The sequence below is a fragment of the Tasmannia lanceolata genome, unplaced genomic scaffold, assembly GCF_043159265.1.
Source record: "Tasmannia lanceolata isolate RefF3 unplaced genomic scaffold, GAP_Taslan_0.1 ptg000023l, whole genome shotgun sequence".
NCBI classification, from domain to species: Eukaryota; Viridiplantae; Streptophyta; class Magnoliopsida; order Canellales; family Winteraceae; genus Tasmannia; species Tasmannia lanceolata.
The window spans coordinates 5353799-5408816 of NW_027518700.1; the positions used below are offsets into that span (position 1 = coordinate 5353799).

The following is a 55018-nucleotide window of genomic DNA, read 5'->3' on the forward strand; positions in this document are numbered from 1 at the left end:
ACCCATTTTTCCAACCCAACCCAATTTGTGATTTCCGACCCGGCTGGGCTCAACCCAACCCAACCTGATTTGTAATTTCCTCAACCCGACCCAACCCGATTTTCAATTCGGGCTGGGTAGGGTTGGGTCGGGTAGGGTTGGGTAGGATTGACCCGCCCATCATGCACATGTTTTACAAAACAGCGATAGCACATAGTTATTTTTGTGAGAAGGCCCCACTGTTTTTTTTTTGCTCACATTCCTACACAGGCATCCACCATATAAAAACTCTTTGTAAATCAAGGATACATTTATGTTGAAATTTAAGCACATTTCTAGCTTCAATGGGAAATGTGTTCAGTTGATTTAGCAGAACATTACAATATTGTAGTTGGGAACCTTTGGATAACATGCACCAATGAAAAGCAGTTCTTCCAAACTGCAATATATATATATATTAGAAGTCAAACTAGCACTAGATATCATTTGTTTTTTGTTCTTAGGGTTAGGGTTTTTTTAACCTCTTATACATATATGTTTTATTTTTAGGTAATTAGAAAATAGTAAAATACGGGAAAGATAGAAATTAGAAAATAGTTACGGGAAAGATGGAAGAAAATCCGGAAATTGGAATATTCACTCGTTTGCTGTTTTAAAATTTTATACATATCGGAATTGGAAATCGGGTTGCCCAACCTGACCCAACCCGATTTCCAATTCGGGTTGATTTTTTCCAACCCAACCCAACCCGATTTTTAAAAAAACTTAACCCAGCCCAACCCAAATTCGGGTTCAACCCGTCAAGTTTGGGTTGAACCCGACCCGAGTTGCACCCCTAGATCGGAGAGTTGGGATCTTCTTTTGTGAATGATTTTTAATGTGTGGCCGAATTGACGGTTTGGATCATCCTAAGGTGCAAGCCGTACAGTGCTTATTGAAAAATACTGGACTATATAGGTTTACATCATATAAAAACTCATGAACTAGTGTTTGATGTCTAGAGAAATTATATTTCGTAAGCCCGTAAAGTCCAGTATTTGTTAGAAAGTATTGTACGGACAACACCATAAGATGATCCAAACTGTCCATTTGATGGGCCCCATCGTAAATAGGTTGTGAATGGGCCCCATCGTAAATAGGTTGTGCTAAGGAGTGTAAACGGATCGAATTCGAAGCCGATATGGCTACATCCGAATCCGAATTCGATTTCAGTATACACTATCCGAATTCGAATTCGACAGATATTTAACATCTATTACCAAATTCGATTCCGACGGATATGGTTCGAAATTCTGAATATTCGAATTCATATCCGAATGTCCGAAATCCAGTAACCATATCCGAATGTCCGAAATCCATTCCGACGGATATGGTTCGAAATTCTGAATATTCGAATTCATATCCGAATGTCCGAAATCCAGTAACCATATCCGAATGTCCGAAATCCAGTAACCGAATTTGTTTGAAGGCTGCTAGGATGAGGAAGTGGAGGTGCGGCTTGGAAATGAAATATGGTGGCCGTAGACTTTAATTCTCCAGCCCTTTTCTCCCTATTCTCCTCCTGCTATCTCTTTCTCTAAACCCTAGATGAACTCTTCTTAAGGAACCCTAAAACCCCTTTTCTTTTCAAGCTACAAACCCCAGTCATGCTCTTCTTAAGAAAATCTTGGAATGAAAAGAAAGATCCCCCTGTTTTCACTCTTCTTTTAACCCTAAAATGAGATGGAAAATGGTGATGGGTGGAAAAAATGTAGGAGATGGGTGGTGATAGGTGGCAGAAATGGAGGAGGTGGAGGTGGTGGTGGTGGTGGTGGCAAGGGTTTGATGGATGAGGTAGTGGTCGACGAAATTTGATGGTGGTGGCTGAGGAGAAGGGGTTTGTGGAGATGGTGGTGGTGAATCTTGTCGAGGGATCCAGAGCTTGGAGGCGGTGGCTGTGGAAGAGGAGGTGGTGGCCATTGGCCAACCACACCAAACCCTACTCTTCCCCTCCTCCTTTCTTTAGAAACCCTAGCAGATCTCCCCTCTCTCAACGAAAGAAGCAGCCCCCTTTTTCTACTCTTTTTCTTTTTTATACTTGGTTCATTGAAAACCCTAGTTAAGTTTTAATCTCCATCATCTATTCTCTATCCTATGGCCTTCCTTTCTCCCAACCTAAAAGCCTATTTGAAAACCCAAAAATACCCCCCTTTTCACCCTAAATGAAAAAAAGCCTTCTTTTAAGTTTTAACTACCCTCTCTTTTTATCTAAATTCAGCCCTCATTTTTTTCATTCTTTTCTCAAGAAAGATAAGTACCCTGCCCCACTCCCCACACCTTTTCACCCTAAATGAAAAAAAGCCTTCTTTTAAGTTTTAACTACCCTCTCTTTTTACCTAAATTCAGCCCTCATTTTTTTCATTCTTTTCTCAAGAAAGATAAGTACCCTGCCCCACTCCCCACATTTTGTCCTATTCAAAAAAGATGAGAGAGACCCCCCCTCCTCTTTTCCTTTCATAATTAGGGTCTTTAAGCACATAACTGATATCAGCACACCCATTTTTTGGTAATGACACCAACCCAACTGTCTTTTCTTTTCTAATTGGTTTGTGGGTAGGGACTCATATCAACACACCCATGTTTTGATAGTGGCAATGTCCCAACTTGTATTTTTCTTTTTCGAAGATAAGAGGGGTTGATGGTAAATGTAATAAACTTTTGATAGCTCTTTAAATACTAAGACAGGGTAGGTTAGTGAAAATATCAATATAGGGTTTTATTTCACTTATTTGATGATATTATTAATAATAAATATTAAAAATTATTTTAAAAATAATAAAATGAATCCGGATATCGAATTTGAATACGAATTCGGATATGCAGATACGGATGCGGATATTCGGGATAAACGGATGTACTTCTCGGATTCGGATGTTAAACGGATTGGATGTACCATTTACCAAATTCGCATCCGCTAAGAGTCGGATATCTCATAAACGGATTCGGATAATATCCGCTTGAGACGGATTCGGATAATATTCGCTTTAAACGGATTCAGATGCGGACGGTAATCAAATTTTCGAATATCCATTTACACCCCTAGTCGTGCTCAAAAAATCATTTCTAGAAGATGATCCTAGCCCACCGATCTATAGAGAAATTGTGTATTATGTAAGCCTTTGTAGATCGGAAGGTCGGGATAATTCTATCGAAATGATTTTTTAGGTACAACCTACTTACATTGTGGCCTATCAAATGGACGGTTTGGATCATCCTATGGTCACAATAATTATTGAAAAATACTAGACTTTACGGTTGTCGTTTCGAGTCTTCTTGAGAACACCATGTTTAATATAATTAGGGGAATGATATTCAGGCGGGGTTAGAGGGGGAGAATATCATTCCCCTATAATTAACATCCTATTTATTTTAAAAGGAAAGCTAAACTGAAGTGCGCCCTTCTAAAACTCAGCAAGAAGGGTGCACCATTGGATCAACACAGTCACCAGTATTTATAGCTCCTTTAATTTCTTCATTTTAATGGCCATTATAAACACGGCCGGGTGACAAGGATCCAATGGGGCGCCTTGCCATTGGGTTAGGCGCCCTTCATTTCAGCATCCCTCATGAGCATGTTTGCGTTTATGTTTTGAATTAACCGAATTATTTATGTTCTATATTGTGCATGTGTTTGCTTTTATGTTTTGATTTAACCGAATGTCTCTTTACTCCAATGTTGTGGTATGCATTTAGGCTTGCATTTTGACAATATCTAAAATCTTATGTTTCTAAAGGCATAATGATTCAATAGCATCGAACACATAGTTATTTGCACTGTCGCACAGGTTTGATAATTCAATAAATACCACATTTCACATGTAATTTATATAAATGTGTATAGAGTACACATGTAGCTTATGTAAGAATGCAGTTGCTATTTTGGTTTCTGCATGCGATTCGATTCTATTTCACTGGAAAGGAAATAGAAACATTTCGACTGTTTCGTATTAATTACAGTGGAAATTTAAAACCATCTTCAGCTTAACTTGGGCGGGGGCTGAACTGGGGAGGTTCAGCCCCCAACCCGACCCAATTTAGAAAATAAGATTAGAAGGGTTGGAATAGAGATTTAGAGTCAGGTGACTTAGGGCTGACCCTCCTCTAACCAAGGCTTAGTTTGTTGAGATGGTGTTAGCCTCCACCATACCCAACCGGGTCCTAGTTGCACCCTTACTAGTGCCATACCTTTGGACAGTCCTAGAGCTCTGTTTGGACTGCAAGAAAAACAGTACAGAAAGCAATTTATTCCAAAAAGTTTCTTCTTCTTTTTTGGGTAGGTAAGCTGGGATCGAAGCTCCAACCTCCAAGTTTAATAAGAATAAAGCATTGGCCATTGATCTAGAGGGTCAATCCCTCCAAAAAGTTTTTCTTATGATTACGATTAATTTAGAGAGATATCAAGGTTACTCTAAATATGGTTGGTTTTAACTTTTTCGTGCATAAAAAAGGTTTTAAGTGTTAGAAATACTTTTCCTTTCCAACCTTTTACAGAAAATTCTTGCAATCCAAACAGGAAGTTCCCAAGAAAGGAAGTTCCCAAGAAAACCTGGCCAAAGCGCTCAGAAAGAGCCCATCACACCCCTTCAAAATTAGATGATAATGAAATTTAGAAGTATGGATCATTTTGTTCTCTTAGGATTACTGCTTGTCGCTCATAGTTGTAGAGCCTTAGTTCCCCCTTCTCACTTGTTCCGAGCTAGGGCTGGTTTTGTGATCTTTTTTTTTTTGAAATGGAAATTTTTTTATTTTTTATTTTTGAAAGAGAAAACGGTTTCTACACACAAGTGTAGATAAGTTATCTACACCATATCTATGTGAGGGCCAATCAAATGAATGGTTTGGATCACCCAAACAATATGCACTCCACTGTATTTGAAGCTAGTGTGTAGATAACTTATCTACGCTTGTGTGTAGAAACCGTTCTTTCTTTTTGAAATGGTGTGATCTTATTGTTCTATGTTTTTCTATATCTATTAAATTGGTAGGGGTCCCCCGTTAAACCCCAGCTTACCCATTCAAAAAATAAAAAAGTTTTACTGCAAGATTCAGAGAACACAACCACACATCTATGTACAGTACACTCACAATCAACCATTTGAATAAATAAAAAAGAGAGTTCCAAGGACTGGTGATCGGTTTACTCAGAACTCCCTTTCAGGGAACAGGAGAGGAGCAATGAGAGACCAGATATACAGAGCTGCAGTGGCCCACCCTGTCACAATGCGGACCCACACCGATGGCCAACCCACGTCAACTAGCTTCCCACTTTCGCCAACAGAGGTCGACCAACCCGTTAGAAGCATTGCTGAATACATGCTAGCAAGAGAAAATATGAGGTGGAAGAAGGAATATCAGTATGTCACTGCCTTGGTTTTCTCCTCCCTGTCTTCTTTCTGCTGCTCCTGGTCCAGTGGAAGCAAAGGCCTCGCCGCACCTTCAATAAAGAAATCAGAGTGAGAATCCAAGAAAAGGTGAATTGACAAAAGCTAGAAAGGGTGTGTTTTCAGGTTCACAAAGGCTCCGTTTCTTTGGACGTAAAACTTGTTTTATGTTCATTTTTACAACATAAAACAAATTTTACGTCTTTCGACGGAGCCAAAGGAATAAACAATGATGTTTTTAATAGTAATATGCCATGAGCTTTATCTGAATACTTTCGAGGTTTATTATGAGTAAACTGACAATCTTGGGTCTATGCTGAAGCAAATTATAATCAGGTACTAATGACATATCACAAGATTTTAGAATAAAACATAAGATTAAAAGGGAAACAATCCTGTGTTGGGAGCCAATAACACAGTGTTGCCATTGGCGAACCTAAACACCATTGGATCAAAACCAGATGGTAATAGCAGCCCATTTCCTATCACAGACTGATCTAGATCAGATGATTGATAAGCTCATCAATGTCCAACACCAGATCATTAATCTTAGGATTAAAGATCATTTACCTTCAGATTAAACAAAAAGTGTGCATGAATGAAAGTCCGTACAATCTATGACAAACAACACGAGGAAAAAAGGAATAATGAAATTCCACACTTAACAAGAAAACATAAGTAAACACTAAACACATTCTAATTTCCTAGTTATGGATGAATTCCAATACATTTGTTAACTAGGTAATTGCATTGCAGCAAAGAGAATACAAATACAGGAGCATCCCTTAGATAACCACGTCTTGTTTCAATGTGTGCAAATTAATTTAGATTGATTCAATCTTTGGAAAAAGATACACTACCAAATAGATGCGAGTTGTAAGAGGTTTAACAAATTGATAAAAAAAAACACTGACCGGCACGAGGAGAACTTGGAGGGGAGAGCAAAGACGTGGAAGAGCCAGCACGAACAGCAGAGTAGACAACTGAGAGAACTGTTGTAATCAGCCCCAAGGAAAGGGAGCCAGTGGAGACAGCTTTCGAATGATTATGAAGGCCGTTACATTCATAGTCCCTTGGTTCACTTGAAAGTCCACTGTAGCAGAGGTAAGTGCAGTACAAAGATAAAACTGAAGCTGGTAAAACGCTGCCATTAACCTGCTTCCAATGATAGGAAACCATGTTTCAGAGTGGAAATTAAGTATCTGGCAGGTGAATGCACTTAATTTTGCAGAAAAACAGTGTACGATACATCAGCTCTGCGTCAAAAAGAATTTCGGACAAATAAATATAAGCAATTTAATGGACATACATGTATGGAAAAGTACAAAAGGGCGAGATAGGATTTGCATTCCCTTTTTTAAGTATTTGAAACCTCTTTATTTTAAATTTTTTAAATGGTCAATCCCTTGGCTTCCAATATTAAAAGGAGAGAGAATATCATCTAAATCTGCCAGCTCATTTACTGAAAGAAAGTCCAGTCAACTAAATTAATACCATGTAGAAAGTATGGTATCGTGTACCTCAATCTCTTTCTCAAAATGACATCGAAAAAGGCTTGAAAATAAATAGAAAGCTTGTCTCCCAATGTAATATGCTTTGTTGATTGCCAGGGAGGAAAGACGCAGCTTCTTCCCCAACAGCAGAACAATGTGGTCAGAATATGTTACCAGCTTATCATTAAAAAATAAGTTCCCAGCTTGATTATAATTGCTTCACGTTGTATGTTCCAACATTTTATTTTTTTGAACAAGTAATTCTTTACAAGGAAAGAGCCACATAAGGGCAAGATACAATACAAAGCAAGAGCCACACAAATAACATGTTCCAACTTCGATTCCTCTCCTTCCTGATTCTGCTAATGCTATAATAATTTGGCTAGGGATGTAGAATGCTGACAAAGGTGTTGGGTCTTTCTCGTCATACAAGAGCTCACATGATTCACTATATGTGTGTGTGTGTGTGTGTGTGTGTTGTATAATTTGCATCGATTTACCATGAAATAAAAGGGGAAGTGATATGTTTGGCCCCTTTTCTACCCCAGGCCACCCCCCTTCAGCATATTTATCACTATTCTTTTTACACTAGAAGGGAGTGGCCCAGAAAAGAAAAGGGGGCGAATATATCATTCTCCAATAATTGAGCAAAAATGAGCTCAATCTTGAGTCCAGAATATGATGTTGTGTTCTATTTGTACAAGGGAAAGGGATCAAAACAAAGAAGAAACCACAGTTGAGTCCTCAAAATTCTACTGTTACAACTGACCTAGTTATCACTTATTCTACTATGGGTGGAACTCCTTCCTTGCAGTCTCATAAATTGGACCTCTTAAGAAATATATTTTTTTAGATTGGAAGGACCACTTAAGAAATATTAGGTTCATATTTTGTGCTGGTATGACAGTGTCAATACTCTCACATGCATGTTTTCATGAATTGGACCTATTTAGAAATATTAGTTCATATTTTGGGCTGGTATGACAGTTTCAATGCTCTCACATGCGTATTCCCTGCTGCCTTCATATTACATCCCACAAAACTTTAGAGGTAAATTAATTTGGTCAAGAACAAGATCTTTTGGTTCATGGGCGATATAGTCTCACTATAGAGCATAAAGGACATGTAGAGAAGCAAATATATATGGAGGATTACCCCAGAATCAAAACAGAACAAAAAAAAAGTAGAGAACAAGTATTGTAAAGAAAATAAATTCTCAATAGAAGACACTCAATACCCCATGGTTACCTGGACTTTCTGCCACCTAATTTATTATTATCTGATGCACATTTATCAACAAACAATCATAAACATAGACCATACAAGGCTTCACAAAGAATTAATGACGAGCAAGACATGTATCTTGCTAATAAGCAATTAATTAATCAAAGAAATAATGGATAAATAAGAACATGTCTTGTAGATCACACTTGTGATGCAATACTTGAGTCATATAACATAATTCTGACCGTTCAAATACAAAACATAATTCTGCGTACCTAACCATCTTGTGTAACTCCACGGTCAAAATTCAAAAGTGAAAACACAAAGATCTTATGAAAATGATAGTAAAACATCCACATAACTCGTAAAACTATCAGCTAAGAAATAACATAAAAATTTATAACCTCCTGTATAAATCTTGGCTTACACCCACAATTCAGCAAAGGAAGAACACTTTGTGATACAATCCTCGAGTCGTATAGCATAACTGTGCATGTGCCTAACCGTCTTGAGTAGCTCCGCATTCAAAATTCAAAAGTGAAAACACAAAGATCTTGTGGAAAACATAGTAAAACATCCACAGATTACTCATACAAATATCGGTTAAGCGATAACAGAAAAAAGGGAAATTGTGTTAAGTTGGGATTTTGTGCCTTGGAAGAAAAAAGGGAAATTGCTTTGGAAGCTGTGTTTGATAGCTTTGTGGTGGGTTATTTGAAAAGAAAGAAATTTGCGAGTTTTTAAGGGAGTGGCTAAGTCAACTTACTGGTTATTTATGAAAATTATTGCTTTGGTGATTTTTTGGGCGAAGAGTCTTCCTCAGTTTCAATTTGTTTCAACTTTTGATCTGTGGGAAGGTTGGAGAATTGTGTGTTGGGAAGGGGTGAGGAGAGAGAAGATAGTTCAAAGATGGGAGGCTCCTCCTGAAGGGTATTTGAAAATAAACTTTGATGGGTCTAGTTTGGGTAATCCGGGTCTGGCAGGTATTGGTGGTCTTGCTAGGAATTCTGCAGGAGTGGTTTCTTGGGCTTTTGCTAGCCCAATTGGTAGAAGCGACTCATCTGAAGCGGAAGTTAAAGCGGCTTTCCAAGGAATAAAACGTCTGAGTAGGGATATGTTCGATAAGGTGATTGTGGAAGGTGATTCTTCTAACGTAATCAGTTGGCTATCTGGAAAGAGTGCACCTCCGTGGCGCTTTCTTAGCTTCTTTGAGGAGATCGCTGACCTTGTTTCAGGTTCATCCATAGTGTTTAAATTTGTTAGAAGATCAGCCAATGGTGAAGCTGATTCCCTTGCGAGATCGGGTGTCCATAAAGAGGGTTTGGAATGGTTTGATCATCTCCCTCCGTGAAATGTATTTTTAGTCTGTTTTTAATGTAATTTTTCTTTTCTTTGTATTTTTGTGGACCATCTCGGTTCCATTCTTTCAATATATTGTCATTTCAAAAAAAAAAGCGATAACAGAAAAAATTGTAACTGCCTGTAGAAATCTTGACTTACACCCACAATTCAGCAAAAGAATAAAGACGCTATACTATTTGGAATGCACCTTAGACATTATTTTCTACAGAAAACAGGCATGAAAATCTTAACAGCATTCTACATATAAACATACTTGCAAAAATTAAGTGATAGTTGATAAAAATATTCCATATGATTTAGAATGAAAGGCAGATAAATTACCTTTGGATGAAGCGCGACAACCGCAAAAACAAAAACAAGAATCAAAGTCATGACAATAAAGAAGGTGTTGAGACCACAATCCTGTCCTGATGGAGTAAACCAATGGAAGAGCAGCCCCGAAAATGAAAATGTCAACACATAACAAGCAAGTGAGACAACGAACAGCGCCGTGTACCTGTATTCAGTAAAAAAAAACTCACCAATATTTTATTTTATTTTAAACTTATTTGAGGCAAAAGTTTAAACTAGGATCTACTAAAGCAAAAGTTTAAACTAGGATCTACTAAAATCATACTAAGATAAGGATCAATAATATTACAAAAATTAAATAAAAAATGACGGGCAAAGAAAAAAACTACAAACCAGAACTGCTCATCTTTTCCAACCCAGCTGTCATTCCATCCATGCACAAAATCTAACAAGAGGACAACCTGAACGAGAAGAAACAATCCCGAGCCAAATTTTGATATCGTCTCTGCATTGTAGAGTTGAACTGTGTCAGATGCAGATTTAAAACCTGTAGAAGAATATCCGCTCAAAACATCATCAAGGAATGGTACAATAATGATACTTGAAGTAAAAGAAAAGAATAGAATCCCTTTTCCAGTTTGTCAGTTGATAAAGGATTTGGAATGGCCTTAAACTATTACATGGTTTTGACAGGGCAAGAGAATGCAATCCCCTCAGCAACAGTGGCAAATTTGAAAACATAACTTGTTTAGTGGCAATCAAGAAGCTACAATACAAAGGTAATTTCACCCTTTACATTTCATGTATGTGCAAGTGACATTAATAATCAGTTCCCAACATATTTCCACAAAAAGCTCATGCTTAAGAGTGAAATCGTAAACCAAAATAAACCATTCAAAAAAACAGAGTGAAATTGTATGCAAAGCAGCAGAACTCAGGTCCATCCAGCTTCTAAAGAATGTCAGTAGAGTGTAACATTATAGAAGTTAGAAGCTGTAACATTATAGAAGTTAGAAAGCTGAGAGAGAGAGAGAGAGAGAGAAGATTGGTGGAAATATTCAAATTCATAATAATAATTTTACACATTTTCTCTAGTATGATCCTGTTAGTACTAAAACTCAAAATTAAAAAAATTACTAACCATAGAAGCTAACAATCCCATTTGGAAGAAAAAACATAAAAATCACCACAAGACACCAGCAGAAGATTTTCGCCATCCATCCACCATGGTGCAGTCTGTCACGAGGATCTTTCTGATTCTTGACTCCAATCATTATAACAGCTAGCATGGTAAAAAATAAGAAGTTTCCCAGGCTTACACGCAGCACAGCATCTGTTTCGAACCACTCCCTATTAGGAGTCTGATGAAAATGATTAATCCCTGCATAGCAAATCACTTAGAGATAAGTTTTGAATATTAACATAAAAAAATTTAAACATTAATGGATCACATGGTTAAAAGAGATCATTTCGACTTGAGAATCAATTTTCAGTGAAAATTTTCAGCAACATGGAAGATAGCTTCATTAAGGAAAGGCACCAAAAGATGGGACTTGTCATAATAACTTTCAGCAATTCACCACATGACATGGAGTTTGTACACAAAAAATGCATACACATACATAAACACATGCAATAGTTATAGGGCCCTGCTAAAGGAACTACTCCCTTCAGCTTCTCATTTAACAATGGGGTCTTGCTAATGGTAAGGCATCAACCCACAGTAAGGTGCCATTTCCATTGACCAAAATGGCAAGCAAAGGAAACAATGTTGACACCCACTTTTGATGGATGGGCAAAATCCAAATTCACCCATCCTCTACACTTCCTGTAGGTCTTTGCAGCCAAAAGGAAACCAAATTCTCTCTTGAGTGCCATGTAGGAGTCAAAGTGCTTGTACTGCCTGAGAGATGGCTTTAATCTATAAAGTGAACTCTTTAGCTTGCAAACATAGTCTTCTTTGTCCTCTTTAGCTTGCAAACATAGTTTTCTTCGTCCTGCTCATTGAACCTTTATGGATGGTCCGTATAAATCTGCCCCACCTCACCGCGAAGGAAAATCATCTTCACGTCGAGTTGCTCTAGCTCTAGATCTGACATAGGCACCACGAACACGTACAGATGTGTACTTCACTACAAGTTATAGGATCTCATTATAGTCAACCTCATGTGCTTTCCAACTTTAGCCTATAGCAACCGACCGAGCTTTGAATCTGTCATCTTTCTTCTCTAATATGGCATCTTTCTTTCAAAATATCCACTTGCACCTGATCAGTTTTGTATCCTTGGGCTTTTTAACAAGCTCTCGAGTGTTGTTCTTTTGGAGTGATTCCATCACTTATATCATAGTTGTCATTCATATATCATGTTGTGCACCGTTGATACCGTTGATAGCATCCTAGAAAGTAGAAGGGTTACCCATAAAAACAACCAATGCAAAAGATATTGTATCTTCAAAAACCAAACCTAACCGGTACTTCGGCATTCCCCCTTGGTTTTCCTACAACAAGACTCTTCTGCTGCCTCCGCTACTCCTGGCCAATGCTAGGTGCTGTCTTGTGGTGGGATTGTGGTGAGGTAACAACCTCAAGCTGCAGGGCATCTGCATCGTCTAGCTCTATCACTATCACAAACTTACAGGTATGTCTAATTGAACACTATGGTGCTGAGATTCATCGCTTTTGTTGCTCTTTACTATAAAGCTCATTGAACAAAAGCATGTGTCAAGGAGCAAATCAAAGAAAAATTTCACTACGAGCAAGAACACGAATTGCAGAGGATTCCCTTTGATCAATCTATCCCAAATACATCTAAATTGACGCATATACAACCCTTTCAAACCCTCTTTTTCTCTCTTGCTTTTTTCCACAAGTGCCCCTTCTGATTTTCCCAAATAGGAATCTTCTCACCTTTTTCTCTCTCTAACACCTATTCTTCATTTCTCTTTCACCACACGAAGAAAAAACCATCATCTCTCTTCTTTTTTTGGTTGCAGGTATAGAGATCTATTTATTTTAGGCTTTCTTTAAAGCCTAAAATACCACCATCTCTATTTCCATTTCAGGTTTTACCAAAACTCCAAAACCCAACCTAGTTAGACTATGTAATTACTAGAGAGAGCCCATGAGACGTGAGAAGCAAGAAAAAACCTAGCACTTACAAATATTGTTTGCAAGGAAGACAAACGTTCTTAAACTTCTCAAATATTACCATACTGGGTTAAAAATACTCAAGACTTTTTTTGCTAGGGTAGTGGTTATTTTTCAACAGTTAATTAGTTAAAATATCAAAGCTCGTTTGGGTCTTGATGCAACCAACATGATGGCCTATGTTTCTAATGATGACATTAAAAATAAAAGATTTCCTCAAAGATAGACATGTTTACACATAGGACTACAACTCTTAGGTATTTCCTTTGAAGCCATAATGCTTGTACAAATAGAAGCCTCTTTCACAATGTCATTAGAAGTTAAAGATTCCATCCGAGACAAATCATTTTTACACATGCAAATTTTTTTTATTTTTTTATTTTAACAGGAAAAAAGAAATACACAAGTAACTATAACTCATAATTATTTCCTTTGAAGCCCTAATCCTCGTACAAACAGAAGCCTCTTTCATGATGACATTAGAAGCTAAAGCTTCTGACCGAGACTAGTCATTTCTACACACGGAACCATAACTCGGTCACTTCCTTTTTTTTCTTTTGAATGGCAACAATATATTTCTTTCCTTTCCCTTTTTCGCTTGGCTTGTTTATAAATGATTAAATAACACCATCCCTAACAGCTTAAGCTTCTGGAGTACTTGGTTGTTTCACATGGTATTAGAGCTATTGCCTCATAGGAGGTCCTGGATTCAAAACCCAACAACTCCTTGATATTAAAAATCCATGTCTACGAGCCAACTCAAAAGAGGGAACACACATGAAGGGGAGTGTTGAAATATAAATGATTAAATAACACCAATTCTAACAGCTTAAGCTTTTGGAATAATTGATTGTTTCATAAGAATACCCACAATCGTTTCAATACTCCTCCAACCATGTTGAAAAAAGTTCAAAAAAGGCCTAATCAATTCGCTGGATGGCTTAAATAGTAAATTCACTAGACAAAAGTAAAACATAACAAAACAAATAGCTCTTCAGAGGGTTAAAATCAGAAAAGAATAATTAGAAAGGCTTACATGGAAGTTTCTCCATGAGAGGAGCAGCGACTTCTCTAAGAATCCATGAAACAATCAGAGACAATGCAAAGAGACCACAATACGCAATCCGAGCAGATCGCCGGCTTATCCCTCCGACCACCGACCGGCAAGCCTCGCAGGCGCATGACGCGCAGCAAGAGGCCAGGCAAGATGCTGCCCACATCCTATAAACTAACTCCCTGTTCAAAATTCAAGAGAATTCTCTCAGCTTAAGAACTGCAAGAAAGAGCAAAAACCCTAATCTGAAGAACAAGGTCGCTCCTTAAACCCAAATTGCATGAGAGTTGAACCCTAGAATCAATCAGGATTTAAGAATTAATGGGAAAATTGTGCGATGAAAGAGAATTCTAGGGTTTGGGAGAATAAAATCCAAACGTAGCTGGAACTATCGGAGAAAGAGGAAAAGAAGAGGAATAAGTCTCTTTTATTTTATTTTGGGATAATTACATTTACACCCCCTCTAGTTTCACACATCCACTTCCACCCCTATAGTTTAAAACGTGACAAATACACCCCTCTAGTTTCAATTTGTTTAAGGTAGGCCCAAGGTTCGTCCATAGATTGAAGGGTTAGGATGATCCGATGGAGCTGATTTTTTGGGCACACCCTATCTATATCAAGACCCATCAAATGAACACTTTGGATCATCCAAAAAATGTGGGCCCACATTATTTGGATGATTTTTTGGTAGTGTTTGGATTCGGGTATGGGCCCACATTATTTGGATGATCCAAAGCGTTCATTTGATGGGTCCTGACATAGATAGGGTGTGCCCAAACGATCAGCTCCATCGGATCATCCTAACCCTTCAAGCTATGGACGAACCTTAAGCTGAGGGGGCAAACCTTAAACAAATTGAAACTACAGGGGTGTATTTGTCACGTTTTAAACTATAGGGGTGGAAGTGGATGTGTCAGAAACTAGAGGGGGTGTAAATGTAATTATCCCTTTTAATTTACTCTCTTGGGAGTTTTTTTATGCGTGCGTGCGTAGAGTGCAGTATTTTTTTATAAAATTGTAGTGGGGCCCACTTGATAGGATGATTCAAGCCATTCATTTGTTTGCCCATAGCGTAAATAGATTGTAACAAGTAGATCATCTCAATAGGATAAGAGCCTATTCACGCTGTGGGCCAACAAATGAACGGCTTGGATCATCCTATCAAGTGGGACCATTGTTAGCGAAACGGTGGCCCAGTGCACGGGAGGGCTAGATGTAGGCATCCTTACCTCTGCTTTGCAGATAGGCTGTTTCCATGACTCGGTCCCGTGACCACCAGGTCACAAGTGGGCCCATTGTTCTTTTTGAAAAATAATGAATAATGGACTTCCCTCTCTTGGTATTTTTAGGGCAGTGATAAATAGACCCCATATCTCCTTCTATTCTCTCTCTCTCTCTCTCTCTCTCTCTAAGCACTGCCTTATATGGGGTTGATTTAAGGTATATGGGGTCGTTTTATCACTGCCCTATTTTTTATTGTAAATTCATTCTCTTTTTTCCTTTTGGCTCTGTTTCTTAGGCCGTAAAACAAATTATACACCCAAATTTAAGTGGAAAATGGGCATAAAATTTGTTTTACGTCCATGTTTAAGAAAGTTACATGGAGGCGCCCTCTAACGATGTGCGGTTGGCAATCCATCACCACTTGATCAAGATCAAACTTAATGGATTAATGCAATTTTCACTGTTGAATAATTTTTTCCAAGTAAATTCATCATAACCTAGTGATTAGGATAGTTTTAAATGTTTTCTAAGAATGGACTTTTGGTCTAACTAAAGAAAAATCTCAATCAAGAGTCCAACTCGTCTTGGCGCATGAGGAACTAACCCTAATCCCTAATCCCTAATCTTATAGTTTAAGTGGTTGCTTAATGGCAACCAAAGAACACACATGGTATATGTTGTTTGGTGTAAAAGCTTGTGTCCATTAAAGAAGTAGAGAAACTTCTCACTATGAGTGAGAACAAGAATTACAATAGATTCCCTTCGATCACTATCCAAATTTCATCTGAATTGACCCATATACAACCCTTTCAAAACCTCTCTCTTCTTTTTCCAGAGTCCCTACTGATTTTTCCATACAAGGAATCCTCTCACCTTTTCTTCATTTCTCTTTCACCACACGAATAAATCCATGATATCTATTATTTTTATTTTCCATGGAAAATTTTATTTTGCAAACCTACTAAACCATAGAAAAAAAAAATATTTTCCATAAAAAAAAAATTACTGTCCCTAGTTCCAAACTCCCCCCTTGCACAAATAATCTAACCTAAGAGATTGATTGTGCTAACGAAAACTGTTAGCAGATGGCAAAACACACTAATCATTTTGTGCCGACATCGTCGATGGAATGATATATTAAAATTCAGAAACAAGAATATGTCACAGGAATTTCAGCATTATTTAGAATCAAAGAGTCGCAAGACGCCTCTTAATGCCCATAAAGAATACAATATATAATTCGCTAATCAACGTATAAAACCAAGAACACAGGAATTATATGATAAAAAGAAAGAATAACCCTAGACATTATTTTATTAAAAAATAATTAACACTGGAGAAGAACGGTGTGGAGCTGTAGATGTATATACCGAAATCGTACTGTACAATTTTCAGGAATCACCTAGATGTAAGTATGGCTATAGTATGATCATAGGAGAGGTGCCCTGATGCCCAATTAATTGAATCCTTCATTAAAATGGTTCGTTTGTGATGGTTGCTCTCCAGAGTGTGATGACGTGCGTGTCCTAGGGTTCATGGGTGAGTATGTGTGTGACGAATTGAGATCGCCATTGGATTCTGAATAGAGAGAGTATGTGAGACCTTGAGTATTCCTTGGCAAACCAATGGCACCTTCTGTGCCTGAACTTGAACGTCTTGAAGCTGGTTCGGGTTCAAGCGGCAACTCAGACAACGTCTACAAGAATCCGTGGAATTATTTTCCATACAACATCGACAAAAAACCAGTTTGTTGATGAGCTTCACAGAATGGATTAATATAAAGAGGTGATACAAGTTTAAGGCCCAGTTTGTTTTGGATTTTGAGAACGGATTCTGAGTTCAAAACCGATTATTAGACACAATAAAAAAGTGGATTTGAGTCCCATAATCAGTTTTGGACTCACAGTCGGTTCTCAAAATCTAAAGGCCTTGTTTGTTTAAGATTATTACAACCGGTTGTGAGTGCCAAACCTATTGTTGGACTCAAAATTACGTTAAAATCTGAGTCCAATAATCGGTTTAGCACTCTCAATCGGTTGTCACAATCTTAAACGAACAAGGCCAAAACTAAAAGGGGCTAAGAAAATTGAGTAAAATGGAACGGAAAGAAAAGTACTAACCCAAGATGCTTGTTGCAGAATGCGGAACATTTCCAGAGCACGCTTTCTTTTGATTGCAAGTTCTTCATGCTCCTGCAACAACTCTTCAAAGAGGTTCTCCCTGCATTTTACACCAAAATGATTCCATGAGATCTGAAATAACATTGTTAAAGTATAAAAGATTAAATAACGCCTTCTCCAACAGCTTAAGCTTTTGGAGTAACTGGTTGTTTCACATGGTATCAAAGCAAAAGGTCCTGAGTTCAAAACTCCCTGATGTTAAAATTCCACATGTAATGGCTAACCCAAAAGAGGGGCCACATGTAGGCCAACCCTAAAAAGAGGGGCCACACGTGATGGGGAATGTTAAAGATTAAATAACGCCTTCTCCAACAGCTTAAGTTTTTGGAGTAACTGGTTGTTTCACAAACAAAATAAAAAAAATAAGAAATTGGACCATTTTTAGAAGAGGTTAAGCTCATTAGGAAGCTAGATTATTTAATAACCACCCCATGACCTAAATTCTGAGTGAAATCTCTGAAGGGACAAAACCATGTCTGAGTGTGATATTAAACTTCACTTTTTTTCTCAAGAAATGAAAAGGCATCAAATTGACAGTGCAAATGTCGCTACTGGCTACCCATCCATACCTGTAAAGCTTTTGTATAAAGGTAATTAGGAGGTTCCTCTTTGCATGATTGACCTAGAAAACATAACATTAGCATGAGCACTCTCTCTTAAATTTAGGTGGGTGGGGAGATGGCACAATTAACTTTTAGAACCTTACTTTCATTGCCTTTGATGAAGTTAATGGAAGCAAACAACACATAGTACACACGAATGTCACACAAATGCAAAAAAATGCAACCAAGTGGCTTACCAGAAAGTGCATAATTGCTTTTGGGACAAAGTCCTGAATGTTTTTTCTAACAATGTCATAATAAGACCTCAAGAGCAACTTAGTCACTGCTATTTCAACAGCTTCATGCTCTGTCTGCTCTGTCGATGGCCTTAAGATGGATGGGGGCTGATGATAGAAGTGGAAAAAAAAACACTTCAAAACCATGAAGAAAAGGGAAAAGAAAACCACAACTCAGGACATTAAGGGCCCCTTTGGATACCTCATATTTTGTATTTGGATTTGGAATTGAGTTTTGAATATAAAATGAATAGATCCGCCAGCTCATGTTGAGGGAGACAGAGAGGGAAGGGGGTACTTCCTATTGGAGGGGAGAGGTTGAGGAGCAAAGAGGGTGAAGGAAACTGCCAGATCTGTGGATTTCCAATTACTTATTTCCACAAAATATTTGGAAATCTGATTTTTTCACTGTCAGCCGCTGATTTGGAAATCTAAGGATTTGATCCGGATCCAAATCACAACACAAAAAGGGCTGCAAATGTGAGAAATAAAAATCAAAATCTTCTCGGCATCCAAACGGGCCCTAAGGGAATTTAATACGATGTGCTTGCCATTACCTCTTTCAATTGAATCACAGAGGGCGCGTGTTCAATATTTTGAACAGGTTCGCCATAATGCCCGCTTTCTGAATTTTCCCTAGATGTCGGTCGCCGGCGCTCACTGGCACCAAATATTGATGAAATGCCCCATGTCCCTCCTGTTGAATAACCTATTACATCAATCATGTAAACATAGGATTCTAGCTCCATGATATTATCAAGAATAATTTAAAATAAATTTTAGCATTAGTTCAGTTAGCAAAACCTTTCTTCCACTTTTCAAAGGTTTATCTGCGGCTATGATCAAAATAATATAAGCACAAGTAATGACAAAGCTCTGTCCATGTGAATCAATTGACAATTATTATCTCACGGAATTAAACGTCACAGAAAGAAGGTTTGTATAAGGCCAAACCCATAAACAAAGGCAACCATCTGTGGAAGGCCTTTGATAGTGCAGTGGATAAGTAGACAAACGACGATGATGGAGAGCTGTAATATCCAAGAGAAACCTTTTGGAACTTTAACACCGGTAAATAGGTTGAGATGAGCAATGAAAGTCAGTCACTGTTGTCCCAAGAAATGGTGCATTACCAAAAGTTGCTTATTAGGGATATTTACACATCAAAATAATTATCTTCAACAATCACCTAGAATGTTTCACTAAGACTAAAACCGAAAAAAGACATTTAGCCAAAGGGAAACAAAATTTGTCTTTCGTATGCCTTCTCCAAAAGAAAAAAACGATGGCATTTCCACTCCTTTTTGTTTCTCCTTTTCTGAAAAGAAAGTTATTTTCAAGAGATAAGAGACAAAGGGGATGGGAGAGGAAATGCTGAGTGATCAACAATTTTATTTTTTTATTTTTATTTTTTGCAGTTGTGGTCGGCAATCGAAGAAGAAAAGGGATAGCTCTCGGATTTGGGGTTAGGGTTTGCAATTAAAAACAACTCCACAAAATGTTTACAGATACTATAAAAACAAGAACAAAAAAACCAGCAATAAAAAAATAAAAATAAATAAAAACAGGAATCGACTCACGAATTTGAACTTTCCTTCAATATGTAGGCTAACTCTCCTCTACATTACGTCCTTTTATACTAAAAAGAATATAAAAAAAATCCTGAAAACCCAATGACAGCGGGACCAAATACCAGCATACCAATTTCCAAAAAGGAAACAAAAGTTCTATCTGCATTGTTATCTAGATCCTTATAAATTCTCCACCTAATTCTAGTTTCCAGAAAAGGTGAAAAACCATCCAATCTACCAGATTAGACATCTATTTAGGGAGTTTCCTAAAGGCGAAAAACTCCTTCATGAATTGTGTGAAACAACCAATTACTCCAAAAGCTTAAGCCGTTGGAGAAGGCGTTATTTAACACCCTCCCTCATGTGTGGCCCCTCTTTTTAGGGTTAGCCTACACGTGGCACATGTGGCCCCTCTTTTGGGTTGGCCATTACATGTGGAGTTTTTAATATCAAGGAGTTTTGAACCCGGGCAATTTGCTCTGATACCATGTGAAACAACCAATTACTCCAAAAGCGTAAGATGTTAGAGTTAGTGTTATTATTCATTTATACTTCAACACTCCTCCTCAAGTGTGGCCCTCTTTTTTGGGTTGGCCATATGCATGGATTTTTAATATTAAGGAGTAGTTGGGTTTTGAACTCCGGTTTCCGGGGTTGGGGTAGCCTCCCCTAATTCTAGCCTCTCCCTTTCCTCTGTTATTTGTGTTTCCAGTTTTCCGTTTAATTTGGTTTCTGTTATTCAACTGTCAACTCACTAAAAATCTTCATTGTTCTATGACTTTCGTCTTCTTATTGTACCTTTCAAGATCTAGGAGGAGGATTGGTTCCTTCTTAAGCATAATGTTACATGGCTTAACAGTAATAGCCAAGAGAAATAAAAAAGACACAATTGCATACATCAGCTCAGGTATTGCATATTTGCAATTCACAAGTACCAATTTCCAACCAGAGAACTCGAGCAGTTAAAATATTCAAGGTGAGATTCTTTGAGTCCAGTGCACATACAGAAAAGAATCAAATATTATAAGAAAACATGGGTTTACCAGCTAATCCAGCTGTGTCATTATTGATGTGAGGTCGAATACCCTGTTAACAACCAATAACAACTGTAAGAAGCAAAGATAAACTCTTTTTATCAAGATGACTAACAAAAATAGTATTGACATCAATATTTTGAATACAAACACATTTTACATTAATAAGATGAATGCGAATAGGTGGCATCTGGTCGTGAACCTTGAGTTGACCATAGGTTGACCTGTCATATACTCAATAACTGTGAATCTAACCAAAAGATCAACCAAGACTTAATCAATTAGAGCATGTTTGGCTACACTGAAAATTTTCCTGAAAAATGTTTTCGTGAAAATCTAATTTTCCGAGAATTACAACTCAACTACGACTTTGTCCCAAACTAGTTGGAGTCGGCTAATGAATCCTTTAGAAAATTAATAACTCATTTTTTTAGGTATAACTTTTTTGGATAAAAAATTTTCATCAAAAAACCTTGAAAAAAATCTAAGCCATAGCTGGGTTTTTATTCTCCTCGACAAAAGTATCTGCTAAAAAAAGGAGAAAAAGATCCATAAGAAGTTTTTCACAATAGCTTATGCTCTTATTTCTACAAACATTTCAGCCCCATATTTCATTTTGTTTCCACTTGTAAATGCTTCCAGTTTCATTAAACCACACTCAGTATGCATAGAACAGTTCCCAGTCTTTTAATGGAACCATGGCAAGAAAGAAACTCCTCCACTCGATCCAGATGGTGGAAGAATCTGAGTTGAATGAGAAGTCGAGAAAAAAAATCCAGGAAACAAACAATTAGAGAATGCCCGTCATACCTGGTCTGGAACGACTCCATTTGCAACAGATCTACCAAGAATTGCTCGAGATTTATGTCCCCTCTCAGACATGGCCAATTTTTCAGAATCCATACCATCCTGAACCATACAGCAAAAGTTCTTTAGTGTAAAAAATCGAAACATGATGCCCTTGAATTCTTTCTCAAGTGGGACCATTGTGTAATGGCTATATCTAAAAGCAGACCTTAGCCTTCACCAAAGTGGTTGTGGATAGCTTTGAAGATCTCGACTGCTGCACCGCAAGCTCTACTGCTTTGCTTCCACCAATGAAATTTGGATGCGAAGTATTTATATAATCCATCTGAGAGATTAGAAAAGTTTTTCATCAGCAGCAGACCAAACCACACTGGAGCATGGTTTTAAATTTCGACCGAAATCCAAAATTTTGGATTTCTGTGGGGACCGAAACCGAAATTTGGCGAAATTTCGAATTTCGGCCTATACCAAATTTCGGAATTTCAAGAATTTCAGTCCCAAATTTCGAGAAAATGCAATTTTATTTTTATTTTATTTTTTTTTAAAAGAAATGTTACAAAATTTCGGTCCAAAATTTCAAAATGAATTAAATAAGCTTTTTAATTATTACCAAATTTCGACCGAAATTTCAAAATTTCAGGGGTCCGAAACCGGTACCGAAACCGAAATTTTAAACCATGCACTGGAGTAACAGTTGTAAATTACTGCAAAGGTAAATGCTTCCAGTTCCAGTATAGAACCATGTAACTCTAGCCTTTAGGCTTAAAGCACACAGGCAACAACCACATGTTGATAGATACAACCAGAAGTACACACAGGGGCAGAAACAAAGCTTATCCCAGTATATTCTATTTAGGTAGTGTTCCAGCTCAAAAAACATGTGACCCATTCAGAGCCACCTACTCATTAATCAGTCAGTCTAAAAATATAAAAGCATCAAGGGCAGAGGAGAATCCATCTCCCACCAAACCTCCATCCCAATAATGTTCATTATCATTCTTTCAGCAGGTTTTACACCATCACGTAAAAATTTTCCCATGACTTCCTCCAGACGCCGCCTCAGAAAGGGAAACCGTTGCAGCTCAATAGCCTCACATGCATGGGTGATCTGCAATAAAACATACTATGCTTAAAAACAGCTGCAAACTTCCATTAAGGGGAAAAAAGATAACAAATTCACCGTGCAACATTGAATGGCAACAACCAGATCCAATATAATAACCAAGGTTCGAAATTTCGGTTTCAGTTGAAATTTCGGTTTCAGTGGAAATTTCGGTGTAAATCTTATAATTTCGGTTTCGGTTTTAAATTTTGGCCCCGGCCGAAATCCGAAATTTCGGTATTTCGGACGAAATTTAAAACCATGATAATAACAACGCTTTGCCAACTAACCCTTATTAGTTCTTCATGTATAAAGTGTAAACACTGAAGGCTTGGGTCTAGCAGCCGATCAATCTGTCTTCGAATCAAAACTTCAAAAGGAACCTGCAAGCATCAATCACAAAAGCAACTAGTTATAAATTAAGAAGAAATGCCGATTAATACTCTGATTATAATAGGCTTTCCAGGGAAACATAGAATAAAAAAACCACCATATAATATCATACCACTCACTTCTGGCACAAACAAAGCACTTTTAGGACCTGTGGCATTTTGGATAGCGGTTCGGATGTCTTCATCAGTCAAATCATCACAGGGGTCCACTTCCTGCAAAAATGTCGTCAAGCACTTTAATTTAACAAACAGCCAGCTACTAGCTACCATTTTATTGCTAGTGAGTTTACGTGTATGTAGTTTAACAGTAAATTCTATGGTGATAAAAGCAACAATTTAACAGTAAAATTCTATGGTTATAAAAGTTACTATTTGTGGCACTTTCTGCGAAGAGCAAAGGATGTGTTTCAAGTTAGAGATAGAAAGAGATAAGAAATCCTTTTAACTATAGACAATAACATGACCAGATTAATTCATGAAACCCATCATTTAAAGCATATCCAAAATAGTGCACCAGTGATCACTAAGCAACCAAGAGAAAAGAGCAAAAACCTCCAAGCTCTTCACGAAAATTGACTGAAAAATATAGCGGATCCTCGCTCCTCCTGATAACTCTGTGGTTGACATCTCCTGACTTTTACCCTCCACCAAGGAAGAAAAGGCTGCCAATCAATGATATAGACGACAAAAAGAAAAGTGAACAAATTGTTTACTGTAATTGTTTTTGCAATTGAAATGCAATAACAATACATAGAACATTCATGAAAATAAAGATGGTGAAGTGATATAACAAGAAGAACCAGAAACGGAATAGAATATCAAATTAATAGTGGTAAATGTAATTACAAGATACTACTGAATGCTATTATATGTCACTAATGAAACAGTAAATATGATGGGACAGACATCACAAGGAACAGAAATAGATGTGGATACTGAAATGAAAGCAAAAGATAGAACAAGAATATTCAAACATGACATGCAATTACAAGGATTAATTGAGACATCCAAATTTAAAATTATTTTCATAATCCACTCATTTAGCAGAAATAAAGAATCCTAAACCCAAACAGTTTGATTTTTTTGAAATGGCACCCAAAACAATATGATTACTTCACCAAAAGTAGGCTGTGTGGATCAATTGCCATGATACATCACACATCACATAACAAAAACTTAACACTTCAATTCGGTGACAAAAAATGAGTGTTGAACACATCTAACAAGAATCATAAAAGAACCTCATTGACCTTTTCCCAACGTCTCAACATGTGCACATATATTTATGCATAGTACGGATATGTATCTTAGTTATGACACTCACATTTACATGTATTGAATATGGTTTTAAATTTCCCCAAAATGACCGAAATGAAACATTTTCATTCCCACTGAAATGAAATCTACATGATTTCCTTTCATGTCATTATTTCCCTGAATTTTGACCGAAATTCCCTAAATCTGACCGAAATGGTCGGAACACCAAAAAATGGAAAGATGTAATTATTTGCATTTCATTTCATTAACGTAGAGAATGATATTCGATAGACAACATACTGCACAACAAAGTAGTTGTATCTTATGCATGATGCATGGGATGACAGATTGGCATGGGACCAATAATACCCAGTAACTCTATGTGGTGCTGACAGAGTTGGGGTCCTCAGAGGAGAGACTAGTCAATGTACTTTCTTATACTTTATTGCATTGTACTTCTTTATTGTCTTTACTGTTCTAGACATGCACGGAAACACGTGTCACTAGGTGTTCGATGTGATTAAGCCATTATGGATGGTTTGGTTGTTTATGTGATGGTTTTTAAAGTATGTATGTGTGCTTTTTCTAGCGTTTCCCAAAATTTCATTTTAAAATTTCATCGTTTGCATATGTTTCATACATTTCCGTGATTTTATAAGATTTCCACCGAAATTTCCACCGAAACCAAAATGTTTCTTTTTCCATACCGGCTGAAGCCAAAACCAAAATTCAAAACCTTGTCTGATGTGCTTTACCACAATACAAATTTTTATATGCCACCTTGAATAATCAGCAGTTAACGCATGTACCATTGAAAACACAAGCATGTACCCAAGTTACATAGCTCACATCCAAATTTGAGGGACAACTATTAGTGGGAGTCCTAATGGCATATAGCTAAACCCTTCCAACAAAATAACTATCAATTAAAATATGGTAACTTCTGTCATAGACACTCCGGTGCTCGAAGTGTATCTTGTGATACATGCCAAACCATAGTTGCCAGAGTGGAAAGAGACTGTGAAGAGCAATGCAGGAAGAGGTGTAAGGGATCTAGAAAAGAGAAAGTGTGGGTAGTCTTTAGGGAGATACAACCAGGTTTTGGATGGATAGATGGTGCAAGGGAGAAACTTTAAGGGATTTGTTCACTGATCTTTATGTAGTGACATCAAATAGAGAAGCCAATGTCCAAGACTCTTTTGAGTGGGTAGATGGTCAGATAACTTGGAAGGTAAAGTTCCGACGGAATTTCTTCAACTGGAAGAATAATAGGGTAGTCTTGTTCCTGAATATTTTAAATTCTATAATTATAAAGAAGGAGCAAGAGGGTTTGGATCTGGAACTCCTCTGAGGATTTTACTATCAAGTCTCTCTCGCCATCTTGTTCCTAGTTCTTCATCCTCGAAACTATACAGAATATGGAGAATTCCTACTCTGCCTATACAGAATATGGAGAATTCCTACTCTGCCTATAGTATGTGCTTTTGGTCGATGTTCGGCTTGTCTCAATAAGAACGACCTTGAAACCGAAAGTTTGTAATTGGCGATCATTGTGCGCTTTTTCTTGTGGCTGGGGAATCAAAAGATCACATTTTCTTACACTGCAAGTTAACTATAAATGTTTGGAGATGCATTATAAAGTGGTTTGGGTTTTTGTACGTGTTAGAATAAGTAAAATGCCTATGGGCATAGTTGTCTTTGTAGCTTTGCTTCTCTTAATATAAATACATAAGTGAGGGGGGGATGAGATCACTCCAACTCACTCTCTTCTTCTCTCATTCTTTTCTCCAACATGGTAATAGAGCCCTAGGGTGTTGATTCCCTAGGGACCACCATAGCAACCCTTCTTCTTCCTTCTCCTTCCTCTAACCCTAACCACCCCGCCGGCACCCTCTCTCCTCGCCGGAACCCTAGCCCCGACCCCACCCCTTCTTGATCCCAATTACTCCAAAAGCTTCAGCTGTTGGAGAAGGCGTTATTTAATATTTTATACTTTAACACTCCCCCCTCACGTGTGGCCCTTTTTTTTAGGGATGGCCTACACGTGGCACATGTGGGCCCACTTTTAGGTTGACCATTGCATGTGGATTTTTTTACATCAAGGAGGTTTGAACTCAGGACCTCTGCCTCTGATACCACGTGAAACTACAAATTACTTCAAAAGCTTCAATTGTTGGAGAAGGCGTTATTTAATCTTTTATACTTTAACCGGTACGCTTTCCGTTACGGATCGCTGAATTGCTTAATAGTTGTCCCTTTGCCCCTGGCCAAGAAAAGGGAGAATCTTATGGAGAGTGACATTGCTAGCCGCCATACGAGTTATATGGAAACAAAGGAATGGTCACTTATGTAAAAATTCTTCCAGCAAACGTTTTTATATCATTATGAAGAAAATGTCTTCATCCATGATGTGGATCAAGATGTTGTCTTGCTTCAGAAATGTCTCTAGTTATGATTTGAGATAATGCTGGAGGGAAATATACTGGAGTTGAAGCTCCCTCACCCCGGTGGTCTCCTCCAGAACCGGTCATGGTAAAGTTGAACTTTGATGGGTCTAGTAATGGTAATCCTGGAGTTGAAGTGGGAGGAGTGCGAAGAGAAGAGCTTGGCGCAACCAAGTGGGTGTATTCTGAACGTATTGGAGTAACGGACTATAATAAGGTTGAAGTGAGGGCGGCGTTGCATGGCATACAGTTTACTGGCAACAGTGATTTGGACAGGCTGATTGTAGACAATGATTCCCTCAATATCATTAGATGGATGGACAGGAAGGTCTCCCATCCTTGGAGGTTCGCGAATGCAATCGAAGAAATTCAGGATCGTGTAGAGGGGCACTCGGTTCAATTTTTGTATGTGAGGAGATTAGCTAAAGGTGAGGCGGCTAATGGTGAGGCCGGTCGGTTGGCCAGCTCCAGGGTAGGTTTGCCTCGATTGGAGCTCTATGATTATCTTCCCCTTGATGGCATTGTATTATTCATAGTTTTAAAACTCCTCCGCGTTATTGTGGACTCCCCAGAGTCGACTCCCTTTTACATTGGCCATGTTCAACATTTTGTTGCCGCATTCCGTATTTTATCCAACAAAGCCAATAAAAACTCCTTTAACTCTCGAGTACGACCGCATCAACCGAATACTCGATCGCATCATACCGAGTTGACTAGGATTTTCTTTGGCTGTATTTCTGTAACGACCCGATTTCCGACGAGTCGCTACGAGCAAAAGAAAGCAAAAATCATGTAACTATTTTTTTTTTTTTATACAAGCATCAACCACGATAGAATCTTATTACAACTGAAAGATGTCTTATCATAACAAAGTATTGATAGACATGGTAAATGACGCAAGGCGTCAAAATGTAAAAACTCAGGAACAAACTCTCTGATAACACAGTCCCTTATCCCATGGTTCCTTCATTTGCAAATGCTCCACCATCTAATGCCTCAACTCCTGTGGTGGAGGAATCAACGTCAAGCAGAGTGATAGTAACCTAGCAGGTATGATAGTTCAATCTAAACAGCAGATCAAGATCCATATTTATTCAAATAACATTCAAATACTTTTCCAACATAATAATTCATAGAGATTTTCTAAACCAGAATTCAATTCAAATAAACTGAACAAATACTTTTCCAATATAATAATTCATAGAGATTTTCTAAACCAGAATTCAATTCAAATAAACTGAACAAATACTTTTCCAATTATGGAGATTTTCTAAACCAGAATTTAATTCAAATACACTGAACAAATATTTTTTTTTAATATGATGGAAGGTCCAGCCCTGATACCATGATGTGAAATCCCGATCCTACCCATGTAGATATTGTCCGCTATTATCCGGTTCTGGGTCATGCCTTTTTGGGTCACTGCCCTTTTGGGTCCACGCCCTCCCCAGTTTTAAAACACGTCTACATAGTGAGGAGAAATTTTCCATATACAGCCCAGCAACCTTTCCTACCTTTCCTCGAGATTTTCAGAATCATTTCAAATAAATACAATTTAAACTGAATCCATTTCAACATATAATATAGAATAACTTAGAAACAATGTAAATCAAATACTTCACCATTCTTGTTGGATACATTGAAAGTCGTACGAGCAAAGTTAGGTATCACCTGCCTTGTAAAGACTTCGGATGTATATATATTGGGACGGCCTCTAAGTGAGGGTGTGAGGGGCATCATCCTGAAGATAAAATCATATTCACGTTCTGTTTTGGCATAGACACTCATTTTGAGGCGCTATACTGCTGTCTCATTTTTTTATATCAAACTTCCACCAAAGATATATATACCCCAATTTGAGGGTGGTTCCACCTTGCACGTGTATGCCTCCCTACCAAGTGGGCCCAAAAATTAACAGTTATCATCAAATTCATATTTTAAGGTAGTGTCCTTTCTATCCAGGTAATGTCCATCTATGTCCAAAATAATGTTCCCTGTGGACCCCATATTATTTGTTATCAAATTCATATTTCAAGATCATGGGGCCTAGCAGACACTATTCATATGGACCCCACATGTTACTATGCATGTGGACCCCATAGGTTACCATTCATGTGGACCCCACATGCTACTATTCATGTGGGCCCCGCATGTTACTATTCATGTGGGCCTCGCATGTTACTATTCATGTGGGCCCCGCATGTTACTCCTTCATGTGGGCCCGCATATTACTATTCATGTGGGCCACCATTCTTTGGCTACTATGCTCAGCAGTTCGCCTTTCTTCGCCTTTCTTTCCTTACAGTTTACTTTACGGTTACTATGCGAGCATTTCACCGTTCAAATATGATGATAAAGTTTGCATAATCGATAGCGAGTTATCGCCTCATATGCACGCTTTATCCATAGGTGGTAGAACCAACCATATCACCGATATTTCACTGTGTAAATAAATAACTATTGACAGACTTACCTTCTCCTCTCTCAGATTTCCTTTTCCTTCTCCTCTCTCAGATTTCCTTTTCCTTCTTCTCTCTGATTTCCTTTTTCCTTCTTCTCTCTCAGATTTCCTTTTCCTTCTCCTCTCTCAGATTTCTTTTTTTCTTTTTCTTCTTCTTCTCTTCCTCTCTCTTTCTCTTTTTTTTTTTTTCCTTCTCCTCGTCTGCGAGCCTCTATATTTATAGCCTTAACCTGAATTATTATATTATTATTTTATTTATTATTTTATTTGCATGAATAGTAACTTGAATTATTATATTATTAGTTTATTTGCTTGAATAGTAACTTGAATTATTATATTATTAGTTTATTTGCTTGAATAGTAACTTGAATTATTGTGTGGGACTTACTTGTTGTGGGACCTACTGTTGGTAGGACCCGCTGATGTGGGACCCGCTTGTGTGGGACCTACTTGTGTGGGGCCCGCTGATGTGGGGCCTGCGGGTGTGGGGCCCGCTGATGTGGGACCTACTGATGGTGGGACCCGTTTGTAAATAGTACTCGGTGGGTCCTACTGTGAATAATACTTTTAAATAGTGTATCTCAATAGTGAACTTGCATAGTATTTCTGCATAGTAATCTTGCATAGTGACTATTGTGAATAGTAATTGTGAATAGTGACTATTGGAAATTTTAACATATATATATATTTATTCCGTTTTTGTTGACATCTGGGGTGGTGGCTTAGTGGTAGGAAGCCGTACGCCCCATTATGCCAGATGTCCTCATGCCCGATTAACTTGGGGAATATGAGTAATGGCCGATGATTACCCACCTATGAGGCCATTTTTATATTTATATATATATATATATATATATCTATTTTACCGGTTCTTACATTCTACCCCCCTTAAAAAAAAATTTCGTCCCCGAAATTCCTACGCCCATAACCTAGATATCTTGATAATCAGAATCTCGACACATGATAATTTAAGATCATCTCCTTTACTTTGTAAATCTTAATTTTGATGAGAAATCAACGTCTTGTGAAATCCATCATAATCTGCACTGCCTCTTAAATACTACTAATCTTCTATTCTAGGCAGACATTTTACTCCTATGAATTCCCTTGTTTCCCATAATCCATAATTTATAAATAAGTTTTCTGACCTTCTGTTGCCCCATCCTGTACCTCGTTGATTAGGGCGAAGAAACGCTTGTCAGTTCCTGGCTGTGCGTTCTTATCTTGGGTCAGAGGGCGGTACTGATTTCTTCTTCCCTGGTTCTGCTGATTGTTTGCACCGGTTGATATTGTGGCGGAGGTGGGCGGTTTTGGATGAAGGTTGGTGCCTTAGGGCAATCCCTTCTTCTCCAGCATTGCCCAACGTGAATCCTTCCACAGTGGGGGCACAAGTTCTTTGATGGTGGACCACTATCAATTTTTTTTTTTCCAGTTTACCCTTGAAATGTGACACATCATATGTCACCTATTAGCTATCTAACCCTACTTAACGACACAACCCACAAGCACCAGGGTGTCCGTAAACCCGGGCTCTGATACCACAACTGTAACGACCCGATTTCCGACGAGTCGCTACGAGCAAAAGTTAGGTATCACCTGCCTTGGAGATACCCATATGGAAGTGGGATAGTATTTCTATGGACTTCATCATGGGTTTGCCCAAAACCAAGAATGGTTGTGATAGCATCTGGGTGATTGTTGATCGTCTCACCAAATCTGCACATTTTATCGCCATGAAAAAGACTTGGACTATGAGCAAGTTGGCGGAGGTATATGTGGCGCAAATTATCAGATTGCATGGGGTACCTGCTTCTATAATATCTGACAGGGACACCAGATTCACTTCTAGGTTTTGGCATGGGTTGCATGAAGCTTTGGGGTCAAAGCTAAATTTTAGCACTGCCTATCATCCTCAAACGGATGGTCAGACCGAGAGGGTTAACCAGATTGTGGAGGACCTATTGAGAGCCTGTATTCTCGATTTTGGGGGAGACTGGGAGCGTCATTTGCCCCTAGTCGAATTTGCTTATAATAACAGTTATCAGCAAAGTATTCAGATGGCTCCCTTCGAGGCTCTTTATGGTCGTGCTTGTAGATCACCATTGTGTTGGGTTGAAGTTGGTGAAAGACAGTTGCTTGGGCCGAAATTGGTGGAAGAAACTTCTGAGAAAGTAACCTTGATCAGGGAAAGGTTAAAGGCAGCTCAGAGTAGGCAGAAGAGCTATGCCGATCAGCGGCGTAGAGAGCTCGAGTTCGCTGAAGGAGATATGGTTTTTGTTAAAATCTCGCCTTTCAAAGCAGTTATGCGGTTCGGCAGGAAAGGTAAGTTGAGCCCTCGTTACATCGGGCCTTATCGCATCTCTAAGCAAATTGGATCTCGAGCTTATGAGTTGGAATTACCTCCAAACCTTGATCAGATGCATAATGTATTTCATGTATCCATGCTTCGTCTATATCATCCCGACCCTTCTCACGTGCTAGAAGAGGACGAGGTGGAGCTTCAGGGTGATTGGTCCTTTTCGGAAGGACCTGTGCGCATTCTGGAGCGCAAGGACAGAGTTTTACGGAACAAGTCGATTCCCCTTGTCAGAGTACTTTGGCGTCACCATGGCGTCGATGAGACTACTTGGGAGCGAGAATCCGATATACAGAAAAATTTTCCAGAATTATTTGGAGGTACGCCTTTAGTTACTTAGTGATAGAGAGGAATTTCGGGGACGAAATTTTTTTTAAGGGGGGTAGAATGTAAGAACCGGTAAAATAGATATATATATATATATATATATATAAATATAAAAATGGCCTCATAGGTGGGTAATCATCGGCCATTACTCATTTTCCCCAAGTTAATCGGGCATGAGGACATCTGGCATAATGGGGCGTACACGATTCGAACCCAAGTCTAAGCTAAGATTGAACGGCTTCCTACCACTAAGCCACCGCCCCAGATGTCAACAAAAACGGAATAGATATATATATATGTTAAAAATTTCCAATAGTCACTATTCACAATAGTCACTATGCGAGATTACTATGCAGAAATACTATGCAAGTTCACTATTGAGATACACTATTTAAAAGTATTATTCACAGTAGGACCCACCGAGTACTATTTACAAACGGGTCCCACCATCAGTAGGTCCCACATCAGCGGGCCCCACACCCGCAGGTCCCACATCAGCGGGCCCCACATCAGCGGGCCCCACACAAGTAGATCCCACACAAGCGGGTCCCACATCAGCGGGTCCTACCAACAGTAGGTCCCACAACAAGTAAGTCCCACACAATAATTCAAGTTACTATTCAAGCAAATAAACTAATAATATAATAATTCAAGTTACTATTCATGCAAATAAACTAATAAATAAAATAATAATATAATAATTCAGGTTAAGGCTATAAATAGAGGCTCGCAGACGAGGAAAAAAAAAAAGAGAAAGAGAGAGGAAGAGAAGAAGAAGAAAAAGAAAAAGGAAATCTGAGAGAGAAGAAGGAAAAGGAAATCAGAGAGAAGAAGGAAAAGGAAATCTGAGAGAGGAGAAGGAAAAGGAAATCTGAGAGAGGAGAAGGTAAGTCTGTCAATAGTTATTTATTTACACAGTGAAATATCGGTGATATGGTTGGTTCTACCACCTATGGATAAAGCGTGCATATGAGGCGATAACTCGCTATCGATTATGCAAACTTTATCATCATATTTGAACGGTGAAATGCTCGCATAGTAACCGTAAAGTAAACTGTAAGGAAAGAAAGGCGAAAAAAGGCGAACTGCTGAGCATAGTAGCCAAAGAATGGTGGCCCACATGAATAGTAACATGCGGGGCCCACATGAATAGTAACATGCGGGGCCCACATGAATAGTAACATGCGAGGCCCACATGCATAGTAATATGCGGGGCCCACATAAATAGTGCATACTGGACAGAAAGGACATGAATTTGATAAAACTTAGAATTATTTACAGGTTAATCATTCCTATTCTTGTTGGGACTTTTCGGTTACTATCTTCACTCAGAAATTAAAAAGGCAGGTGACAGCTAGACCTTGTCTTGTAATGGTATTCAATATAATTGTCTATGCAATGTAGCTCTGCTTATAAATTGCCTGATAAATACCTGCTTAGTGAAATTATACTCGCTTGCCTGGAATCAAATGAATTGAAATGAATGCAGGAAGAAAGGCAAAGGTAAGTAATTGCATACATGTTGCATACATGGGGAAAGTGAAGGGGAACTTAAGGGTGTGGTGGAATCATCCTGGGACCTAAGGTCCAAAGGCCAACGCGAGAAGCGTGTACTGCCTTTCGTTGGCAAACCAACCAAAAAGGGAAAGTATCCCCGAGGGATAGTATCCCCGGCTCGGCAAATGCGAGACCGTAATCAAAGTCCATAACGTCACTACCTTCAGACAGGGGTAGTGGGTAGCCGTGCGGCAAGGACACCGGCAGAAAAAAAAAAAAAAATAAAATGAAAAAGTCAGAAACGAACTGACAGAAAAATAAATGGGGGAAAAGCCGGATGTACCTGGGGAATGTGCTGTCTCATAATTATTGCATGCATAGCATACATTGAAATTATTGTCATTCCTTTTATTTATATTGCCATGGGCATTGTAATCTTTATTATATTGTTTCTAGACATTATTGAGGATGTGGATTATATTGTATGCACTGTTATTATTGTCTCTTTTACTTTGCTCGGTCTCTGGATGACCCTGCTCTGACGTTGATTCCTCCACCACAGGGGTTGAGGCATTAGATGGCGGAGCATTTGCAAATGAAGGAACCATGGGATAAGGGACTGTGTGATCAGAGAGTTTGTTCCTGAGTTTTTACATTTTGACGCCTTGCGTCATTTACCATGTCTATCAATACTTTGTTATGATAAGACATCTTTCAGTTGTAATAAGATTCTATCGTGGTTGATGCTTGTATAAAAAAAAAAAAAATAGTTACATGATTTTTGCTTTCTTTTGCTCGTATCGACTCATCGGAAATCGGGTCGTTACAGTAGTAACCTAGCAGGTATGATAGTTCAATCTAAACAGCAGATCAAGATCCATATTTATTCAAATAACATTCAAATACTTTTCCAACATAATAATTCATAGAGATTTTCTAAACCAGAATTCAATTCAAATAAACTGAACAAATACTTTTCCAATATAATAATTCATAGAGATTTTCTAAACCAGAATTCAATTCAAATAAACTGAACAAATACTTTTCCAATTATGGAGATTTTCTAAACCAGAATTTAATTCAAATACACTGAACAAATATTTTTTTTTAATATGATGGAAGGTCCAGCCCTGATACCATGATGTGAAATCCCGATCCTACCCATGTAGATATTGTCCGCTATTATCCGGTTCTGGGTCATGCCCTTTTGGGTCACTGCCCTTTTGGGTCCACGCCCTCCCCAGTTTTAAAACACGTCTACATAGTGAGGAGAAATTTTCCATATACAGCCCAGCAACCTTTCCTACCTTTCCTCGAGATTTTCAGAATCATTTCAAATAAATACAATTTAAACTGAATCCATTTCAACATATAATATAGAATAACTTAAAAACAATGTAAATCAAATACTTCACCATTCTTGTTGGATACATTGAAAGTCGTACGAGCAAAGTTAGGTATCACCTGCCTTGTAAAGACTTCGGATGTATATATATTGGGACGGCCTCTAAGTGAGGGTGTGAGGGGCATCATCCTGAAGATAAAATCATATTCACGTTCTGTTTTGGCATAGACACTCATTTTGAGGCGCTATACTGCTGTCTCATTTTTTTATATCAAACTTCCACCAAAGATATATATACCCCAATTTGAGGGTGGTTCCACCTTGCACGTGTATGCCTCCCTACCAAGTGGGCCCAAAAATTAACAGTTATCATCAAATTCATATTTTAAGGTAGTGTCCTTTCTATCCAGGTAATGTCCATCTATGTCCAAAATAATGTTCCCTGTGGACCCCATATTATTTGTTATCAAATTCATATTTCAAGATCATGGGGCCTAGCAGACACTATTCATATGGACCCCACATGTTACTATGCATGTGGACCCCATAGGTTACCATTCATGTGGACCCCACATGCTACTATTCATGTGGGCCCCGCATGTTACTATTCATGTGGGCCTCGCATGTTACTATTCATGTGGGCCCCGCATGTTACTCCTTCATGTGGGCCCGCATATTACTATTCATGTGGGCCACCATTCTTTGGCTACTATGCTCAGCAGTTCGCCTTTCTTCGCCTTTCTTTCCTTACAGTTTACTTTACGGTTACTATGCGAGCATTTCACCGTTCAAATATGATGATAAAGTTTGCATAATCGATAGCGAGTTATCGCCTCATATGCACGCTTTATCCATAGGTGGTAGAACCAACCATATCACCGATATTTCACTGTGTAAATAAATAACTATTGACAGACTTACCTTCTCCTCTCTCAGATTTCCTTTTCCTTCTCCTCTCTCAGATTTCCTTTTCCTTCTTCTCTCTGATTTCCTTTTTCCTTCTTCTCTCTCAGATTTCCTTTTCCTTCTCCTCTCTCAGATTTCTTTTTTTCTTTTTCTTCTTCTTCTCTTCCTCTCTCTTTCTCTTTTTTTTTTTTTTCCTTCTCCTCGTCTGCGAGCCTCTATATTTATAGCCTTAACCTGAATTATTATATTATTATTTTATTTATTATTTTATTTGCATGAATAGTAACTTGAATTATTATATTATTAGTTTATTTGCTTGAATAGTAACTTGAATTATTATATTATTAGTTTATTTGCTTGAATAGTAACTTGAATTATTGTGTGGGACTTACTTGTTGTGGGACCTACTGTTGGTAGGACCCGCTGATGTGGGACCCGCTTGTGTGGGACCTACTTGTGTGGGGCCCGCTGATGTGGGGCCTGCGGGTGTGGGGCCCGCTGATGTGGGACCTACTGATGGTGGGACCCGTTTGTAAATAGTACTCGGTGGGTCCTACTGTGAATAATACTTTTAAATAGTGTATCTCAATAGTGAACTTGCATAGTATTTCTGCATAGTAATCTTGCATAGTGACTATTGTGAATAGTAATTGTGAATAGTGACTATTGGAAATTTTAACATATATATATATTTATTCCGTTTTTGTTGACATCTGGGGTGGTGGCTTAGTGGTAGGAAGCCGTTCAATCTTAGCTTAGACTTGGGTTCGAATCGTGTACGCCCCATTATGCCAGATGTCCTCATGCCCGATTAACTTGGGGAATATGAGTAATGGCCGATGATTACCCACCTATGAGGCCATTTTTATATTTATATATATATATATATATATCTATTTTACCGGTTCTAACAATTTCAACCGGCGTCCGTGTTCCGTGTTTTGAAACAATGGTATTATTAATTTTTACTGTTGTTTTTTCTTGTTTTCCTCTAGATGATGTAGTGACCAACTCAGTTGTGGGGTATCACCCTCTTTTTCTATTAATAGATGCCATTCAAAGAAATGAGAATCAAGAGAATGGTTAAAAAACGCAACCTAAATGTCTCCATCATCAGTAAACACCTCATAATTTTCAGAATATAAGCAAACAACTACAAGGAAACATTTCCAAAGAGACATCCCCTTAAATTAAAACCACTTATGTCACCTAAATGCCACACTCAAGGAACTTTTAGAAAGAACTTTGACCCAGGCAATTCATCTCCCAGAATTTGCAGTTTGACTCACGCAGTAATCCAATCCCATACCACGGACCTAAAGTACTAAAAGCAGCAGATACTACACATGAATTACACTTCCACCAACACACAACCTGGCATGAACTTGGGAATGTGATATTCTGACACACGTCAAGACCAACTTTTCTCATATAGCATACAAAATCAATAGGAACATATTTGTGCATCATACTACTGGAGGCACATTGGTAAACCAATTAGGGGGTATCAGTACTTGCTTACACCCGTTCAAATTACAAGGCACAGTTAGTCTTCTCTCTGGAGAAAATAAAAACGATGCAAATACAAACATCTTAAGTTCTTAACTACTCTCACACCAATAAAAGCGATATGAACTGGCTGCAAGTGTGTGACAAACTACCAATTACTCCAAAAGCTTAAGTTGTTGGAGATGGCGTTAATTAATCTTTTATACTTTAACACTCCCCCTCATGTGTGGCCCCTCTTTTTAGGGTTGGCCTACACGTGGCACATGTAGCCCCTCTTTTGGGTTGGCCATTGCATGTGGATTTTTCATATCAAGGAGTTTTGAACTCAGGACCTTTGCTCTGATCCCATGTCAAACTGCCAATTACTCTGAAAACTTAATCTGTTGGAGACCATTGTGAACATTGTAATCATAACAGCATGAGAAGGGATACTCACATCTGGCCAAGACTGACAGTTTCTTCATTTGTTTAATAACAGTAACGAAGAATTTATTAAGAACAGAAATCCATACTGTGAAGTAAACCAGGATAAGGCTACAGAGATAATGCACTTATCAAGGACGCCAACCACAAGTGGCATGAAAAATAAAATAAACTAACGTGTTTTATGATCAAAGCTCCTTGAACCGATACCAATGTCCGCTAGTTAAAGGACAAAGCAATACTAATGTATGGAGGAAAGATAACAGCAGTATTAAAAAATGGAGAATAAAGCTGTAAGAAGTTGCAAGTGTTGCATGAAATGCAGACAGATGCCAAATGAAAGAAAAAGCGATAGTTAGAGATGTAACATGAAATATTACATTTAAAATTCAATAAAAACAACGTCATGGAACAATGGAGGTTACCTTCACAGTATTTTGTCAGAATTTTCAATAGAAGGGTCCCTTGTTCAGCCTATTTAATTAATGACATGAAGACAGAAAGAATAGTTAAGTCAGATGACATAGGCAGTTCTATAAGAAGAAAGAAAGATAAACTATTATAAAGTAAAATACTTATAGTTTGTTAATTGAATTCATAACGAGTTTGTGCTCACACGCCTAAGTTACAGCAGTGCTTAAAAACTCGTACTCGCACACCCAAGGTAAAACTGATCCAACTAAGTCCAGTCAATGATTGATGCAGCAAATATTTCATTGACTCAGATAAGTCAAAGGATTTTTTTTGACTGATCTTGTAGGCCAAAACTTAGTCTAGCCAACTCAGGTGAGTCTGTAATTGACTTGGGGAGATTTTAAACAGTGAGTAACAGCATAAGACTTCAATCATTAAAAAAAACAGCATTAGGCATCATCTTTCGAAAAAACAGCAGAAGGTTTCATATACCAAAAGGCACCAGTTCATCACAACACCAGCATAACTAGAATTTAAAAAACATGTTATTCTTACCAAGTACTCATCTTGTCTAATAGAACATAAACTTACTTTTGACTCAATAATTTCTCCATATGAATGGAGCTCCTTTCCCACAGAAACCATCTGAGAATTCACCCGAGCCTTCAATCCTGGAAGAACTGCTCTAATATTCTGCACTAGAATCTGAAAATGGAAACAATATAAAGACACGTGAGACCAAAGTAGAAAATAAAATGGAATGTATCAGGCATTCATTTCAACAACTTGGCTATATTTCCAGTAAAAATAGAAATCCAATAGAATAATGCAAGTACATTGTAAGAAAAAAAGCAAGAGGGGATAGAACTTTCCATATGAACAAGGACAAGCATGGCACATCGCACATGTGGAACAAGCGTATGGTGATTAGGTCCGTTGATCTGGCAGGGCACCGCGAGTCTGGTGCAGTTATGACAGTTAACCATGATCAGATGATCCTAAGCCCTTTATTTGGGTCTTGAACAAAAATTTTGTGTCCAGCCCGTCGTGAATTATAGGCCTCAAAATTTTGGACGGAATCTCCACTAAACATAGGACCAGGACCTACTGTGTCTATAGGTGACCCAAGTAGACCCCAAAAGCTTGGTGAAATTTTTGCTTAAGCGGGCCCCACTGGATTAGAAATATAAGTGTGGGCCACAAGATATGATCCAATACTTCCAAACGTATTTTCATTTGCATAGATGGAGCACAAGTTGATTCCAATGATGAGATCTCCATGATCTAACATTAATGGCTGATATTGGTCCTAAGTTAGAGAGATCCTGGTAAAAAAAGAAACTTATATGAGCCTGATGACGTAATCTAGTATTTTAGATCACGTTCCCACTCAGTTGGAAGGTTTAAGGAACAATCTTGGTTGTGGGTCCCATATGATCCAGAATGGATGATCACAATTAATCCATAATATCTAGAACAGACTACAATAATCATGAGGATATAGGCCCACAACATTACTTTCATTATGTTAAAGAAGGGTCAATGAATCAAAGAAGGTGGTTCATGGCACATGTCAGTTCATGACATGCTACATCTTATTAATCATGAGAAATTGTGGCATTGTCATTCATTATTCCATCTGAAGCGAAAAGTTTCAGGTTGAAAGCGACTAGGCGGTTATCATATCTTGGGCTCTGAGTAATGTGACGGCCAATTGAGATTTGTGAACACGATCAATTGTATTTGTGACTTTAAAAGGGAACTGATCAATGGTATTTGTGACTTTAAAAAGGACAAGCCCATCGAATTTCTTCACATCCGCAAATTGGCCAATGCCTTAGCTGATGAGTTAGGTAAATGTAGAATGCATCACAATTCCTTAGCTATTTCTGATGGTTACACTTTGTAGTTTTTATTTCTTATTTTGCTACGGCCACCTCGACTTGTTGTAGTTTTTCAGACCATTTTCAAAACAAAAACAAAAAAAAAAACAGAGAATAATGAGGCACTGAAAGTTAGCAGTAACCAGTAATTACTCCCATCAAAATCACATGCTTAAATGCTTGTGGAAGTTGAAGGTGGTTAGGCAATAGATGTTTAAATTCTCATTCAAGGTTTACGGCAGTTAACATAGCTATCAACCTCATTTCATTCCCTCCAAAATAGACGAAACATTTCATACCAATAGGAAAATCGGTACGGTACCGTTATGGTTCATCATGTTTCGTCTGTATAGGACGAAACAAGACAAACACGGCGAAACAGCAAGTTTCTTCTGAAATAGTGTTTACTTTTCTGAAAAAATCTAAAAATGCCTTACAATGACTCTTTTTGTGTTTTCCCTTTTTTACCTTATTTTTCATCTTTTAGACTATTTTATAGCCGCTTGAAGGGTATTTTGTGTCTTTTTACTTCCCTAAACAAATGTGGGCTGTAGAAACCCATCAAATCCCCCATTTTCTTCACTTCTTCAAACAGTGTTTATCTTCGTCAAATCCTTCTATTTTCATTATATTGGATTTATTCATATTCTTTTTTGTGTTTCTTCTACTTCCAAATGATGTTTTCTACTTCCAAATGATTCTAATTCTAATTCTACATGAAGGGAAGGCTTGGAAGTGGAGTAGTTGCCATTCTTCAAAACAGTATATTCAAAAGAGTAGTTTGCATACACTATACATACAGCATTTTTGTTTTTTGTTTTTTTTTTGCATTCTTTTAGCTGTATTGGATTTTTCTTTCCAATTTTAATTAAATGTCAAGAACAAAATAAGTTTAAGGCCGAGGAGCCTCATCCATTGCTTCTACTCCTACGGCCTCATCCATTGCTTCTATTCCTGCTATATTGGATGACCCAACATGGGGCTTATGGTAAAGTGTTGTCAGGTCATCGGAATAGGGTGGAGATACGAACCAATTTAAAGAACATCGAAGTGGTGTCTCGAGCAATGCGACGGCATGTAATAAGGTCCCATCATATGTAAAATGGAGATTTTCAAATTTTTAAGAATACAAGAGAAAAACCTAGATAAAAATTGTTATGGCGGAGGTGGGAGAAGGTAAAGGGGGATGATGATGTTGGTATTACTAACACCCCAATAGCTAGATCGGGACGTAAGTGAAAAGAAGTTAAAGAAGAGAGGTAGAGAAAAGAAGAAAAAGAAATATGGGGGGTTGAAACAATTTTTTGCACCACGAAAGACCCCTAGAGCCAACCAATCATAGAAAGTGCTTTGACAATGAAAGAAACTATTGATCGGGCTGACATGACAATTTACATGCTTTATTATGATGCCAATCTCGCTTTAAATGTTGCCAATTCTCTATACAAACAATGTTTGATGCAATAGGAATTGTAGCATCAGGTTATAGGGCACCCTCTTTCCATGATTTAAGAGGGCCAATAATGAAGAAAATTATTTATGAGATACATAACTACTTGGTTGATGTCAAGTTCTCATGAAAATTCCTTGGTTGTAGTATTATGGGCAATGGATAGACAAATACAAAACATGGTTCATTAATAAACTCCATTCGAAAAAAAAAAAATCAAATTCTTAGTTTATTGCCCCAAAGGAGTTGTTTTCTTTAAATATGTCGAAGTATCTGCCATAGTGAAGAATATTGATGCATTATTTTCCACTTTTGATTCCACATATATAGAAGTAGCTCCGAAGAACATCGAGCAGTTTATAATTGATAGTGAGCCTAGTTATAAATCTGTACATAAGAAGTTAGAAATTAAATATTAAACCTTCTCCTATACCCCATGTGCAGCCCACTACATAAATCTTATGCTAGAAAACCCGGCCAAATTGGATGAGCTTCCTATTATAGCAAACATGATTGAGAGAGCTTGAAAGATAAAAACGATTGATCTACAACCATGGAGGGTTGTTGCACTTGATGAGAAAAAAATCATAAAAGAAAGAAATATGTGCCGTTATGCTCAGACAATAATTGCAACAAATTTCCTGAAACAAGACAACAGGTGAATTGTACATCGGAAAATATATTGAGGTCTCATGTTAAGGTGATGGGAAATTGTGTGCTACCATGGCTCAAGTCGGAGCTTAATTGTTGCAAAAACAAGACAAAGTGTTTCTTCGTTTTAAGTTGTTCTTTGTACCGCTTGATATCATTCCTACTACTACTGGAAAGTAGAATAAGAAGGTGGATGCATTGATAGCTGATTTCGTGGCTATTCATGGCCGAGCTAAAATCGAGGCCAGTGATGCAAGGTACACAGAGAATGTTGATCAACAATGTCGGGAACTTACTTTTGAAGTTAGTGATGAAGCGTGGGTGTATCTTTCCAAGGAGGGATATCATGATGGTAAATATTACAAGTTGAAGCATGAAAGGATTGCTCCTTCTGAGATCCTCGAGAAAATTAATGATATTGCCACTGGATTTGCGTATTGGTGACACTTATCAATATAAAACATCTTTCAGTGTACTATGGGAAGCATGAATTAAGAACTTGTGGGCGAGTTCTTTTCTAAAGGGAGGGACTGATGAAGTACACCATGTTGTCCAAGTTGAACACGTAGTTGATCGATATGTGCAGAGGCTGGAATGACTAGTAATCACAAAGGTCTCTGTCAGAAAAAGGAAGACGACTGCTTGTGAGCCAAAACCAGGCTCAAATGGGGTATGAACAATTTTCAAGGTACTTGTTTCTATTTTATTTCTTATTTTTTTTTAGAATGGCTTCTTTGTTCAAGGTACTTGTTCTATTAGGAATTTTATATCGGTTTAAGTTACATGTTTTGTTAAGACTTTTATTTGATAATTAACAGTCCGGTTTAACTATTTTATTTTTTAATTAACAGTCCAGTTTAACTCAATGCAGCCATTAGAAGTCCATGCTGTTTTGGACTCTATTAGAAGAGTTAGGAGTCCATGCATCTAGTTTGTTTTGAACTCTTGGTTGACCACTAGTGGGGGTATATATATATATATATATGAGAGAGAACGGTTCCTACACATATGTGTAGATAAGTTATCTACACACTAGCTTAAAATACAGTGGGGGGCACATTATTTGGGTGATCCAAACCATTCATTTTTAAGGCCCTCACATAGATAGGGTGTCCACAAAAAATCAGATCCATAGGATCATCCTAACCATTCGAACTGTGGAGGCAAAAAATGGACTAATTTGTGAAGGTTTAAAGACATCCATTTTACCTCCACAAATCGTAGGGTTGGGATGATCCCATGGATCTGATTTTTTGTAGACACTCTATCTATGTGAGGGCCTTTAAAATGGATGGCTTGGATCATCCAAACAATGTGGGCCCCCACTGTATTTTAAGCTAGTGTGTAGAGAACTCTCTACACATATGTGTAGGAACCGTTCTCTCTCTCTCTCTCTCTCTCTCTCTCTCTCTCTCTCTCTCTCTCTCTCTCTCTCTCTCTCTCTCTCTCTCTCTATATATATATATATATATATATATATAAAATGAGGAAAATGATTGTGCGCTCGCGCGCACAATTTTTGTGGTGATCCAAACCATTCATTTGCAAGGCCCTTACATAGATAGGGTGTGTACAAAAAACCATTCACTGCAGAATATTTCCGAGGTCAGATCAAAGTCCTGACAATTTAAAAATCCTTTGAGGCAAGAAGTTTCCCTTTTTGAACCCCTTTTCATGAATTATCATAGTGATGAAGGCTTCGAGGGATAGAATACAGAAGTCAATGGTTAGCTTTTGTCCAAAGAAGAACAACTTCAAATTTTCGGGAAAACTTAAGGTCTCTTCAATCTTTAACAAGATTGAAGAGTTGCCTCGAAAGGGGTTCAAAACTTTAAACCTTTAACACACACATATACATATATATAGCTTATATGCTCTCGAGGGCACAAAACTCATGTGGACCACATTGTTAGGATGATCCAAAGCATTCATTTGAAAGGCCCTTACATAGATTAGCTGTGTACAAAAAATCAGCTCCATAGGATCATCCTAACCCGTCCAAAGTGGAGGGATGGGCAGATTTGTGAACAAACAGTGTCTGTCCATTTTGCCCTCCACTTTTGGATGGGTTAGGAATTAGGATGATCCTATGGAGCTGATTTTTTGTACACAGCTAATCTATGTAAGGGCCTTTCAAATGAATGCTTTGGATCATCCTAACAATGTGGGCCCACATGAGTTTTGTGCCCTCGAGAGCATATAAGCTATATATATGTATATGTGTGTGTTAAAGATTTAAAGTTTTGAACCCCTTTCGAGGCAACTCTTCAATCTTGTTAAAGATTGAAGAGACCTTAAGTTTTCCCGAAAATTTGAAGTTCTTCTTCTTCTTTGGACAAAAGCTAACCATTGACTTTTGTCTTCTATCCCTCGAAGCCTTCATCACTATGATAATTCATGAAAAGGGGTTCAAAAAGGGAAACTTCTTGCCTCAAAGGATTTTTAAATTGTCAGGACTTTGATCTGACCTCGGAAATATTCTGCAGTGAACCAAATTCAAACAATTGGAATCTCCTAGCAAGAGTGACGAGTGATGTTTTATACAGTCGGAACAAAGAGATGCAAAGAATTGATTTGTCCCATTTGGTGGACAAGTAAAGCTCGAAGGAAAATTCAAGATCAATAATTCTCAGTTACGCTTTGTCTATGAAACCTGAGAGATATGCAGCACCATTGCTTAGACTTTTCTGAAGTTAATTATCAGAAAACATGAAAAAAACTCACCTACAATCAACCGTGGTTTTAAAAAGAAGACTTGCAAAAGTTACTTTACCAAAAGATGTCGGAACTTAAAGATGACAACTCAAGGGCAAGTTCGATCCAACTTGAGGGGAATGATGCAGAAATTCAGCATAAAACTACACCAAAGACAATCAAGACATATTACAGGACTACAAAAAGGAAAAAAGAAAATTATGGCCTAAAAGCAGTAGTACGTAAGCATATTTGGGTCCAATTTCGAGTGAACCTCATCCAAATACAAAGATCCACCAAGGTATGGATTGAGATTGATTCTTTCTAGGATATAATAGGTCCTAATATTTGACGTATCAGAAATTTTAGAAGAAGGGATTCATGGACTGTCTAATAATTTTTTTAATTTTTAGCCAGTTCTTGTGTACCTAATTCCCTATTGTATGATTCTTGTTTGGACGATTCGTCCACACTTGATGGGAAACTGAACAAATTTCATGTCTGACCCTTTCAGGGTACTGAATTTTTTGCGGGGCGGAATTTGGTGCAATCTTGAAATTTCAGAAACCTCAGATTTTATGTGCATAGAGATTTCAGAAGTAGCCTGAAATTCGTGCAGCCTGAAATTTTCGGTATTGAAATTTCCAGGGTATAAGCTCTAGCAAAGTATTAAATTCCTGGGTTATTTACAACAGGGATGTATTTTTTACATTGCTAGTTGCATCAAATTTTATTTGCGTGCAGATTAGAAATGCAAATAAAGCTCCCACGGTATCGAAATGAGTTTTGTTATCATGGCTTGCTCGAGGAGTAGAAAATCAAGGTTCCCCCTCATTTTCATCTTCACTGTACATGTGTAAGGTGATTGCGACAGTTGATGTGGTGGACCACCACATTGATGAGCCATAGCAACAATGTTCACAGGACTAGCTAAGCCAAGAAATCAGTGGCCATAAATGGAGGGTTAAGAGGTAAATATACAGCAGAACTGCAAATTCAACGCAGTGTTTTAACATGTAGAGGCAACCCAAAATGCAATCAAGCCAAATCCTAGTCGACTCGGTGAGGCGCAGCCAAGTACTTGGTTGAGACAGTGATAACACGTAAAAGTCAAAGAAGTTCTGATTCAGTAAAACTCGGCCAAGGTAGAAGTGAGTCTACGTGATGCGGAGAGTTTTGAAACTGTGATTTTTTATTTTTTATTTTTAAAAAAGGCAATTAGATGTCTAGCTTTGTGTATTTGAGAATGGTTTTCAACAACATATCCATTTGGCGGCCACCAGATCATCGGTCCCTATCACCATACACATACAATGTGTACAGCAAAGATGGCGAGCTACAGGTTTTTGCGGGTCGAGTAACCCATGAAAAGATTTTTTTTTCCTTTTTTTTTTCTTTTTTTGAATGGTAACCCATGAAAAGATTTTCATACAGAAAATCAAGGTGAGCAGCAAAAGGTGAGGAAACAAATAGGCTACATGCCAATCTAAATGTAGCCTCTAAACCCTAACCCGAACCAACTCAAACCACCAAGCATGAATATAAGACATGGTCGTTGATGAAATATATGGTTTTACACCCAAAGTAATTTCCAAAAAAAAAAAGTTTTACACCCAAAGTGACCAACATCATCCAATAAAGTGTTTGGCAAAGAAAAAATGTATCTGAGGAACTGTATCAATTCAGAAGATGACTTCATAATTACTGAATGACATAGAATTCTACAAAACAATTGGCAAGAAATGAACCTGATTCAACTTCTTTGCTAATTGAGGAATGCCACAGTGATAAGAAAGACCGTGATATTCCTGTGATTAAAAGAAATCATCCAACAAGTTGGACATTTTAGTGAACTGAAACTATACCACAAGTATTAAGCTCAAACTGATATTTGAGATAGTGAAACCTACAGGATGACTGAGGAAGAAGTCCTCCTCATAGGCAAGTCCTTCAGCAACACTCCGATTTTTTGCAATATCCTATCACAGAATATCATTCAACAGAGTGAGTTTCAAATGACCCAACTTGCAATCAATAAAAGAACATATATTTAATACAAAATGTCGTTATCCTAATAATACCAATTCCCTCACAAGAATTCAACTGTAGATTTGCAGGTGACTGTAAAATACTGTGGTCATGCAAGAAAGATTAATTCGTGGACTCTAGAGACGAAACATTTCAACTTAAAAGCATCAGCTGTAATTCATCTGATAACTATATCAGCAGTGAAAAAAATTGAAAAGATGGAGTCACAAAAATAATACAAAATTGAAGGATTCCGAGAATTCGCTACCTCCTGACAGCGATTCACGACGCCAATGTAACCAAGACGGAGAGGAATTACATTTCCAAGCAAAAAATTGCATGCATTAGTACCCCTGTCCATAATATCCAGCTGATGGCAGAGAAAAATATATAAGGTTGTTACTATTTATCCCAGGCATCAATAATGATACAAATATACCAAAAATAAAATCATTTGCAATTTATTTTGAAACGAATGCAGACTAACCTTGGTAATCACACCAATTGTCCGGGAACCTGTGATAAAATTTACATCAAGGAAGCATCGGACCAGGTCAGGCAAAAAACTAGAACCCAGAGTAAACCAAAAGCATTTAGATTTACTGACTCAAATGGTGCAAGTCACGACAAGTAAAAAAGACCAAGAGTAGCATTGGACCAGGTCAGGCAAAAAACTAGAACCCAGAGTAAACCAAAAGCATTTAGATTTACTGACTCAAATGGCGCAAGTCACGATAAGTTAAGAAGACCAAGAGTAGCCCAAATATTTTTTATTTTATTTTTTGGAATGGTGACCCAAATATTTAATTATGTAAAACAACCTACCATCAGGGTCAGCAATTCTCGCCATCTGAAGTGCATCGGAGTTTGCTAAATCAGAATTAGCAGGTGTAACTGCCAATATTATACAGGTCTGATGCTTGATGTAGGACAATATCATTGTTCTAACCCTTGCTTCTATATCACTAGGTTGATCTCCAACCGGAACCTTTGTAATTCCAGGTAAGTCAACAAGGGTTATAGTGAGGACATTTGGGGAGAACACTTTTAGACGAATTTGTTTATCGGAGACACCTTTATTTGCTCCTGCTTCTCTTTCAGTCTCAGCCTGCACTATTCAGTAACTAACTCAGACAGCTTGTTACAATACCTCAGAATTTGGATTAGTTAAACGATTAACCCTTAAGACACAAGAAATAGAACCATTCAAAAAAAAAGACACAACAAATAGAATGTGGGCGTTAGAGAAAAACAAAACCATATCCATAACATTACCAGAAATGAATAATGCTCATTTTGATGGAAGATATATCGGAAAATATGCACAACATGAATGACACCAAATGCACCGATAACTAAAAAATGAATTGGAAGCAGTATAATCAGACAAGTGCAAGAGAAAAATAACCTTGATGTACTTAGTTTGAGTGGTCATAAATCGGAAGAGTCAAAAGGAGTTTTAATTGACTTTCTAGGGAAAAATGCAGGCTCAGAGAAGAATGAGGCCAGTGTAAAAGGGATTCAACTAAGACGAGTCAACAATGATGCGGATGAATTATGAAACTATGCAATAAAGAACAGATAAAGTTACAATGTCCTCAAGATTTGAACCTCACTAGCAGCCTCTCAACAATAACAAGTTCAATAAAAAGACATGGGTCTGAAACCACAGCATGTGTACTATTGGCATGACAAACGTTGTGATGTGGCATGGTCATGCCTGAGGTATGATGCGGTGTAAAGAATACCTTCCTGGCCCAGAAGCACCTAGAAGGATAGAATCCCTTTACTCCTATAAAAAGTTATATCTTTTAGCCACGTAAAAAAAATGGACACCAAATTTGAAACAACACAAAGCACCACAAAATCCAAGACAATTAGAGTTTAATTAAGTGAATTCATCAAAAAAAGAAAAAGAGATCAATTGAGTGAAAAGGAAGAAAGAGTGAAAGACAACTCACTATGACCACCACCAGTTTTCCACACCAGAAATAGCCGCAAAGCATCACTCCAAGTTTAGGCCCTCTGTGGATGTTTCAATTATTGTTCTATTATTACTTTATTTGTTGCATTATTACTTTATTATTTTCTTTTTTATATTTTCCCATACAAGGGTATTTTCATTTTATTTTTGAAAAGTAGTAAAAATGGAAAGATTGCTCCATTGTGACATGGTGGTCACGGGTTTGAGTCATGGAAACAGCCTCTCAGCAAAGCAGGGGTAAGGCTGCGTACATCTAGCCCTCCCAGACTCCGCAATGGCGGGAGCCTCGTGCACTGGGCCGCCCTTTTAGTAAAAATGGAAAGATATTCCAACTTCATTAATGATGAAGGTGGTCACTAAAGAGGATGAAGGCAAAGATAAAATGGGAGAAAAAGGGCACCCAAGCTAGAAGGCAAAGATAAAGATAATAGTCTGAATTCTCTTCAAAAAATTCAAAGATCTCTTCAAAGAATTCAGAGAATTCAGACGATTGAATTCTTGAGATTCAGAGGGATGATGATCCTAGACCATTGCGCGTTGTGTATTGAATCTGGAGAATCAGCGGATCACATCCTCTTGCATTGTAGGGTGGCAAGAGAAGTATGGGGAAAAATTTTGTCCAGATTTGATATCGCTTGGGTCATCCCAGAAAGTTAATAGAATCATTAGAAAGTAGGGCCTTGGTCCCATGGAGGAAGAAAGGTAAGATTCTATGGAAGGTTTCCCTTCTTGCTACAATTTTGGGTGTTGTGGAAGAAGAGAAATGCTCGTGTGTTTAAAGCATATTCAAAGAGGCCACTCTTCATTTAGAACAAGGCTATAGCAAGGACTATCTCATGGGAGAATACTGCCATGCTTTAGTTTTGTCTCTGCCTATGACTTATTGTATGGATGGAAGGAGATTTGTAGTGATTCATCACAAGGTACCAAGATAGTCCAAGAGTGAGAGCACCCACCTCATGGATTCCTGCAATTGAACTTTGATGGGTCAAGTATGGAAAATCCAGGCCCCGCCAGTATTGGAGGAGTGCTTAGGGATGAATTTGGAGCAGAAAGGCGGGCATATTCAGGTCCTATAGGAGTAGCTGATGCAAATGACGCTGAAGTGCGGGCCATCCATCAAGGTATTAAGTTCCTTGGTACTATAGATTTGAACAAGGTGGTGGTAGAAGGGGATTCCTTAAACGTCATAAGATGGCTCAAGGGCTCACATTCTAGCCCGTGGAGGTTTGCTCCTTATTTGATGAAATTCAAGACAAGGTGGGGGTACTACGATCTCTTTTCATCACATTAGGCGATCGGCGAATGATGTGGCCGATAAGCTAGCTAGAGACGGGGTTTCAAAGGAGAGGGTCGACTTTTTTTAGAGGGTCGACTTTTTTTATTTTCTTCCAGCCTGATGATTTCTCTTATTACACAGGTGGTGGATATTTCCTATTGTATTATCCTTTTTGTTCTCCATATCTTTTTAGGCCTCCTCGGTCTTTTCTTTTAATGATATTGCCTACCATTCCAAAGAAGAAGAAAAAACATGGAGTTGGAATGAAAAAACAACACTAATAATCAGCCTATCCCACCATTCAAAAAAAAAAATCAGCCTATCCCAGGAAACACCACACTACGAGCAAGATCATCATCCTCTATGTTTGCCAAGCAAAGGACATACTAAAAAGTAACACTGTCTCGTGATCCGATCAAGCACCTCCTCAATAGCATCCGTAAATTGCCACAAATAAATTTTCATCTAAATCGCTCGGATCACGTAGAGGGTATCACCCTCCAAGATGGCGAGAGCCACAAGCTTCTCCATAAGAAAACAAATGCCAAATCGCAATGCCATCACCTTCGCCTTAGAAGGTGGTGATGGCCTTAGAAGAAGCAACAACACACCCGGGACCAGAGAACGCAATGCTGATCAAACCATTATGGTCCCTTATGATGCCATGGCCCCAAATTATCAATGCAAGGTCCATCAAAAAATATGTCGGTAGGTTATTGAGGACAGCCTTGGTCAAGGTGATTCTGGCATTCTGCTAACCTTGCCTTAAAAAAAAGGTGATTCTGCCGCCCAAAGAGAGCAAACTCTTCTTCTACATGGTCAAACTTCTCTCAAATATTTCCACCATCAGGTCCCACATATCAACAGACATGCATCCCAACATAAGAGAAACCAGAGGTAAGTACACGGGGGCTACCCCCACACTACACCTCATAATGCTAGTGTGCTGTGTTGCATGGCTTCGGATTCGAGTGTCGGGATCAGACACAGATTCGAGGTGTCGGATTCGGCAAACCTCAAAAAATAGGATTCACAGATTCGGTAATTTTTTTAAAATTAAGAAGAAAAAAAATTTGAAAATTGAAATATATATATATATATATATATATACACACACACACACACATGTGTGTGTGTTCATGAAAAATTTGAGGGGGGAGGGTCGAGGCGCTAGGGTGTTTAATAAAAGAGTATGGATTCTGCGTTTAAATTAAAAAGTTAAGAAGAAAACACATTTAAAGGGGAAAATATACAGGTTTCACATTTTAAAACAGACAACAATGCGTCGGATTCGCCCGAAAAACAGGATCGTGCGGGACACGGCTAAGTCAAGAATCCGGGTGTGTTCCACGACTCCCACATGAATCCATGTCCAATTCGTGTGTAGAAACATGTCGACACGGATTCATAATAGGGGGGCAAAGAATCCATGCAACTTAGCTAGCATGGCGATGTAGATCCACCTCATCAAGACACGCTCACATATCCAAGGACGTGTGGAAGCTGATCCTCTTACCAGATGTCGCCTGTGTCTAAGCATCGCCTTCATATTGTGAATCTCGGCTGGCTTGCCGCAACAAAAATTCCGTGAGCCATAGCATACTGAAAGTGATAAATCTCCATATCATCAAATGTGCCCACATTGAGCCCCTCTAGGAGGGACCACATCACAGACCCTAATCCATCGACCAACTGAGAACCTCAACCACCACCGCAAAGAGGAGGGAGTGAAAAGACTCTATTGCCATAAAACTCTAAAGCTTTTGGAAAAACCTTTTAGGAGATTCGTTAATCATCATCGAAAACTAGGATGCAAAACACAAGCACCCATCCACCTAAGCCATCTTGGCCAAAAGCCAAACCTCAAATACAAGTACCAATGAAATCCCATTCAACTCAGTCATGGGCCTTTTTCATGTAAATTTTGCACATGGTACCTTTATCTCCACATCAGTGGAGGGAGTAAATGCACTCATTAGCATTGAAAGCAACGTCAAGAACTTGATGAACAGCAATAAAGACAAATTGGGAGATAGAAATGATGTCTTCTATCACTTTCCTCAGATGTCTTCCATCAGTTTCCTCAACCTATTTGCCAACACCTTGGCCATATTTTGTAGATGCTCCTCACCGAGATAATCAGGTGAAAATTGCACAAATTCTCTACCCTTCCACTATAGGAACAAGGGAACTAAAGGAAGAACCACAGCTTTTTCCAAAAAAATGAGTTCTCATATAACATTACAAAAATAACAATCAGATCCTGGTTGAAGTTCCAACTCGAGTAGAGGGACCTCTAATTTCAGCCTCTATAATTTCATCTTCAGGAAATGATGTCTCAATGCTACTGCAGGCCTCAAGGCTCAAAGAGCCGAACTCCAATCCATCAAGGCTAGGTATGAAATCGCACTTTGTTGACTGGATGGTGTGTAGAACTCCACATTCTCATCAGAAATAGCCTTGGTGTTGTCCGTCCTAAACCTATCAATAAAACGGCTATGATTCCTATTGGACTGCCTCCTAGCATCAGCAGTGCCATGGAAATATGTGGTGCATTTTACCCCCCTCCTTGAGCCATCTGATTCAAGCACTTTCTCTCCATCTAATTACCCCTTGGATAGTGAGACTGCCAAACTCTTGCTTTAAACACCAGTGCATCATCACCCTTGTTTTGATTGACATAATAAACTTAACATCAATGCGATGAATTTAATCAATTGTCATTTTAGTATAATGTTTTCATTGTTTTTATCATAGTGTCAAAGCAAGTCAGGAAAGTGACAACAAAATGTCATTTATTGAAATTATCGGTGATTTATTGGAATCAAGTTCGAACCAAAATCCAAGCCCTCTCTACAAGGAAAAACAACCGTTGCATTGTGTTCCAACTTTCGCGAGAACAATAGCCATCAACTGTCAGAGACACCAAGACTAGAATTTAAACAAATCCCAAGGACAAAACAAACAAGAATACCATTAGGTCAACAACATAACACTCAGAAAAGGGTATCTGCTATGAATTTTATTATTACTCACATTTTCAAGGAAGGTAATCTTGTTGCGGACTGCTTGGCAAATCATGCTTGTGACACCGATACTAATGCAGTCTTTTGGGAATGAGCTAGTCTCCCCAAGAACTCTAGACGAGCTAGTCTTTTGGGAATGAGCCACTCGCCCAAAGAACTCTAGGGCCCTGTTTGGTTGCAAAAAAAGTGGAAGACGGCTGGGCATTTTCCGGGATATGGAATGCCAAATGTTGTTTGGTTGTCAAATTTGAGCTCAAATTCTATTTGACATCAAGACATTGAGGGGACATCATCATTAGCTTTTTTCCTACGTGGCACCTACGTGGCGGAATTGTCCCCTCCACTAATCTTCCAATGTAAAACCTCCATTTTGGTGGATTTTAGAAGGGAGAAGAGTGGAATATGTCTTGTCCTGTTTGATCATTACATTTCTCTCTCTTTCTCTCTCTTCCCTTTCTCTCTCTTCTACCACCTATTTTTCCTTTTCATGTATCTTGTTGGGTTAGAGGCAAGGTTCTATGTCCTCTTCTTCTTGTAACTATATTTTGGGAAAAGGGCTAAACATAACTGTCAAAAAGCAGCTGAAACTCAATAATCGAGAAAGTGAAAGCACAGAGGGAGTAAAAAACTTACTCCTTCTACAACATTTCATAGACAAAAGAATTACGTATAAGGCAATAACCAAACCCACCTGAATTTCTCGACGGATTTCCATAAAATCGAAGAACCGCTTCCCGGGCAAGTGCCGAAACTCGCCCCACTCTACTCCATCCGTAGTATCTGACCTCCTTGGGTGATGAACAAGCTGCAAAACCAGAGGCCTCCTTGTGCAGATACCTGCGCCGCGTGGAAGAAAATCCCTCCCTACCAACGCTTCAATCACGCTCGATTTCCCACTGCTCTGACTCCCAACAACAGCTACCTGAGGCAATTCAATATCCGATGAAACCCCGAGCGGCGCAAAGATATCTTGCAATCGATTAATGATTGGAATAACAGAAGAACCAATTGACGAAAGACCTTCTTCAGATGTCTTTAACTGTTCTTCCATGGATCTAACCCTAGAAAAAATCAGAGTAACTGCTTACTGAAAAGAAAAACCTAGGGTTAGGGTTTTAACGAAATTGAAAAAAAGAAAAGAAAGGGAAAGAGCGATCCGAAAAGAGTGGATCTAACCCTAGCAAATCAGAGTAACTGCTTACTGAATGAAAAATCTAGGGTTAGGGTTTTAATGTTGTTGAGCGAAAGAGGGATCAGAAAAAAAGAGTGGATCTAAACCTAGCAAATCAGAGAAACTGGTTACTGAAATAAAAACCTTATAATATGGTTAGGGTTTAAATGGAAAGTGGAAGGGTTTTTTAAAAGGTGGAGAGCAGAAAAATAGAGGATGGAAATTTGAGTGAAAAGGGGGGCCCGCCCAAATCCTCCTCAATCACACAAGATTCAGGAAAAAGGTTTGGGATGAGGAGAGCTCATTTTTAAACGGCAGTTGTGCAACCTTTTAGAACCTTTTTTTCCAAGCCTCTCTAATCGAGAAGAATTTGTATTTCTTTTCGGTTGGAATCTTTAGACAAAATGCCAACCGGCCACCAATGGAGTACATGCTTTATTCCAACATATTGGAGAATTTTTATTATTTCTTTTGTTGGTAAGCTAGGGTTAGGCGGACCCCTACCACAATATTAATTAGGGCAGTGATAAATCGACTCCCCGTGTGTCTATCTCTCTCCTCTTTCTCTCTCTAGAATTCATGGGGAGTCGATTTATCACTCCCCTATTAATTAAAGAAAGATGATACAAAACAGAAAGAAGACCACTCCCCAATCCTTAGAACAATAACTACGGAAAGGGGTATAACAACCGAGGACATGATACCCTTAAAATCAAGACTTAAAACAAGTAAGAGAAGAGAGAATAGACGTGAATTCTAGAGCCAGATTCCATACTCGTGTGATTAAGCCC

At 38.3% G+C, this 55018-nt stretch overlaps 2 protein-coding genes across 6 annotated transcripts; both read right to left on the reverse strand.

Moving 5' to 3' along the window:
* Positions 1-5234: 5234 nt before the first annotated feature.
* Positions 5235-14381, reverse strand: LOC143856288 (uncharacterized). Its single transcript, XM_077366469.1, has 6 exons — positions 13954-14381; positions 10911-11150; positions 10163-10274; positions 9800-9974; positions 6314-6554; positions 5235-5452 (listed from the first exon to the last, which is right to left on the reverse strand). The coding sequence occupies exons 1-6, from the start codon at positions 14135-14137 to the stop codon at positions 5370-5372; spliced, it is 1035 nt and encodes a 344-aa protein (XP_077222584.1). The 5' UTR covers positions 14138-14381; the 3' UTR covers positions 5235-5369.
* A 1978-nt stretch (positions 14382-16359) lies between these two features.
* Positions 16360-54557, reverse strand: LOC143856794 (dynamin-related protein 3A-like). 5 transcript variants are annotated; one of them, XM_077367077.1, is made up of 21 exons: positions 54259-54557; positions 53748-54117; positions 47593-47875; positions 47255-47283; positions 47036-47137; positions 46650-46718; positions 46488-46547; positions 38653-38766; positions 38073-38121; positions 23675-23784; positions 23243-23335; positions 23021-23113; positions 22599-22736; positions 21837-21953; positions 21632-21730; positions 20831-20873; positions 18774-18925; positions 18178-18324; positions 17948-18000; positions 17319-17418; positions 16360-16894 (listed from the first exon to the last, which is right to left on the reverse strand). In XM_077367077.1, the coding sequence occupies exons 2-21, from the start codon at positions 54105-54107 to the stop codon at positions 16655-16657; spliced, it is 2451 nt and encodes an 816-aa protein (XP_077223192.1). In that variant the 5' UTR covers positions 54108-54117; positions 54259-54557; the 3' UTR covers positions 16360-16654. The 5 variants fall into 5 exon arrangements, with proteins under 5 accessions (XP_077223192.1, XP_077223191.1, XP_077223193.1 ...); XM_077367076.1 differs by having other exon boundaries at positions 53748-54143; XM_077367078.1 differs by having other exon boundaries at positions 53748-53978; positions 54077-54557.
* Positions 54558-55018: the final 461 nt, after the last annotated feature.

What these genes read in the sequence shown, in the direction of transcription:
- LOC143856288 (XM_077366469.1), bottom strand. Translation starts at nt 14,137, where the DNA reads ATGTGGGCAGCATCTTGCCTGGCCTCTTGCTGCGCGTCATGCGCCTGC. An exon ending in TTGTCGCGCTTCATCCAAAG is followed by an intron (nt 6,555 to 9,799) that starts GTAATTTATCTG and finishes CATTGGAAGCAG; the next exon opens with GTTAATGGCAGCGTTTTACC. An exon ending in TCCAAGTTCTCCTCGTGCCG is followed by an intron (nt 5,453 to 6,313) that starts GTCAGTGTTTTT and finishes TCTTTATTGAAG; the next exon opens with GTGCGGCGAGGCCTTTGCTT.
- LOC143856794 (XM_077367077.1), bottom strand. Translation starts at nt 54,107, where the DNA reads ATGGAAGAACAGTTAAAGACATCTGAAGAAGGTCTTTCGTCAATTGGT. An exon ending in CAATTGGTGTGATTACCAAG is followed by an intron (nt 47,138 to 47,254) that starts GTTAGTCTGCAT and finishes CTCTGCCATCAG; the next exon opens with CTGGATATTATGGACAGGGG. An exon ending in TTTTCGTGAAGAGCTTGGAG is followed by an intron (nt 23,336 to 23,674) that starts GTTTTTGCTCTT and finishes ACATTTTTGCAG; the next exon opens with GAAGTGGACCCCTGTGATGA.